Raw genomic sequence first — 71,783 nt, 5'->3', positions numbered from 1 at the left:
TCCAGTGTGCAGTGGGCACACTTTACCTTACAATCTCAATGACACACAAGAAAGCCAGGTTCGATCAAACACATCTGCCACTTACTATCACGCTAACCTATTCCTAATTGAGCTAGAGGTCTTTATTAGGTGTTGCGGGGATTAGGAGATGATTTAAGAAGGAAGGAAATGGATATTCAAAAAGGACAAGTCTGAGATAATAGAGTCTTCATATTATGTAACTAGAGAAAACCTTGTTCTTTACTTTTGCTTCTACACTTTGTTTCCATCCTTAGCCATATTTTTATTTTTCTTTGGCTTCTAACTCCTTTAATTCTATTTTTGGAGTTCTAACTCTTTATTTTCTTTATTTTATTTTATTTTATTTGGATGGAAACTTTCTTTTCTTATCTGAAGCGACTAACAAATTCTTGATTTCAAAGGTCTTTCTCTTTTCTATTCTTCATCTCTATTCTCAGATTTATTCAAAGAATGGGTAGGTTGATTTTTTTATTTTGTTTTGTTTTGTAACAAGGTAAAGGATTTGCGGTTTATGAAAGGATAAAGAAAGGCTCAGAGGGGCAACTAGCGAAAAATAATTCCTAGGTTTGAATTTCTGGCTATATCGATCCAAAGAGGGCCTAAATTCTCGCTTAGGATATGGTATAGTGATCAAGCAAGTGGACGTGTGATTTCTCTTTCCGGATTTTGCTTCTCCCTGTGTCATTTATCAAATGTTTCACTCATATAAGGCTTTAGGCTATATTCTCACAGGATTTGTAGAATAAGTACTCTAGCCTAGATTTCAGAAACTTACTACCAAACAATCATAGATATTCATGTAATATACTTATAGATAGATGCAAAGATTATTACCTACATATTAACCTAAGTTTCTAAAAATTATTCTAATGCAAAAGCTACGTGAAACTTCTAGATTATTCAGAGCATAGAGAAAGAAAACAATACCAATATTCCTAAGTGTATAACATAACTTTTAATTATATTTTTTGAAATTTTTGAATTTTTACTAAAACAACAAGTGCATATTATACATATCTATATCCTAACAAATGCCTTAATTACACGTGTTTCTATGCCCCCCCCCCAAGCAAGAAGCATGCTTTGTCCTCAAAGTATTTAAATAAAATTGGTAGAGAAATACAATGGAAACGCGTGAAATTTTGGAACATCTGTAAAACAAGGTTAAAACATACTAATATAGAAAATAGAAACTGACGCAACTCGATATGAGTTCCACCCATTATGGGGTTAACAAGAATCAAATTGCTTGGGACATAAACAGACACTAACTGAAATAAAAACTAACCTTAACTCCCGTTTAAGCGTCGTCCTCCTCATCCTTCCTCTCCAAAGAGATGAGGTTCCTTCGCATCCTGTCATGCCATGATAACTTGCCAAGCCCGTCTCCGTGTGTCATCAACTTGTGCTAACCTGTCGAGTGTTACTATGTCTGATGGGGTGTAAGGAGCAACCAAATGAGGTTGCACCTGCCATCCCGGCCAAGTCATTACTTGAAATGAGCAAACCACCCAATTGGTAGGTCTCATGACTTCAACCCTTTGCTAATCCGTGAACCGGGTACTGAATTCAGGTAAACAACTGAGCATGATGCGGCAAACCAAAACAGGCATATGAAGATACTTATGCCTCATGCTTTGGGCTCTCTTAAGACTAGCCACTAATACTCGGGGAATGTCATATTGGTGACGTCCCTTAGCTAAAGCAAGGAAAACGTCACCAGCGGTACTATTTGCAGAGGTAAACTGCCAATCCCCTAAAATATTCATCAGGATGAATAACATGGTGGTGCCTACATTGAGGGACAGGCTACCAAGGGCTATGATATAATGCCCTTGGTCCATTATATGAAACACCCCTCCCCCATAATACTCATGGAAATATGTATAGTCATATAGGTATGCATTATCGGTCATATATCCCCACGTGTGAATAGGATCAGGTATTGGTATTCCCAAAACTAACGCTACCAAATACTTACTGAATTCTAGTGGCGTGTCATCAACCATGACGGAGAATTCTTGTTCTCCATCATGGTTACAATAGAAACTAACATTATTGTAAAAATATTCAGTAAGGTTAGGTGAATACAAGTCGTCTTCACTTACCAGTAGATGCCTCCATCCTAACTGCAAGATCCTGTCGTGGAACCAATGTCCATAAGTCTCGCTTCCCAACAAGTGTTCGAAAGACTGCTCCGGTATGACTATAGGTGATGTCATCACAAAACTACTCTTTAGAACAGCTGGAACGATCGTGGAACAACCCACAAAAAATCAGAATTTTTCGTGCCCGCGGGGGTCAGGGCGCGGGGTGCGCTAAACCTATGCTTGGGTAGGGCACAAGATGCGCCTTGGTGAATTTCGAGTTCCAGGCACTTGGGCGCAGGGCGCACTGACTTTTTGTCTGGGATGGGCGTGGGTCACGCTCAGTGAATTTTGAGTTCCAGGCACTTAGGCACAGGGCGCGCTCACTTTTTGCATGGGATGGGCGCGGGTCGCGCTCAGGTAAAAATTTGACTAACATTGCCTAGGGCGTAGGTGGGCTCCATTGGGGTGCAGGTGCGCTCTGAGGTGCTTTGAAATGCGGAAGTGAGAAGGAAAAAGAAGGAAAATGTGGGAGTGAAAGGTGAGAGATGAATGTGAGAGATGTGAGTTTTGTGTGGAGAATGAATAAAGTTTATATAGGTTTGAGTTTCCAAAACAAATCAGGAAGTTTCCAAAAGGTTTTAAGGCAATTGCCGAAAACAAAAATTTCCAAAACCGAAAACGGAAACAACCCATATTCTTGATTATATTACAAACCTAATATCTCTTAGATTGAATCTAGAATAGTAACTTCTAAACTCTTATAGATTTCATCCTACCACCACATCTAATCCTAGGCATGCCAATATTGGCAATATTCTCAACCAGCACTCCAAAACAACTTCTAAAATGGAGGATCATAGAACAAATCATGCTATAGTAAATAATACCATCCTCAAACAATTCGGGAAGGTGGGATTAACAATAAAAACAATGCACAATTTGAAAAGAACCACATTATATTAAAATTGAAATTCGTACAACATTTAACTACCAAATTCAAATTTAACTACGGAATCCAAAAATTAACATCCGAACTAAATAAAAACAAATACAAAACAACATCAACGCATAATATCCCTAAAGAACGCGCTGCTGGTAGTGGATGGCACATGGGAAGGAGATGACTCCTGAGCTCCCGATGGGCCAGAGCCATCCGTCCTTCAGCTACGACGATCGTGCCTCAGACGCCTCCTCAGAAGAAGAACCCCCCATGGGGTGGGTAGTGGCCAAGCATATCTGCTCGGAACTTCCACTGAGCTTCCATTTCGGCCTTCATCTCTTCCCAAAGCTCATCCTCGCGCTGGGCTCAAGTCTCGAAGTTATGATGGATGGTAGCTTGCCGAGTCCAGAGATCTTTGCAAATAGTATTCAGGGAACGCATGCCACGGTGAAGCACTGACATGCGTTCTGCATCCGACCTACACCTCTCCAAGGCATCAGCATCAAAACATGTCGTGTCCTCCTCATCCTCCGAGTCAGTCTCTTCCCCTACCCTGTCTTCAGGTAACCTCCAAACCTTCAACAACACAGTCCGTATATGCTACGACATTCGTATGCATCTTAATCATAGTACGCTCAGTTTTCGGAGTTGCTCTCAAATTCATCATGATCTTTGTTATCAATACGGGGAGAAGTGCAATACTCTTCCCAACTCCCCTAATCATATTAATCAAAAACTCCAGAATACAGAATTTGTACTTCTGCTCCTGGAGTATCCAAAGAACGTGAAGACAATTTAAACTGATGTCACTTATCTTATCTTTTCCCGTGACATTCCTACCAATCCACTGAGCTACAGCCAACTGGTTGGTTCGTAGTGACGACTGGCGAACACAATGAGCTCGCATTGTAGTTCCCTTCCACAACTGTCGCATTCATCAAAGGCTCGATCCCACCAAATTGGGATTCTTGTAATGTGGCGTCGAGATGGCGTCTAGGCGAAATGCCTAAAATCTCAGCCAGCAACCTCCTAGATACTTCTCTCCTCATCCCAGCCACTTTAACAAAAACTCGATTCCCATCCAACTCTCTCTTTTTATAGAACTTAACTGTTCCACCGAATCAGAGTGATAGAAATCCTCTGTCGAGTACCACAACCTACTCCAATCCCTCCTAATCATCTCGTCACCGTAAAACGGCGCGAAGCGGTCGGCCGTAAACGCTTGTTCCGGCAAAATTCTCCGTCTTTGAGCCTTTGGAAGTTTTGGACTGATTTGAGGGTTTGTATAAGGTGTAGGAAACAATGTGAAACAACCTCACTAAAAAAAATGGTGGTGGCGCGGGAGTTTGATTTTTTTTGGATTTTTCGAATGTTTGGGTGGTTCAAATTGATGGAGATGGTGGTGGGAGAGGTTTGGAGAATAATTGGGGTGGGAATGAACTTGGGCGTGGATTAAGTTAGTTTTTTTATTTTATTTTTTATTTTTTTTATTTGGTTAGGGTTTGAAGGTTTGTTAATGGCGGTGGTGAAATGGGAAACGCGAACTGTTGGTTTGAAGATGGAGATGCACGGCACTTGCGCGCGAGATTGGGCCCAATCCCAATTTGATTTTTTGAATTTTTTCGATTTTTCGCGCAACTTCAAACTAAAATTATTGCTTCGTTACCGGTCCGATTTTTGCAAATGAGATATGGAAATTATCATGAGATAATTTCCAATCCAATGATCTATAAAACACTCTATTCCAACCATGGGTGACATATAAGAAAATGGAAAATACCTCAAAGTGCGTGCATGATGTAAGTTTTGCGAACGAATGAAATCTAAATTCATAGATAATGTCAACCCGAATCAGAATACGATTAAATGGCCTAAGCAACACAAATGGAAAGTTAAACAATCCAGGATGGAAAAAATGAACACCCCACCCCAAAACAAATTTTTGACAACAGAGTTTAGAAAATTTATTTTAAAAGTGGGTCTTTTAAAGTCAGATTCCCGAGACTTCCTAGATTACTATATTTATGGATTTGATGTTTTTTACTTTTTATGCATGATGTTTACTATAAGAAAAATGAAAAGCAATAAGGACATAATTCACACCATAGAGGAACATGACTCAAAAATCGAGAAAACATGCAAGAGTGGAAAATGTGAATTATGTTAAACGTGAACTTAGGATCCGGTACTTACAACCACACACTCCATAGGGAGGGCCCGGTTACTAGAATGGTGCACTTACCAATATATGGAATTGTAAGGAAGTACACCAAACAACAAAATGAGCCGTTTATAGTCAGATACTCGAGACTTTAACAAATAACTGTATATATATATAGATATATACCCTGCAGTTTTCCATATATCAGCAGCCTAAAGAGTTGTGGGTTTTTCCATAAATAAATAACATGGAATGCACTCTCAAACAGAATCAACCACCAAGATTTCCTACGACGCAACTTATTGAAATGAAAGCGAAGTCTGATAGATCTAGAACGTACCCGAGCATGCACCTTCTTCTTCATCTTTGAACGAGAGTGTGTCCAAGTGAATGATCGTGAGAAAATGGATGTTTGTGAAAGATATGTTGGATATGGATAATTTTTAGAAGAAAGGAGTGGAAAAAATGAGAATGTGGGTACTGTCTCAATTCTGAAAATGAAGGTGTTAAGTGCCTTTCCCTTGGAAATTATTTCTGTATTAAGAGGATTTAGAAAATCATTAAGTACAGAAGAAACAAGAGGGTCAAGCGCAAACTCTAGGTTCCGTTGAAAAGGTGGAAGGTGGGGAAAATTGGTGATGGAAGATGAATAAGTGTCAGCTAGAGCTCTCAAGTCTAGATCATTAGAAGCCTTGAGATATGCCAGACATTCCTCAATAGGTGGGTCAAAAGAATCACTGGGATAGAGGGTAAAAAATTCATCTTCCGTCATAGCGTCAAGGGATAAATGGGTGTTGGCAGGGTGGGACTCATGAGGTGGCAGGGAAGAGTTGCAAAAGAGTTGAAGGAAATCTTCCTTAATTTTATATACGTCCAAGAAGTCCTTGTCGAAGTTGGAACTTCCAAAGGAAAGGAATTTGAGCATCTGGTCATTCGAAAATATGGTTTTGAAATAATCATGAGCTAAGCTCTCGATCATGCTAACCTCTCCATCGATATTCGTATCAAGAAACTGTTTGGTAGTTTTAAAAACATTAACCTCAACATAAAGATGACAAAGGACAAGGACATTGAACCATCGCAGCAGTTTATAAGCGCGTTGGTAGTTGTCAAGAAAGGGCACCCTAAAATGATCGGAACAGAGTCGTTAGCGACTTCTAATCCACAGGATAGTAGAAATCCTGAACCATAACCAGCACGTTTTCCACTACACCCTTAGGATACTTGATAGACCTATCAGCTAATTGCAAAGTCATTGTTGTAGGTTGCATTTCTTGTAGACCTATTTGTTTATATAAATAATAAGGAAGTAAGTTAACACTCGCCCCCAGGTCTAATAAAGCAGTGGTCATGTGAGTATCCCCTAAAGTGTATTGTACAGTAGAATGACCAGGGTCCTTATACTTAACGATTCCATTGTGTTCCGTTAAAGTTGGAAACTGTTCAGTTAAAAAGGCGTCTTTAGGAATCTTTGTCTTACGCCTAATAGTGCACAACTCTTTGAGAAACTTAGCATGGTGAGGTACCTTTTTAATCGCTTCAAGAAAAGGTAAGTTTATCGTTAGATTTTTAAAAACTTTCCTAATCTCGTCAAAATTTGTATCCTTGTTTAACATAGCTAATCTCTGAGGAAACAGTGGTTTCTCTCTATATTTAGTATATGGATCAACAGGATGTTTAACCTTGCTTTTCTGTTTCTTAGGCTGTGGTTTAACTGGTACTTCTATAGGGGTAGGATCTTTAGTTATCATTTCAGTATCTAGTTCAATATCTGGTGTAGGAACTACTAGTGGGGTAACTATAGGCATAGTTACTTTGTTATCAACCACTCTGCCTGAACGGAGAGTGGTGATGGAATTTAGCTAACCTACGTTTTCATTTTCCATACTAGTATTACCGTTCAACTCAAAGACTGTGTTTGTTATTTTAGGATTAGATATTGCTTGACCCAAAAACACACCTTTGGGTTGTACTTTCTCTTATGCTAACTGTTGTAAGAAAAGTTAGATGACTTGTAAAATCTGTTGTTGGGATTGCATAAAGGCGTCAAAACGATCCGGTTGTGGAGTAGGATTTGTTACAGGTTGTGTGACAGGAACTATGCCACGTTGATTATTAATGGGTGGGTTGTCATAGTTATTATTTACCGGAACGATACCTCTATTTGTATTATAATTATTATTGTTATAATTATTATAATTACCCTGACCTTGTCCTTGACTTTGTCCTTGTCGTGGTGGAGCTTGGTTATAATTGTTTGCTTGCCTAACATTTTAATTATTAAACCTTGGAGGTTGTTGATTATTTCTCTAACCGAAGTTGGGGTTTTGTCGCCAAGCTGTGTTAGGTTCGCTATTAATGGAACAAACATTATCTTGTTGTGATTGTTGTTGTTCATAGGCGAGAGGACAATAGGAGTCGGGATGCTCTGGACTTACACATAAATTACATGGATTGGTGTTGACATTCATGACGGGGATAAGCTTTTGTTGAATAGAAATAGCCTCTACCTTTTTAGTGAGAGATTAGATTAAATTTTTTAGTTCAGGATCGGGTTTCATCTCAAACATACTGGTAGCCTTAACGGTTGAAGAAGAACTAGCGTTGCGGGAGATATCGTCACTACCCCCCCCCCCCCCAGTTATTATTATGCTTTGTCGTGGTGTAACAGTCCCTTGAAAAAGGCACGAACTAACAGTCCCTTACTGAGGAAACTACCCCCATTCATTATGTCAAGCACCTCTTTGTCGTGGTGTAACAGTCCCTTGAAAAAGGCACGAACTAACGTGTCTTTCACAAGGTTATGGTGTGGACACTCTATAAGAAGATCGGTGAAATGATTCCAAGCCTCTAAAAATGATTCATGAGGATTCTGTCGAAAGAAATGAATCTTGAAAAGCATTTCATCGGTCTTTAGTGGTTGGTAAAAATATTCCATAAATAGTTGAACAAGTTTGGCCCACGAGTCCACATAATTAGGCGCTTGGGCAGTTAACCAAAACGCCGCCTTGTCGACTAAAGTGAAGGGAAATACCCTCAGTTTAATTTGTTCAGCACCAACCGTAGGATGGTGGAATGTAGTAAGGACTTGGTAAATCCTACGCATGTGCTGATAAGGCTTTTCATGGTCTAACTCATGAAAAATGGGTAACAAATTAAATATATTTGGGGGGATTCGGAAATCCCCCACTGGGTCTGATAGAACGATGTAAAATTTTGGGCTATCGTTCAAGGCTTTGTAAAAGTCAAAGAGAGGAGACTCTCTTTCTTCAGCCATTATATCAGGTGTGGTGTGTGGTATGTGGTGTGTGGTATGTGGTATGCTAGCTAGAGGTGTAGTGAGTAGTATACTAGAAAGGCGTGTTTGTTGATGTTACCGATTGATTACGTTAGACATTTTTCTTCGGCCTGACCTTAATCTCATGCAAAGGTAAGACCAATCCTAACTAAACACGACAACACTCCAAACAATCCTGATATGTTAGTATGAACCTCTAACAGGAGTTGCGAGGTGTGGAAGAAAGAAGTACCTGATTGCCTCCTTGCTTCGCTTATGAATAGCGTCTTGTATACGCGTGCTTAGTATGTATAACGAGTTAGAAACACTGAATAACTTGAAGTAATGGAAATTTGAACTAACCTGTGGAAATTGGGCATTTCAGAGTAGAGGGCGCAGGTCGCGCTCAGAATCAGCCTAGGTAGGGTGCGGGTAGCGCTCAGGTCCAACTCGAGCTCCAGGCGCGGGGGGCACTCGAACTTTGCCTTGGTAAGGCACGGGTCGCGCTCAGGTAAAAACTCGAGTTTCAGGCACTTCAGCGCGGGGGGCGCTCGAGTTTTGCCTTAGTAGGGCGTGGGTCGCGCTTAGGTAAAACTCAAGTTCCAGGCGCTTAGGCGCGGGTCACGCTCCGTGTATTCCTGCGAGGAAAAATTCAGTTTTGAAACAAACAACCACAGGTAGAATCAAACAAGGGTGGGTGGGTTATGGGACTTTGGAAAACTAACAATACTAAAGAAAACAATACTAACGGGAACTAAGATGGCAGCGGCGCCATTTGATAAAACGTAAAATTGAATAGTTTTACTCACGAATAAGCGATGAAACTAAAATGTAAGTAAAACTAAAACTAAATTCGTGTGTGTTTATCAAAGATTTATTCTACTCTCGAATCTATCGAAATATAGTGGAGTAAAAGATTCGTTCCACTCCTAGTTCGTTAGTATTCAATGCTTTCTACGACTATCAGTCTATCCAAAGTTTAATGAGAGTATGATGGAGGGAATTTATATTACGATGCAAATTATGCTAACAAGATACGAATAACTCAACTACGAAATGCTAAGGTTTGAAACTAGATAAAGAATTAGGGGGGATTGATTCCACCTTAACTCAACTTAATCAACTAATAAAGATTCGTCGTGATCCAAAGTTCCATGCTTTCGCATATCAAAATGGTAATTCTAATCTCTAATTATACATGGTAATCTCTACCAATTAATAACTAGCATGTGAAGCAACCAAACCCATTCTCATGGTGAACTAATTATTTTATAGAATTGAATAGATTATCACGACGATTTCTAAGTTAACAAAGATCAAGCTTCATCAAGGCTTCTTCAACCTCTAATGGAGGTTTAGCCTAGAATCATTATGTTATCATTTCCAATCGAAATTGAACAAGACATAATATAAAGATTCTAACTTTATTAATATAAGGATTCTAATCAATAATTCAAAACTAAACTAATAACTAAGAAATGATTAACAACTAAGATATGAATTTAAATCTAAGTAATTTAATAAATCAAAATCGAAATTATGAAGAACTAACTATTTTTATTAATCTAAATAAGAATTATCAATGATTCAATAACGAATTTAAAAACAATATAATCTAAAACTAATTAATTTAATGTAAAAACTAGATCTATAATTATATCTCTAATGGCTACTTGCTACCTAAACTAATTTATGCTTAAGAGTTAAGTCTTGTATCTTCAAATGGAGGAGACCAGATCCATATTTTCGTGCATGGGCTGAGGAGTCATGTTTCGGGCTGGAAAATCGAGCCCAAAACCCAATTTCTTCAGTCCATAGAGGCATTTTCAGCTGGATTTGGCTTCAATAGGCTTTTCGTCTACTTCTGCTCTTCTGATTGGATCAAGGTTTAGACCATTGGAAATCTTTTTCCGAGCCGGTCGTTTTGACATAAGGTAGGCCCAATTCCGAGGTCTGAGTCCAAAGATACGGTCTTCGGAAATTCTACTGACTTTTGTGTGCTGTTTCTGCCCGCGTTGACTTTGAATTTTCAGTTTTGACCGGGCATTGTAAAGGCTTTTTCTCCATGAATATTGGCCTTTAATTACAGAACTCCTTAGCAATCAACTCTTGCTCCTTTATCTCGCCAAAGTGACCCATTTCTGCACATAATTGACTTCAAAGCCTGAAATACATAAAAATACGTAATCAGTATTAACTCTTATTTATTACTCGCATAATTGGTCTAAAAGTATTATTGTTAAGGGGTTAAAACTACGGTTTTGGGCTCTTATCATTTGACTCATCTATCTGATCCTCAGAGAGTGGGCACAAGTCGCTGACCTCTAAAATGTGCTCAGCTTGGTAAGCAGGTCGGTCAACAACTTCAATGAGTAACTGCCTAGGGGCGCAGTTCGGTGTTTGGGTAGCCAGGTAAGCTAAACTATCCACATGACAATTTTTGTCGCGCAAAAAGTGATGTATGGTGGCTTTCTTGAAAACCAGAAGTAACTGATAAACAACTTGAAGGTACTTGGAAAGGTTACCTTCGTGGGTAGTGTATTCTTTAGCAACCTGGCGAACGACCAGTTGCGAGACACTAAAGACTTAGAGCTCTTGTACACCGAGTTGCAGCGCCATGCGGAGCCCCATGATTAACGCCTCGTACTCTGCTTCATTTTTGGAGGTCGCAAAGTCGATGTAAACTGATTTCTCCATCATTGCTTCATCTGGGGATACGTGGGACGAACTCGATGTACGTGAGGTACGTGGGACGAACTCAATGTGGTGCTCCCTGAGCTCTTCGGCTCATACTGCCATGCGAGTTGTCTTGTTCTCCTTATAAAGGATTTTCTTCAACGGAAGGTCGGTGAGTACTTTGATTAGATGCGCTTGAAAGTAAGGCCTGAACTTTCTTGCAGAATATAACAATGCGAGTACTGCTCTTTCAATGTAAGAGTAATTCTTTTTAGCTGGAGTGAGCGTCTTACTTGTAAAATAGATCGGTTTCTCTAAGTTTTTTTCCTCTTTGAAGAGAATCGAGCTGATGGCAAAATCTGATATTGCTAGATACAACCCCAGTGTTTCGCCATCTGTTGGTTTTGCCAGGACGAGAGGTGTAGTCAGGTACTCTTTGAGGGTGGAGAACTGCTCACCTTTTTTAAAAAGTTGCAAGAACGGTCGGCATTTGTCTGACGCCCTGGATATGAATCAGTTTAGTGCTGCAACCATTCCTGATAGCTTTTGTATTTGCTTATTCATCTGTGGATCGGGCATGTCCAAGAATGCTCTGATTTGGTCTGGGTTAGCTTTGATCCCTCTTTGTGATACTTGGTACCCTAGAAACTTCCCTGAGGACGCTCCAAAAAGGCACTTTTCTGGATTCAGCTTCATTTGAGTCCGGCGTAACCTGGAGAACGCTTTCTCAAGATGAGTGAGGTGGTCACCTGCTTTCTTGCTCTTGATAACCATGTCGTCGATATAGACTTCCATGGTATCCCCTAACATGTCCTGGAACATGTCAGTGACCAGCCGTTGATAAGTCGCTCCAGTGTTCTTGAGGCCAAACGGGAGGACGCGTTAGCAAGAAATTCCTTTGTTCGATGATGAATGATGTTTTCTCTTGGTCTTCTTCGAGCGGGGGATTTGATTGTATCCACTGTATGCATCCATAAATGACAGGAGCTCATGGCCACAGGTCTGGTCCATAAGTCGGTCAATTTTAGGCAAAGGGAAGCTATCTTTAGGTGTTTCTTGGTTAACATTGGTGAAGTCAACGCAGAGACGAACTGTGTCATTCTTTTTTGGAACTGCTACTATATTAGCGATTCAGTCTGGGTAGTCGACCTTTCTGATGAAACCGACTTGCTTGAGTTTGTCAACCTCATCATTGATTGCTTTTTGAAATCTCAGAGATAACCTTCTAGGTCACTGACGAACTGGCCTAGCATTAGGATTTACATTTAGTCTATGACATGCAACATTAGGATCTATACCTGGTTCATCAATATACGACCAAGCGAAAACATCTTTATTCATTGCTAAAAAATTTACAAGCTGAGCCCAATCGGTATTGAAGCTGACTTTGTCCTCTCTAGATCCCACAGAAACTGGGAGTATGATGTCACCGATTGGATCGGCTCTGGAGCTGTTGAACCCGTAGAAAGGAGCGATGGGATCTGTGAAGACCGACTTGGGCAAATTCATCTCTTGAATAGTATGGTAGAACAGAATGTCACATGAACTACCGGGATCTATCAAGATGCGCTTGACTGTCCAGCCGCTAATTTTGACGTGGACTACAAGTGCGTCATTGTGTGGGAGGCAAACCTTGTTGAGGTCGGCCTCCGTAAAAGTGATATCACCTGAACTGTGACTGGAACTGCGTGGGGCAGGTGTGGCCTGGGAAGAAAAATGGTAAACTTCTTGAAGGGCACCTACACGCCGTCTTTTCTCTCTAGACGATGTTACTGAATCGTCTGGAAACGTTATCATGTGAATGGTTCTGTCGTTGTCTCGATCTGACGAATGCTAACGACGTTCATGGTGGGAGCGATCTCTTTGTCGTCCTCTGCTATGGGAGCGAGCTTGGACATTGTGACGATCATGGCGAGGTGGAGATCGACTGCGCACTCTGCGAGCCATGAGCTTATAGCGCAGATCACCATCAACGATGTTGGTGTACTGCTTGATATGTCCTGCTTCGATGAGGTCCTAAAGGTAATGCTTTAGCCCCCAACACGCATCGGTCTCATGACATTTGGCTCGGTGAAAGGCACAATAAAGCATGCCTAATCAATCTTCTGGTTGTCGTACAGTAGGTCGGTAATAGGTAGCTTTCTTAATCTTTTACAGTATGTAACTGGGAGATCGTGTGAGAACAGTGAACTCACGGTTGTTGTTCATTCTGTTTCCCGACTTCCGTTCTTGTTGTCGGGATCGCTTTTTTTAAGTTGGGGGGTCGTCAGATATTGCTGCGACCTCTTCTTCTTCTGGTAGGCCTTAGCGCTTCAGGCCTTCCTGTAGCTTAATGTACTTGTTAACTCGAGCGTATAGCTCAGATAATGTCTCGGGGCGTTCTTTCATCAGTGATCTGGCGAGTGCCGTGTTGCGCACATGGTAGGCTTTGGAGAATGCCAGGGTGGCGAAGGACTCTTTCATACCAGTTTCCATGCATAGTAGTTCGGTTTTGAACCGACCTAGAAATTCATGAATTGTTTCGTTTTTGCCCAGTGAGAGCTGGAACAACGAATCAAGATCAGCTTTTTTACGCCTGTTATGGACGTACTTACTAGAAAACGAATCGGTGAGCTGCTCGAAGGTCTTTATCGAGTCTGGCTCGAGTGAAAAAAACCAATCGAGTGCGCCATCTTTGAGACTGGCGGGAAACAAACGATAGTGAAGGTGATCGAACTCTGGTGCACTATATAGTGCCAAGCTTTGAATATATCGAGCCACGTGTTAACCATCATACATTGGAAAACATGGTTGAATGAAATCTGGAGGAGAAGCTTTGCTAAGTACCTCAACAGCAAACGGAGACGCCCGGTATGTCTTCATCATCTTTTGAACGATCTGGGAAGCGTCTTTCTTGACTGCACTTTGGTCAATTCTTTGTGACAATTCGTTAATATGTTGATTAACCTCGTTGATGTCGTCCTCTGCTAAGATAGCAGGTGGATTTTGCGTGTCTACTTGCGCGCGGAAAGTGACATTCTCCTATCTGAGAAAAGTGATTTGCTCATTCATCGTTCCTAGCTGACCTGCCAAACTCTGGATTTGAGCTTCGAGGCTTGCCATGCTTCGTGGGTTTGAGTGTTTTTTCTTTTTGGTTTAAAGATTTGTTAAGTAGTTTCTCAAGAGATCGAGACCACAGACAGTGCCAATGTAAAGGTACGTTTTAGTTTTCCTTTACATATAAGGGAAGAAGGAGAATGGGATCGGATTTGGGAGAGACCGAGTTTGTTGTTGAGTGAACTGTCTACGTATCTTCTCTTGATTCTGGGGGCAGAGAAGAATCAGGTCTCACGTAGTTCATGTAGGTGGTATTTATAGACATTGGAAGATGTAGATCCACGAGACATGTGCACTGACATGTACATATGTAGGGTGGAGATTGGGAATGAGTGTTAGGTTGGTTTTAGTAGGAATTGTGTGATGATTGGGAGTAAGTGCAGTAGTTCATATATTATGGTGATTGGTAGTACAGGTATGGCCCTGATGATGATTACATCTGGATAAGGGATGGTGTCATCACTCAAAGCGTTCTGCTTGAGGTCGTCTATTCGACTGGAGGTATTCTGGAGCAAGCTGAAGTGTACCACCTGCATGAAGCTAGCTGCTTACGAATCGATCTTGGAGGTCAATGATATGAGTTCGTTACGATCTCTACTTATGCTCAATGCGTGCTTAATATTCCTCAATGAGAATATTACTCCCTTACAGTTGATATGATGATCCTATTGATTTATTGGTTGTACTTTATTTTTTGCTACTTGTTTACTATTGTTCCCAGTAATTCTTGTAATTATTAATGATCAATTACATCAAGTTACTGAAGAAGAAGATGAAGCTGGACAAAAGGACACCCAAAATTAGTGAAGACCATAGGGTTGGGTGGTCCCTCGCCATGTAATGTCAATTCAGTATTGATCGACTTGTTGAGTTTACGCAAGAGGCGCACACCCTCATGAGTATGACATGAGTGTTGACTAATTGTTCACAAGGGCGGACGCTCTCGAATATGTCTGGCGAGAGGGGAGCACGCCCCATGCTCTTGCACAGGTATCGGTTTTTCGCCGGTAAACCGAGATGATTCGGAATTTTATTTTACACCAAAATTTCATAATATTATATATATTAAGTTAGGATTCTTACCCATAACATACAGGAAATAAAACCAATTTTAAGAGCAATCAAAATTGAGATAAAACCCTTACTAAGTGATAAAACTTGTAAAGAGAGATTATAGAAGAGAGATCTAATAAGTGTTGAAGAGACTTGAGAGGAGTGATTGCAATATTTTTTTTCCATACTTATAAAATTATTAGCTCTTGTGGAAGTAGACATCATTGGCGGAACCACAATAAATCATTGTGTTATATTTTTACTTAACATTGTCATTATTTGTTTGTGATAGTTAATTCCATAACTTAGGTTTGAAGTTGTTGGTTGTAATAAAAACTTAGATTTTTCGATTAGAGTTTTAGGGTGTTCATATACAAACCAGAGATTATGGCCCAAAGACAAAGCCCAATAATAATTTCGCAATAAGTCCACATTGATTTTTCATTTCACCATAAGTCCCAAACCGGTAGGGGTGTGCACGGATCGGTTTGGGTTGGTTTTAAAGCTAAACCGACCACCGAACCGACATCTTCGGTTTGCACATATACATAACCGAAACCGAACCGAAGTTAGACAAAAAGTGATCCGAAACCGAACCGAAATATTGGATCGGTTATGTCGGTTTTTCGGTTTGAACAGAAAAGGGAAGAAGATGGAAGCAGATCCAACTACACAAAACAAAGAAAAAAGAAATAATGTTTATATATATGAAATCAAAGAAATCATATATGAGAAATGATGACTGGTGCTGTGGTGATGACTGGAGTAGTGGAGGATTGGTGGTGGTGGTGAAAAATGGAGGACTGGTTATGGGAGGGGGTGGAGTGGCGGCTGCTATTACAAAAAAGTCAAAAAGTGATAAGGATTAGTCATTAGGGTTGCTACACGTGGGGCATGGGGCATTATAGATCTAGAGATCTCGTAGATCTGTTTGAATTTTGAAACGGATCGGATTAGATTACGTGTGTATACAACACATAGCGGGTCGGGTCGGGTATTCTCGGGTTTTATATATTTAAACTGACATCTGAACCGACCTAGTCGGTTTTGCAAGATATCAAACTGATCCAAACCGAACTAAATATATAACCGACCCGTATGACTCAGTTTGGGTCGGGTCGGTCAGTTTTATCGGTTATGTCGGATCTTTGCACACCCCTTCAAACCGGGCTCATGTAATCATTTTTTTAGGGTCTTATTACTGCCGGACTCCAATTTGTATTGGGCGGACTCCCACAAAAAAAACAATTATTACAAATATGCTATTGCTTTCAAAAAATCCAAAAAAAAAACAATTATTACAAATATGCTATTGATTCCCAAAAAATTGAATTCGAAACCCAAACTTAAACGACCCGGCTAGGTCATTTGGACTAAGTCCCAAACGACTTGGCCACACCATTTGGGACTTAGTCCAAACGCGACCCACACCGGGTTAAGAGCTCAAAAAACGAACTTTGAATTTTTTTGAAAGTTCAAATCCTAAAACGACATGGTCACATCGTTTTGAACTAAGTCCAAACGGTGTGACCATATCGCCGAGACTTAGTCCAAACGGTGTGGCCATATCGTTGGGATTTTTCTAAGTCTAAACGGTGTGGCCATTTTTTATAAGTCCAAATCCCAAACGACATACCCACATCGTTTTGGACTCAATCCGCACGATATGGCCATATGGTTTGGGATTTGAACTTTGAAAAAAATTCAATTCAAAGTTTTGGGCTATTATTAACCGGTGTGGCCGGGTTGTTTGAACTAAGTCCCAAACGATTTGGCGACACCGTTTGGGACTTAGTCCAAACGACCTAGCGGGTCGTTTAAGTTTGGGGTTTGGAATTCAATTTTTTGGGAATCAATGGCATACTTGTAATAATTTTTTTTATTTTATTTTTTGAAACCAATGGCACACTTGTAATAATCGTTTTTTTTGAGTCCCCAACACAAATTGGGTCGGCAGTAACAAATACCTTTTTTTATTATAAGTCTTATATAAGTTTAAATTTGCATATGAAAATTTTAATTTACACAGTTTTCTTTTCATATAGTCATATGTAGGTAAATTTAAATTTACATAAGACTTGTGGCAAAATTAAAATTAAAATAGACTTACGACGAAAATATTTAGAAAAATTGGGCTCTCGGCCGAATTACTTGTGCACAAACTATGGATCCATTGATATCGTTTTCCCAACATATAGCAGTATATTTGCTTTGTAAGTTGTCGTTGTAACTAATCCTGGTCATCATTAGTTTGTTCCTCAGACATAGATTAGTATAAATAGAGAACATCAAGTCTGGTAATATAATTTTTCACATTTTGAGGAATCGTCTCTTTCAGAAGTTCTTTAAATCTTTGTGGAACTCGTGCATTTTCATTCTTTTATTGTTTTGTTTTATGAAGTTCTATAGAAATGATTGACACAAATTTCCACAAAGAAATTTATTTTTTAAGACAAACACATACTACGCAGTCTAAATTTCTATAACCGAAAAGTGTTGCATTTCAATTTTCAGGTTACTGAAATATTAAACTGTGGGGAGAGGGCGAGAGACCAGCCGTTTGAAGTCCAGCTGTCCAGGATCGTTGATACTTTTTCTTTTACACACATGGTTGTCTTATACTCTTATTGTTGGAGTTATCCCTCACATGAGGAGAGAAACCGAGCCGACGTAAACGGGCTTAATTCGGCATCGCGACAAGTCGAGGCCACCGCCAGCCTCGAGAGAGCTTCGACTTCCCGTTCGAGTTCCAAGAACATAGAGCTGACCAGCCGGCTTCCAGTCTTCAAACGACTTCGCCAGAGTGGCGATACCCAGCGCTTTCGAGTCTATTTTTCGTGGGCTTTGCTACAAGATTCGCGAATTTGGTTTTGGAGATAAAACCAAAATCAAGGTTTTGGAAAACCTAACCTAACAACCAAACAAGTCGGGGATTGGAATCCGGACTAAAACAAAGAGAGAACCTTTACGAGGATACAACCCCAGTAAAGAGATAAAGAGTGATCTAGTAAAGGTGAGAGACCGTAAGGAGAGATTGTAATCTTCCTTCCCATTTTATTAAGAACCGCTCTTGTGGAAGTAGGCATCATTGGCGAACCACGGTAAAATCTTTGTGTTGTGGTTTGCTTTTACTTGCTTTACATTATTATCCGGTGTTAATAGTTGTTTAGCGAGTTGGGCATGTTAGTATAGGTAGTTGGTGATATTTGAGATTTATCCGAGTCAAGTGTGTTCATACAAGTTATCGTGTAGTGGGGAACCGATTGGTATTGGTGTAATCCCCAAATTAGTGGTATCGAGCCTTGGTTAGAATAGCCTAGGGTGTTATCCGAATCTTGGTCGGGCGTGTTTGACTAAATTCCCGAGAGAAGATTTGAGGTTAAATAACTTGTAGAGATGGACCATTCCGTGAACACTTTCATTATGATGAGTCCGAATAGGAAGAACTACACCATCCGAAAAGCCAAGATGGAAGACTTGCTATCTTTACGCAAGGACTTGGCACTTCCCATTGAGAATGAGGGAGTAAAACCGTAAAAGAATCGAAATTTGAGGCCGAAGTGGAAAAAGCTTGACGTAGCGATTGGATACATTCGACAAATGGATTGACGATTAATGTCTTTCACCATGTGGCCCAAGAGACTACGACCTTGGTCTATGGAAGAAACTTCGAAGACCTTTATGAGAGGAAGTCGGTGGAAACAAAGTGCTAGTCGTTAAGAAGTTTGCGGAACCACGGTACCAAGAAGTTCTTCAATGTCCGAAAGCATCTTAATGAAGTACGAATATCATCAATCGATGCATTTGATGAAGATCAATTTGGGAGACGGTTGAGGCTTTGTTTCTATTAGGCTCTCTACCGAAAGTTGGGAGACATTAGCGGTTTCTCACATGGAGCGCCCAGGATGGAATTGTTACCATGGAGATGGCTACCACGCCTTTGTTGAATGAGGAGACTAGAAGGAGTGCAAGAAGCGGCTCTTCTAACTTCGAGAGGTCCTTTTCACAGAAACGGGGAGAGGTCGGGCGAAAACCATCTCGTTCTAGAGGTGATGATGAAGTAAAAATCTAAGGGTGAAGCTAGAACTCCTAAGGCGTAGGGCATGTTACTATTGTGCCACAAAAAGGCCACTTCGGATATGAGTCGCGAATCGAAGAGGGATGAGAAGAATAACCGTGTACATGAAGACATGGTGCGCAGGAACGGAAACACAGGCGGAGATACTACCGCGACCGGTCGACGACCTGACCCAGGAATTGTGTCGATTGTGGTGTGTCTTTGCCTTAGTACCTCATGTCGATACTGAGTGGGTGATAGATACAGAGCATCCTATCACGTCACACCGCGACAGGGATTCTTCACTACCTACACCGTGGTGAATATGGTGAAGTGAGGATGGGTAAATGGTGGTGTCTCAAGATTATAGGCATTGGAGATGTTCATGTACAAACCAATGTCGGCTACACCTTGACACTCAAGGATGTAAGACATGTCCCTGACATACGGTTAAGCCTAATTTCGGCTGGGAAATTAGATGATGATGGCTTTGTAAACTCGTTTGGTAACGGGGTATGGAAACCGAAAGCGCAGGTTCCATTGTAGCGACCGGAGGAAAGAAAACTTGCTCTCTTTACAAAACACGGGCTAGTTTGTGTAAAGCGTAGCGAATCGCGTAAGAAGAAGCTTCATCCGAACCGTGGCACAAGAGACCGCGGTCACATGGGCATAAAAAGGGATGGAAGTTCTTGCTAAGCAAAAGGCCATGCCGGACATTAAAGGTACACATTTAAGTACATGTACTCATTGTTTGGTAGGAAAGCAACACGGGTGTCTTTCCAAAGATTCCCGCCTCACGAAAGGACAATCGCCCTTGAGCTAGTGCACACGCACTTATGTGGTCCTATGAGTGAAGTCCCACCCGGGGAGCCGTACTTTTGACATTCATTGATGATCGTCCAAGAAAGATATGGGCCTATAGTCCGAAGACCAAGGATGAAGTACTTGGCGTGTTTGAGAAATTCCACAAAGATGGTGGAAAGAGAGACCGGAAGTTGTTGAAGTGTATTCGCCGATAATGGGGCGAAAGTACATTGGGCCATTTGAAGAGTATTGCCGAGTCATGGGATTCGTCCATGAGCGCACCGCTCCCAAGACACCGCAAATGAATGGAATAGCAGAGAAATGAACCGCACCATTGTAGAGAGGATAAGATGCATGCTATCTCACTCTAAGCTACCTAGAAGCTACCGGGGTAGAAGCAATGCGCATGCCGTGCATGTGATCAACCCGTCACCCAAGAAAAGCCTCCGGAATAGTGATTATCCGCAGAGAGTATGGTCAGCAGAGATGTTGATTATGGATACTTGAGGGTATTTGGGTGCGGGGCATTTGTGCATATTCCGGGCGGATGAGAGATCCAAGCTTGATGACAAAGCCAAGCAAAGTGCATTTTTCCGGTTATGGAGATGAAAAGTTTGGTTACAAACTCTATGATCCGATTAACAAGAAGGTAATCCGAAGTCGAGATGTTGTGTTCTTAGAAGACCAAACCATAGCAGACTTTGAGGAGGGTGAGAAGCTACGGCTTTCACCAATGATCTTGTTGATTCGAACCGAAGTTCCTACCGGAACGTCGCGTAAGGCATCGAGAATGCAGAGAACCATGAGTTTGAAGCTCATGATGAGAATCCTATTGCTCATGATGGGATAGAACCTATTGGTATAGAAGATGCGGATGAGATGCATGAACCACCACCGAGCAAGCGAAGTGCATCCTCCCGAGGGGCACCGCCAGATGGGGCAAGGAGGTCCGACAGAGAGAGACTAGCTTCAACCAGTATCCACCACATAAATCACGTGCTACTATCGTATGGTGGAGAACCTATGTACTATCAAGAGGCACTTGAAGGTACGCATAAAGAAAAGTGGTTGAAGGCCATGCATGACGAGATGGATTCTTTGCATAAGAATCACACTTATGAAGTTAGTTGAGAAACCCACAGGGAGAAAAGTTCTCAAGAATAAGTGGATATACAAAGTCAAGCATGAGGAGAACAATCCTCACCCAAGGCACAAAGCTCGCCTTTGTTGTGAAAGGATTCGGTCAAAGGAAAGGAATTGACTTTGATGAGATTTTCTCCCTGTAGTGAAGATGACTTCTATCCCGTGGTATTGGGTATGGCCGCAAGTATGAACCTAGAGGTTGAAAGGCCTAGATGTTAAGACGAGCTTTTCTTCATGGAGACCTTGAAGAAGATGTCTACATGGACCCGACCGAGGGTTTGAGGTCAAAGGCAAGGAGCACCTAGTATGCAAGCCGATAAAGAGCTTGTATGGATTGAAAACAAGCACCGAGACATGGTACATAAAGTTTGATTCCTTTATGGCGAAAGCAAGGATACAAGAAGTCCGCTTCCGATCATTGTGTGTTTGTTCGAGATTTCCGGATGGGGATTTCATAGTGCTATTGCCGTATGTGGATGATATGTTGATAGTTGGCCCAAACATCAACAAGATATCCAAGTCGAAGAAAGACTTGAGTAAGTCCTTTGAGATGAAGGATTTGGGTCAAGCAAAGCGATACTGGGGATCACGGATCACCGTGATGAAAAGAGTGGAAAGTTGTGGCTTTCTCAAGAAAGCTACATTGAGAAGGTGTTGAAGAGATTCAACATGGATCAAAAGCCCCGGTCGGTTAATAAAACGGTGGCGGTTCCGCATGACCAAAGAGATGTGTCCTAAGGGTGAGCATGAGCGAGTCGATGGAAAAGATTCCTTATGCATCCGCGCAGCGGGCGCTTTGATGTATGCCATGGTGTGTACTAGACCGGATATTGCTTTTCGCCGTTGGGGGTGGTAAGCGATTTCATCAAACCGGGTAAAGAACATTGGGAAGGTGTTAAGTGGATATTGAGATATCTCAAAGGCACTTCCAAATCATGTTTGTGCTTTGGTGGAAGTAAGCCCTTACTTGAAGGCTACACGATGCGCATATGGCGGTGATGTTGACTTCGATGAAGTCCACCTCCCGTTATATGGTTACTTTTGCGGGGGAGCAGTTTCTTGGCAATCTAAGTTGCAAAAGTGTGTTGCCTCCCACTACGTAAGCCGAATATATTGCAGCCAATCGAGTGTTGCAAAGAGTTGCTATGGATGAAGAGGTTCTTCATCTAACTAGGGCTAAAGCGTAAAACAGGTTTGTAGTTCTATGTGACGGTCGAGGCGCCATCCACTTGAGCAAGTATCCGAAGTTTTCATTCTAGATCCAAGCACATACACGCGCGTTATCATTGATTAGAGAAGTACTTTCGAAGACAAGCATTTGTGTATCGAGAAGATCCATACCGACAAGAACGGGTCGGATATGATGACCAAAGTCTTACCGAAAGGTAAGTTTGATGTTTGTTGTGCTATTGCCGAATGGCGACACTCCCCCGCTGATTTGGCAATTGCATGGAGGTATCCCCTCACCGCTCGTTGAGGGGGAGATTGTGGAGTTATCCCTCACATGAGGAGAAACCGAGTCGACGAAAACGGCGGATTCGGCATCGCACAAGTCGAAGCCGCCGCTCGATAGAAGCGACTTCGCCTTCGAGTTCCAAGAACATAGAGGCGACCCGCGCTCAAAGTGAAGCCAAGGCCAAATTTCCAGTCTTCAGTAGCGACTTCGCCAGAGTGAAGCGCCAGCCCAGTCTATTTTTCGTGGGCTTTGCTACAAGATTCCCTTAATTTGGTTTTGGAGATAAAACCAAAATCAAGGTTTTGGAAAACCTAACCTAACGAACCAAACAAGTCGGAAGGATTGGAATCCGGACTAAAACAAAGAGAGAACCTTTTCTGAGATACAACCCCGTAAAAGAGATAAGAGTGATCTAGTAAGGTGAGAGAGACCGTAAGGAGAGATTGTAATCTTCCTTCCCATTTTATTAAGAACCGGCTCTTGTGGAAGTAGGCATCATTGGCAACCACGGTAAATCTTTTGTGTTGTGGTTTTGCTTTTACTTTTTTACATTATTATCTGTTGTTAATAGTTGTTTAGCGAGTTGGGCATGTTAGTATAGGTAGTTGGTGATATTTGAGATTTATCTGGAGTTGAAGTGTGTTCATACAAGTTATCTGTGTAGTGGGGGAACCGATTGGTATTGGTGTAATCCCCAACACTTATTACGCTTTTACCTCTTCTTCCGGACAAATAGAGAGAATTATACTTAATCGCTAAAAATAGTCGAGCAGGAGCATAGCTATTTTCTGCACACATGTCCAAGGTGAATTTCACAAGCACGTCAATTACTTTCTTGCACTTGTTAGCAAAATCTTAAGACGATACTGGTTGCTATCAATGTGCCTGTGTATATGGTCATGGACTCGTGGCAACTGGCAAGCTCTCTTATTTGCCAAAGACGAGGTAGTAGTTTTTTCAATTTCTGGGAAAGAGATCCCTTTGATTGCAATATGAATATCTCATCCCCACATACCATTTTTACACAATGTTGGAGCTCTTTTGGTGATATCTTTCCATCTCCGTCCACGTCACAAATGGCGAAAAACCAATTCGAATTCATTATAATTAATGATGGACCATGCATTTTCAGCTATAATACTGTAGGTAAAAATAAGCTAAGTTGCACGTACTAGACAAGAAGATTGTGAAATGCATATATGATGGAAATGAAGTGAACATGATGCAGACTTATATAGTAACACAACCATGAAAGCCATGATATGTTAGGAAAGAACAAAAATAAGCATCAGGTATTCAGGTGTTTTAGTTTGTGTGTACACACCGTGTTGGTTGAAGTTGAAGTTTTGAATGAGTTATTGAGTAGAAGCTGTAGGATTGTTTCGTAATAAAGAAAGGAAAGAGTGATGGAAGTGTTTGATTGCAATATGAATTTTTTTCAATTGTCGCAATGCGAATTTGCATTTCAGTTGCACTGAAAGTGACCAAGTGAGAGAAAAAAAAAGCTCCTTTCAAGTTCAAACAATCTCAATTTGCTGCACAGCAAACTTGTACACAAATCAATTTTTATGTTCTTTTCGCACAGACGCAATACCAAAAAACAGTTCTAACTGAAGGACCACGAGCCAAAAAGAAGGCGTGGTGTAAGAGAAGTAGCGCAGTCAACAAACTTGGCACCAATGTCCAAGGCTTAATAAAACATTAAAACCGTTTGACAAAGTTAAAAAAAGGACAAACTTCCACACTTATAGCGCTAGTTCACAATAAAAACAAGCCAAAACGTATCTAAAACAGACTTTCAGCGGCTTCTATCAAGAACTGCAACAGTACAATTAAAACTGAAGGATCAGAACTAAAATGGAATCTGAAAATGGAGAAAGCTCATTTGTTGATGGAGGTAAAGGGACTTGGAAGCACGCAGCTTTCCATGTTGCTACTACGATAGCTACACCAGCTGCTTATGCCCCTCTGCCTTTCGCTCTGGCTTCGCTTGGTTGGCCCCTTGGTAATTTCCTCACAAAGTTCAACTATACTTATTTTATATTAGTACCTAGCTTTTTGTTTATTGGGCGTATAAAATTTCGTTAAGTTTATGAAATTCTCTTTGTTTAATGGTTAAGTGATTTAAAAGAAACGTAAAGGGTACCATCATGTATGAGTTCTTGTAGGCTATAAGCTTTTCAATACTAAGAGAGCATATAGTATCAACTTCCTATTATAAGTTCACTGCTTCACTAGTTAAATTCTCTTCAGCTGGAAATTTATCTAGATGCCAATAAAAATAATAATAATAATAAATAAATCTGGATCATAATATTCTAGCTCAGTCTAGCTGAGGCCCCGATGGCCTAGTCGTTACTGCTCAATTCTACAGCGTGCAGATAGTCCTTTTCTTGTGGTATTTTTCTATCTTCACCTTGCCCTTTATCGTCTAGTATAATGCCTTCTACTGTATAATCCCTTCATCCCACCCCTGCCTAAATATCCTTCCTGCTAAGTGAAGTATTCCCTCTGCATTAGTCACACTATCAATGCGAATTTAAATTTGAAAGACATATCTAGTAGACTAGCACTATACTTTATGTCCAAGTAACCTAACAAAATTCGGGTCCATTATTTAGTTAAAACTTAAAAGTTTACAGAATGTGAAAATGAAGTAATTCTGTTCTCTGACACTGCCTGTATTCTCTCTCTCTCTCATTGCAACTTTGCATGCTTGAAGTTTTTATGATTTACTAACAGGTGTTAGTAGTTTGGTGGGTGGAACATTAGCTACAGGGTACTCTAGTCTTCTAATTGCATCTCTATGGAGGTGGAACGGGGAAAAACAAACTACATATCGGCAGCTAGGAAAGAGTATCTTTGGTGAGTAGTGCTTCTGTAGTTTTATTATTACTCGTAAGAACGCTATCGTTTTATATAGATCTATACGGTAATATAACTACTCACACATTATACAACAAAGTTATAGTGATTAGAGTTGTACATATGCAATTATGGATGCATTTAAACACATTTTAGTAAGATTTCTCATTAATGTAATTAAGTTGAAAATAATATTCAAATGTTGACATATGGGCTGGCACCATTTCTCATCTCTAGTGGTTTCTTGACATTTTCATCTTTCAATTCTTTGAAGGCTCCTGGGGTTACTGGTCTATTACATTTTTTCAGGAGGTGGCCTCTTTGGGAAACAACATTGCTATCCAAATTGCTGCTGGAAGCAGCCTAAAGGTTAGTTAATTTGGTGATGGCATTTTGTGAGTTTCATAGGACTAACCAAGAACGTAATATACTCCCTGTTTCCTAATTCTGACAGGCAGTTTACAAGTACTATCATAGGGAGAGTACCTTAACGTTACAGGAATTCATCATTTTCTTTGGAGCTTTTGAGTTGCTTCTATCTCAGCTCCCTGATATCCATTCATTGCGGTGGGTAAATGCATTGTGCACACTCGGCACAATTGGTTTTGCCGCTACAACTATTAGTGTTTCTATTTATAATGGTAAGCTTGGTACAATTTGTTTTATCGCCATTTGAGGAGTTGTCCTAGTTGGTCTCTTTTAGGAAAAACCAATGTGCCTCTTGGTTAAACGCTACGAGAGCTTCTACCCACAGCTGTAGTTTCTCTTGCAGGGAAAAAGATTGATAGGAAGTCAATTAGCTATGACTTACAGGGAAGCTCTTCGGCTAAGGCGTTCAAAGCCTTTAATGCCCTAGGAGCAATTGCATTTTCATTTGGAGATGCAATGCTACCAGAAATACAGGTAAAAAGTTCATATCTCATTCAACCGTCTGGGGAAACAAGTAGATACAGCACATTAGTGAATATGTACAGGTTCTGTTAGACCAACAAATTATCTTTTTGTTTAAAAGAGCACCGTGAGGGAACCTGCGAAAAAGAATGTATATAAAGGCGTATCAGCAGCATATGGAATCATTGTTCTGACATACTGGCAGTTAGCTTTCAGTGGTTACTGGGCATTTGGATCAGAAGTCCAGCCATATATCCTAGCTTCTCTCAGAATTCCAGAATGGCCTATTGTTATGGCGAATATATTTGCGGTTATCCAAATAGCAGGATGCTATCAGGTAGTTTAAGCTACTAATTCCTCTGGATTATCAGACTTACTTGCAACTTGAATGTTCTATCTAACTGTTACTTTGGAGTAGATATACTGCAGGCCAACTTATGCTTATTTTGAGGAAAGGATGCTATCTGATAATTATCCCAAGCAATTCCGCCTTCGTAATTATCTGGTGCGCCTGGTTTATACATCAGTCAGTATACATGGTTACCATTACGACTGTTGCTGCAGCGATGCCTTTCTTTGGTGATTTTGTTTCCATATGCGGAGCTATTGGATTTACTCCTCTAGATTTTGTCTTCCCTGCATTAGCATATCTCAAAGCTGGTAGAATGCCAAAGAATACAATGTGGCGGCGATCAGTGAAGGTCCTTAACGTCACCATTGCTACTTGGTTCTCCGTTGTTGCTATACTGGGTTGCATAGGTGCAGTCCGATTCATAATAGTTGATTTGAGGACCTACAAGTTCTACTATGATATGTAATATGCAGGACTCGGATGCAAATTCAGTTGGTAGATGCCTTTATTGGACCGTTGAGACAATCAGACGATGAGGGAAAGGTCTGAAATCTGAATGATGTGCCATCACTATAGATTGAAAGCATTGACATGAATTCCGTTGCACTCTTGCGAGTTGGCGACGTACATCCGTTGATGACTCTCAGGTTGCAAGGGTGACAGACTCACAGTGTAGATTAAGACGATACAGTCCATACCCAAATGGATCATTTTCTACACTATTATTGTAAAATGAGGTTGAATACAATTGACTGATGTGGAATACTCTGTACTGAGTGCAGTCTAATTTCACAAGTATTCTAAAAAATACAAAAACAGCCATTTCCCATATCTTTGAGAATGAGTCGAACCTTTCAGCCTTGCCATTAAAATTGAAAAGGCCCTGACGAGGAAATCTTTCGTTGACCCTAATTTGCAACCTTCTGTTAATGAAATTCCTCACTGAACACCTGTGGACTACAATCCACCGATTCTACTAGAGACAGCAGAAATTATCAATGTGAGTGATAGAGTAAAACAAGATATCAATTTTTCATTGATTTTAAGAAAAATTCTATACACCTTTCAACAATACAACTATTCTAACAGTAATTTACAAAGGACTTTGCTACAACTAAATATAGTTAAACCAGTCACTGTTCTGGATGCATGGGTCTGGACGTCTGGTGCATTATCTATGAGGCTCCACAGATGCATATGAATTAGAAGCGTCAAAATCTGTATCATGCGACTCCTGCTGATCATCATATGGGAAATTTGGCGGAAAATGGGAATTAATGATTGAGTTATCACTATCAGCATCTTCTTCAGTATCACCTTCATTCTCACTGTCAAAGGTCTCAAGGTATGCATCATCGCCTTCATCCTAGTACAGAGAAAAGACAGGCACGAAAAAAGTTAAGAAGCTAAATTTACCATTACAAGTGGAACGCTCAGAGTAAGTCTAAATGTCAACCTCAGTGTCTTCATCTTCAGTAGTGTATGCAGAGTCCAACTTTGCATATAACTCCTCGTCTCCTTGGTCCTTTACAGTTTCCATTTGATCCTTCACATCAGCACCAGGGGAATAAGGATTAGACAGAAACACAGTGATACTAAATAAAATTAGTGTGACATAGATTCTTCTCTGATAATATTAGTAATGAAATTGAAATACAATGGAGAACATACAAGTTCAGATCTTAGCAACTCCACCCTCCTTTGCAAAACCGAGACATGACTAAAAAGTGCCTGCTCATCGAAGAAAAGAGTTCAGACTTGTAATTTTGATATATGAGAAAAAAACTTTGTTAATACGAGAAGACAATGAGAATGTATAATACTCAAAAGATGAAATATCCTCAAATCTGGCAAAGTATAACGCCTACTTAGCCTGCTTGCAATCCAAATCAGCAATCAAATTTCCATGTACTAATATACGAAGTAAAATAAAATAAAACAATATAAGGTTTAAACCCTTGCACCATCCAACTTTGAGCCAACACATCAAAGAGGTGGTCAACTCAATAATGAGCAGGCTACAGCAATAGGGACAAAGGTGGAAAGATCACGAGGCCTAGGGAATGATGCTACTTTTTGTTTATATGAAGTTCAAATATACCTCGCGCCTTTGAAGCTCAATTGAACGAGCTAATGCTTTTCTTTTTGTCAAAAGATTCTTGGGCCTCAACAAGCGAGGTCGTTGGTAATCCCTTCCCCGGTAGACAACTATAGCAAACCCTTTAGAAACTTTGTCCACTGAAACCAATATTCCCCCACTCTCTGCTTCCAGTGCTAATGCAATGTTCCTGACTTGGTCAAAAGTTTTAGCCTTCACCATAACCTTAACCAGCTCCCTGTATTTCCAATGCAAATGCATATTCTCTACTGTACCATCAAATACTCCTCGCCTTCCTGAAAATTTGAATATACATTGCTTATGATTCTTACGCTTTCCAAAAAGAAAAAGTGAAGAGACCAGTCTTCTCGGTGTAAAATTAATAGGTTATTACCGAGCAGTAGGAAGGCTTTCATCCTTAAACCAAGTTTGCGAAACATAAACCTCTCCTCGTCCGTAATGCTCTCTGGATCAGGGGGTCGTTCTACTGGCTTTAAGAACACCTCCACCTTAGCTAAAGCTCCTTCTGCTTTTCTTAATTTACGTTCAGCCTGTGATAAGAGTAAAAATAGTTAATGATCTCATAGTTGTAGGTTACAAACCATATTATGATATGCAAGGAAAGTCAAGATATATTCCAAAATACTACAGAATACTTAGAAGGTATACCAAATAAAAGACATTACCCCTAATAAAGACAGTACCTTAACAAATTAAATGTATAGCATTCATATAACAATGGTTGAAGTCTATGGACAGCTTTCTCACAAGTTTGGTGCACATGCACACCACCAGAAACGAACAGATAAAGGATCTATGTCCTAGGTCCATTAGATTACAGACATCATCTTTTCCAGGTTGGCCAAAAATTTTAATGCGCAATAGTATTTGAGTGGTAAAGATAAGCCATCAAGCATAGATAATTTGGGGTATCAATGCCTGTGAAGCTTCTACACCTTTTACAGTTTCAAATAATTTAGGGTATCCAGTTTACAAAAGAAAAACTTCATTTTGACTTTAAAGACTCTCTGGATACAGGACATCTTGCAGTTTTAATTCACAGGCTTTCTTATACAGTTAGAAGTTACTAGTTAGAGTACATTATCAGGCAGATAAAACTTTAATGTCGCATGATTTTCCAAGTTTAATGGAACTTACATAAGTTAGCTTGTGCTCAAGCTTTCTGACAAGGCTTGCATGCCTTGCTACTTCTGCAGCTCTCAGCAAATTATCCTTATCATCATTGTTTAGCCTCTTTCCCCATCGTGCATCGGCTTCTAGAGTTTCACCAAGTGATCCAGCAATACCAGAATCCTCAGTTTGTTCCACACTTGAAATGAACGAGGATGAGGCTCTCAACCGTGCTTGCTCCTCGTCATCTTGCAGGGTTTTTGCCAACCTTTCCCTTTCCAATAATACCTCTGTTACATCTGGAGACAAGAAATCCTTCCCTCTGTAAAAGACAATGAAGTCTTTGTTTCTAGAAAGAATTTTACCTCCGGTCAGTTTCTGAAACAATCCAAAAGTTCTAATCAATATAAAGTAGAATCTGAAAGCAGCACAAGGTGTGTTTTTTTCCTTTAAAAAGACAATTATACTCATATATGCTGAAAACATACTAAAAAAATATAGATTCGAATCGATATGTGACAAAGAACTTCTACACAGATATCAAAATATTATGCAAAGACAGAAAAGAGAAGAACTAGAGCTTATCTTGTAGTTCAACGACCTCAATCTATATTAGTTAACAAAACTGTCATAGGTGGACAAGGCTAGAACCACCTTTTTTTTATTATCAGTATGCCTAGAATCACCTTATGCACTATAAAACAACAAAGAGAATTTCTTTAAGTTGATAAAAATAGATGTGTCCAACAAAAAGAAAGCTTTTATGATTTCCCCTTAGTCAGTCATGTCAAACTTAAATGGATAGTACTGGGAAGTTGGGCAATTCTTCCTGAAACTTTTGAAGAGCTTTATATACACTGAACTATGTAAAGGATATAGGCATAATCAGAAAGATTTTTTTTTCTAAAGTGGCAACGGGAATGAGAAATGAATTACTTTAATATCTTCAGCCATTCTCTCACTAGCAGTAAGTTGCACACCACGCTTCAAAGCAACCTTTGCGATTGAGCTGCTTTCCCACAGCTTGACCATGGCAATGGCCAACCCCTGATGTTGTCTGCTTCTCCCTGGGGATAGAAAAGGTCCAAAAAATCAATATAAGACAAAAAGACTCTGGTGTCATTAATACATAGAGCATCGACAATGTATACCGAGGGCAAAATGTGGAGGTAGTCCTCGGGAAAGTCTTCGTAGAGCTGTCGTCTCCTTGATCCCTAGAGTAGATCTAACTCCATATGGAAGTATTCTGAAAGGAGGTTTGAAACCTGAAATGATGCCTGGGAGCAGATCAGCATCTACAGGTAATGGATCCCCCCCGGGCCAATCTGTGTACCTTGGACCTAGACCATCCAATAGCTTGTCGATTTCAGTTTCATAATGGACTTCTGGCTCAGATTGTGCTTCATTTGTCTCCTTCACCATGGTTTCCATGCTTCCTTGAGCAACCTGCGGTTCACCATCATTGTTTTGTGTTGTAGGAACCTTACTAATTTTGTCCTTAGGTGTCGTATAAGAGCCACCATTTTTCTCCAGAATGTGTTTCTTCGCTTGTTTCATTGAGGGAAGCTCGTAGCTCACTCCTCTGTAAAGACAAACAGAAGTACCAGACCTCCAGATCACCAATCCACCAGTTCTTCTCTGAACAGCATAGAAGAACAGACATCAAAAACAATATGGGAAACAAAAGCGACTTGTTCAAAAGCAAAAATTATGATAAATTTCTATAAAATAAAAAATCAAACCAGCGCAACAATAATTGACAACTTCTTGATAAAAAATTAACAAACCAGTTCGATATATAGGTTCAAAAAGAAGGCCAGTACCTGGGGGCGAGGATCTAAGATATCAAATGATGAGTGTCGATTATATTGTAAAATAATAGCTAAATGTAAATTGAGTACAGGGAAAGGAATGGGAAAGCACACAACATTACGGTGTTTACCTCGAGACATCGCCATAGTAACTAATCTCACATTTTGCAGTCAGTCAATAATTATAAACTATCGAATAAAACTCCAATCGTTCAAAATGAGTTTTAAGTGCAAAACAAGTAATAGCCTAATAGGCTTTGTAACTGCGTAATAACAAAGGAAAACAAAAGTATGAAACACATGCTATAAAAAAATGGAGAAGTTCATTAACTCATTATATATCAATACATCCTACTTACATACATACATATATACCAATCTCATGTACAAGCTTAATTACTTAGCTTGGAGACGAAGGATATCAGAAAGATACTAACCTCCAATATTTCATGCATCCTTTTCATGTTAAGCGCAGGAGCACCTTCACATTTAAGTCTCACCACCTCTGATGTCTTCCACTTCTCATGAATCACTTCCACAACCGCATTAGTAACACCACCACCTCCAATCTTCGTCCTAGTCTTAGTCCTAATAGCAAATTGCCTCAACCTCCTTAACTCCGACTCCGGAAGTGTCAATTCAGCTAAATTAGTTTTACTTTTCTGCCTAACCGAAAACCTCTCCTCATCTTTCTTCACCAACGGCTTCTCCCAAGGAAAACGAACTTCCCCATCATTCCCAAAACCACTATCATCACCTAAAGGTGAATTTTCCGAATAGCCACCTCGTGAATTCGGTAACATTCCTTCTTCCACATCAAATATATCCTCCACTGATCCTTTCTCGGGCAATCTCGCCTTTTTCTCTCTAACCTCTTCAACATATCCAAATTTCTTTAACTTCTCTACTATCCTATCCATTGTACTACTACTAGTACTTCTACTAGTACCACAAGTTTCATCGTCTTCACTAGATACACCTCCATTTCTATAATCCACTAATGCTTGTGGCCTTTTGGGTAGTTTCGAGTAAGGGGCATTATTCCATTTATCTATCCAACTAGTTTTGGGGACAATATTGGAATTTGGTTGTGGGTATTTATCATCAGGAACATTGTTTGAGCTAAATGAGTTATGTGTTACATAGAAATTGAACTTGTTGGAGTGAGTTGATGAACCATACCTTAAAAGTTGTACACGGGCACCATGGAATTTTGAAAATGAGTCAAAGAAGGCTGTTGGGTATATTTGACATGTGGGAACAAGAGACATTTAGAGTGGTGTTAATGATTGTTGTGTTTAAAAAGTGTTTATGTGAGATATGAGAGTGGCCTATCCATGAGTGAAGAAGAAGAAGAGGTCAGCTGCGTACTCTATGATTGTTATCTTGCGCATGGCTTGAGGACTGGGCCGGGCTTTTCACTAGCCCATGCACACTATTCCAATGAACACAAATGACAAAAACGATTTTAGTTTTGAGATAGTTTTCTAGATACTTCCGTTTGATGAACTCATTTTCAAAAGTCAGACTTGTATGATTTAGCAACCAAACTAGCGAACAAAGGATTGCAGATTCACTAGCTAAGTATGTGTTGGGTCTTGGCGTCTTGGGACTTGGGAGATGTTGGAGATGTTTATACGGGCGTACATGATCATGTAGCTAGTGAAATTTTATTATAATTAATCAAAACGAAAATTAAGAGAGAAAAGATAACGGCTTAGTTAAATTTTAACCTCTTCACATTTTTTTTTTATGTAGAAAAATTCACTGGCTTTGTGTCCCATTTGTCATGGCTTACAAGAACTCTAACACAGCTCAACCAATACAAGTCTTGAAGCCTGGTAAGCATTGGTGTTGGAGTATTCCTAGTGATATCCAAGACTATATGTTTCTCTGTTTACCTACAATCAACTCCTTGGTAAGTTTGAGAAGACTCGATCTCATAGATTATACACGACTCATTAAGCAGGGCCGGCCCTAAGGCTATGTTGTCTAAGCCCCTGCATAGGGCTCCCAAAATAAAGCAAAACAAAAGGCCCCGTTTAGCTAAAAAAAAGCCCAAACAAAAGTCCATTTCTGGATTAAAAAAAAGGAAATAAAAGCCTCATTTTGTAGACCTTGTATTGGGCCCATTGAAACTCAGGCCGGCCCTGCCATTAAGCAAGGCGTCGTAGTCAGCCTCTAACCGGACTACGTTCCTAGAGCAATGCGTAGGAAAGTGGCACAACTGAAAGTCTCTTTTATATACACACGTGTAAAGTCGCTTCATACTCCCCTGCTTCCAGTAACAAGATAAATCGTGTACGTCAAAATTTTCTTTTGCATGTGCCACAGATGACAGACCACAGTACCACCAACTGACCAACTTGCGATCAAAAAAACATTTTAAGCCGACGTGTAATGCAGTCGGACCATTTCTTACATAATCTCAACCATATCCAAAACTCTTCCCGCTATTTTTTTTTTGATAGGCTTTTCGTTTCTTGATTCTTTATTCTGAATCATTTCTCCCACTAAACTTGTGAACCAAGAAAAAAAACATTTCATTCATCAATCATCAATGGCTCCTCGTTCAGGTTCTATCTCTTTTCTCTACTTGTATAATAATAAAACACATTATTGTTTTTTTTGTTACTTTACTTGCCAGACACGCCTTATAAAATTACATTTGTTACACGTATCTCGATGTACATCAACACATTTCACCACATTCTTGATTGACAGGTAAAATATCTAGAGTTCATCCATTATTAGAAGCGGCTGGTGTTGGAAATCTCAAAAGAATCAAGAGTAAGAGCTTTGTTTGTACTCATTACTACTTCTTTAATTTGATTCTAGGTTTTAAATTATCATCTGAATGATCTTTCTTTTTTAAAGGATTAGGTAAAGAACTGGATGATGGTTGGGGTTTAGCAAAGACAATAGCAAGTGTTAAGGATGAAAACGGTAGAGGACTACTTCATTATGCTGCTTCAGAAGGAATGACTCATATTTGCAAGTACTTGCTTGAAAACTTGAATCTCGATGTTGACGAAAAAGATGATGAAGGTATAATAAATTCAATATTAGGCCTTTGCACATGTTTCAGATATTCTTGACTATGTAAATTGGTCAAGTTTTAGTACAAGATTTGCGAACTTAAGACACAAGAAAGTTCAAGTTGCTTGAAAGATTGTGTTTGATCTAAAGCAATGGGGTTTGTGTTAGAACTCAAACGACTGTCACTGTCTATCGAGCGAAAACATGAACATTTACGTATTGACTATTTTTCTTGTATATTCGTGTTGATTAGGTAATTAGTTTATGGGCATATTTTGATTCTATTGCCATTAGAAAAACTGCACTGATTTATGTTGAGTAAGAAGGATTACAGTTTTTGTTTTTATTGTGTTTTTTATCTGTTTAGGTTTTGCATCCAAATTTATAGAAATGTGGGTGATCGGAATTGCGTATTTGTGTTCAAGAAACATGAAGGTCATGATTTACTCTAATGGTTCATATGGATCTTGTTATTGTCATATGAAGGTCATATGATTTCTATTATAACAACATACTCCCCCCCCTCCTCCTCTTTTTTATTGGAATGCATATCAAGAAACTAGTCCAAATTGTTCCTGGCCAGGATTTTCGGTTATACTTGAAAATCAGATATTCATCTTTTTTCCTCCCAAAACAGTTTACCAATTTAGCAGAGTTGACACAACATCTGAACTGATTGGAAAAATCAGAATAGATTAGTGATCCAAATTGGTCAGGTCAAATTGATCAGTTAGTAGAGCGTTTTTGAAAAAAGTGAAGGAGTAAAATAGATGACTGTTGGTCTTGCACTCTCACCTTTACACATTTTCCTGAAAAATGGTATTGAAATGAATATTCTGATTCAGTTCTCTCTGCTTTGGCGTTTTAAAAGTTACCGGTTCCAACTGAGTTTATTCAATACTTATGCGGGCAATTAGCTATTGTTCTTTCTGTTAACCTTACATAGAATTATGCTGTTGATACTACTCAAGAACGATTGACATTGTTATTGCATTTTTCTCAGACTTTACTCCTCTGTTGATGACAATTCTGAGAAGCCACTTGAAAACTGCAGTTTGTCTTCTTGAGAATGGTGCTAATCCTTCTGGGAAAAATAGACATAACACTACGCCTTTGTTTCTTGCTTCTGCGTCAGGTTGGTCTCTTCCTTTAGATTTTATCCATATAAAAAGAAGTGGATATGTTAGTTTTCCTCGTACTCTCACATTTTCCAAATTCTGAGTTCAATTTTATTAGTTCTACTATACTAATTGCTATGCATTAAGGAGATTATATTTGTTTTTATATGTACTCATAACCATGCCATCTTTCAGAGTGCTCACTATATACCAAATTGTCACATACAATAAGTTTCATATGGAGGTTTTTTCTTTCTCTTAGGCCTCTATTTATGTAGAGACTGGAGTTTTATCCATTCTTATGCTTTGGTTCTCATGAGTTTGCCTGCTTTTCCACAAACATCTAAGCTTACGTGTCAAAGCTTATATTTAGGTTTTCATTTAGTTAGGTTAAGTAAGTGTCAAAGCTACGTTCCATCTCTTTCTGTGAACTGTAAACATCTAAGCTCTCAAAATACTTTGAAATGGTATTGTTGTTAGTCTGACACTTACTGCTATTTTCGGTGTTGGGGTTTTTTCTTTCTCTATGCTTTGGTTCTCATTAGTTTGCTTTCCTGCAGGGGGCATTGAATTTGTACACTTGTTACTTTCCAAAGGTGTTGATGTGAATGCTCAAACTGAATATGGAGCACCACTACAAGTGGCTGCAACTCTTCATAAGGAAGATGTCGTTAAGATTTTACTGGATCACGGTGCAGATGTAAGCTGATTTCTGTTATAGTTGGTTAAATGTTGTACCCTTGGACTAAACCACACAATCTTTTAGTTTTCTAATATATATGAGTGCAGGGTTTATTTGTTTGTATGTTTGTATGTTTGTATGTTTGTACGTTTTTCTTTTTCTTCTTCTTCTTCTTCTTAAGCATCTATGCATGCAGTTTAGCTATGTATGTGCTTTTCAAGAAATATGCTTGTTTCTTTAAACTGTTAACTAATGTATAATTTTGGGAGTGCGAGTAATTCTAGTCATAAACAAACACAGCAAACTTAGACACGAAACATGAAATGTCAGGTTGACCCAAACATTCCTAGTAATAGAGGATAAGATGGCCATTTACATGAGTACACACAGCCTTTATTTGCTAAAGAATTAATGATTAATGACAGAAAGGAAAAAAAACCTAAATCATAGACCATTCAACTTGTTGACAACTAGAAATCCAGTCTGACGTAACTTTTTCTTTTATTTACGACGAGTTTATTATGATAGTTGTGCTTATATAGGAAGCTAATTTGGTAATAGCATCTAAATGTCAAGATTATTGGTTTATTACTCTATTCATTGAATTTTCAGAAGTTTCTCCTAGTTTTTCGTGATTTAAGAAAACCCTTGTAAAATCATGGTGATTTTCGATCTTTATTTGCTTCTGCTTTGTCAGTCCACTGTACTCACGTCAGTTATTCAAATTCAAATAGATATCTTGTGTAACTTTACTTTTGACTTTTTGAGTTATTTGTTTTCCAGTAAAACGATGTCCCGTCTGCTATATAAGATGGGGGAGTCAAGTATGGTTACACCACCCCCCCCCCCCGTTGCCACTTTAAAATGACTGCAGGATATGAATATTATAGTCTTTAAATATGGTTAACCAGAATTGGTGTTGTTCTTATTGCTTTGCAGCCCAACCGTTTTAGCAGTCACCTTGCTAGCCCATTGGCTTCTTCTGTTGGTACGATGTCCCTGCAATGCACAAAGATCTTGCTTCAGGTACGAAAAGGTCCTCTGCTGAATTATATACTAACTTATAGCTGTGTTGTCTAATATGCCATGTTCATTGTGAAGTAATCTGACAATTGAGGCATATTGTCGTACTTTGCTGGTCTTGTTTACAAGGAAGTTCTCTTGAATTCTCTATCTGTTATAATTAATATTTTCTTCGGCATGACACCTTGTATAGGGTGGTGCAAATCCAAATGAAATTTCATGTGGAACAACGCCTTTAACAGCTGCAGCAAAAATAGGAGAAATTAAAATGATTGAATGCTTGTTGGAAGCTGGAGCTGATCCAGATATCACCGATAATGTGAGACCACCCACCTCTCTCTCTCTCTCTCTCTCTCTCTCTCTCTCTCTCTCTCTCTCTTCTGTAATCTAGGTCTAGAAAGTTGTCGTAATCACTTCCCTGCATTGATCTCACTCATTGATCTTGTTGAACATTATTCTTTACATCAGTGGCTAAGGATATTTTGCTACTTGGAATGTTGGAAGTTCTTGCCAGTTTTAAATACAATGTTAAGTTTTCTGGTCTGACTGCTAGAGATGTACTTTTTGTATTCACAGATTGGTGAGAAGGCAATAGAAGTTGCTGCATCAAACCCAAATGGCAATTGTCAAGCTGTTAGCACTCTTTTTCCGTGACCTCTCCTATTCCAGGATATCCAGACTGGAGCATCGCTGGAATAATGACGCATGTGCGATCTGAAGAATTTCAAGAACAGGTACTATTACAAATCCTTATAATTGAGGTTATGAGAAGTGTCAAGTGGTACCCCTTTCTAAACTTGCGTTATATATGGCCATGTGAACTTCTCTAAGTAGGATCTGATACCTACCTAATTATTCAAGCTACCATATTCTGTTAATATACCTCATATGTCATATGTGCTGATTGGCATCTCTGAATCTTACTAAGCGTTTTTATGTTTCCTCATCTTACCTTCACGATATTAAGCTAATTGGCATGGCTAAAAGATACGTGCATCAACTACCAAAAATTCCTACCAAATAAGTTCTTGCTTGTTATAAGCTTTGATGTCCATGTATCTTTGGTATAAAATGTCATGCATTACCGAGCTTAAAAAGCCCTTGAATCATTGTTTACGTATCTAATTTTTTATGTTTATCTATAATTGAAAACCTTCTATGATTCTATCTGTGTACGTCAGTTGAAGCTTAGATTGAAGGAGAAATATACGAATGAGATATCCAAAGCAGAAGACGCATACAGGAGAAAGGAGTATACCAGGGCTGTTTTACACTATAGTGTGGTGAGTCTCTTCAGCATTTAGTAAATTGTTGAACACAAAAGGATGCAAATAGCTTAAAGCATTGCTATGACCTAGTTGCAACTATCATTGGTCTTCTAGCCGATCTAGGCTTACAATCTTGACTATCTTTTGTAAGGTGTTCATACCTAAGTTTAACATAACTGTTATTGTGAAGTTCTCTGTTTTTTTAAGTTTATTTTTCATCATTCCGCAAATGAAAATGAAGATGAAAATAAAAATATGACTTGCTGTATTCAGATTCTATAGTTCAATTGACCGTCTAATGTATGAATAGTGAAATACATTTAAGATCTGCCTAACTATGTTCTTTTTTTCTTCATCTCTTCTAATGTTTGTATCGTTTTATGCCAGATGCTATCTCAATCCACCCTTGAAAATCCATTGTCACTTATCTAGATGGTTGGGCACGTTAGTCATTTAAACCTGTTAGATTTCGTTTATGTGAACAGTTGTGCATATAAGCATATTGGTTAAGAACTGATAAGTCTTTGTTTCCTATGAAGAAACTAAACATGCACTATTAGGATGATACCAAAGTACACAAGAAGTACTTGGTAAGTTGTCATATCATCAGTTCATCTCATCAAATCCCAGGCCTTGCATAGTTGCATTAATGTCATTAAGTTTGTTTGGGACCTGGCGGGGTGATTGAAACCCCCCAACTTATTGTATATGAAGGTTCAACAACAGCCTTCAACTTCAGTGAAACAGCACTGGACTAAACACTCAATATGGAATTGCAGGCCTCCAGTGTGGACAGGTTTGATGCTATTGTATTATCTAAGAGGAGCCTCTGTTGGGCATCTTTAAAAGAGGGTGAGTTTGCTTTGGCTGATGCCAACAGTTGCATAAAGCTAAGACCTGACTGGCCAGAGGCACACTATAGGAAAGGAGTTGCATTGACCGTACTAAAAGTGAGTGAACTTTTTTTAGAAGTTTTCATTATCTTTGAAAAACGTCATGCTCATTTCTGAAATCTGGATTTGCTACCATATATTGCGGAATTGCGGAATTGCAGAAATACAACTTGGCAGCAAATGCATTCTTGGAGGGTTTGCAGCGGGATCCTGAAGACGAAGAGCTGAAAACGGCTTTCAGGTTTAAGCCGTATCTGATAGTCTCATCCTAAATACAGTAGGCAGTTTAATCAACATGATTGGAATAAGTTAGTATCCATGGTTTAAAATTAGTTGAAGTCGGATTTGATAGCCCAAATAACATGGCATCATACTTCATTCCCTTATTTTTTTCATTGAACTTTTGTCACTTATTTGATTTTCAGAAAAACAAGTGATTGTGTTAATAAGAAATAGCTATGCTATAATTCTGTCTTTTATTTTATTTTTTTTAATTAGCAATAATTTTCTTCATATGAATTGGATAAGTTAAAGGTTTGCTCCCACTTACCTGACAGTTGTTGGGCAGTTCCAGTGCAGGTTTTTGGTTAAATAAATTTCCTTGTTCCCATTGATATCCTCCTTATGGTTTACTTCTTTGGTGACAACTTATTCATTTATTTTTTTTTAATTCCATTTCTTTGATCCTCATCTTGACAGGGAAGCTATTGAAGCCAGATTGAACTCCATCCAATTGTAAAAGAAATGAGGATGCTAATCTGCATTTGATTTGAAAGGATCTTGTTGTCAGATATTGCATTTTTGGTTGGTATCTACTGTTTAGGCGGATCAATTAGATACTTCACGGCCTTTTGCTTGTAACGTTGTACATCGCATGCCCTCTGTTGAAGTTTTTGTCACCTTTAAGATTTGGAATTCTATCAGACTGTTATTGCTTATTCAGATCAATGTAATGACATCAGTCTGACAACCTATTGCTAATAGTAGGGCGTAGAAATTGCTGTCTCACGTCAGTTCAAGGATAAGCCTGATTAATCTGGAGGCTGAGGGCATACTCACCAATTGTTTATGATTGATTTGTACGTTAAGATTGTTAATCACATTCTAGTAATAGTCTTGCATAGAACGATTGCTGAAAGCCATGAAGATATATGTTAAGGCCTAACTTGGCTATATACTAGATCGATGCATTGAGTACGTTGTGCATGGCGGCACTTATGGCTTAGTTGTTGCTAGATGAGCCGCAAGTTTAGGAAACAAGTCAAGCCTGAAGTCCTGGAAATACTAGAGTTCAACTCCTTCTCGTCGTGATATACTTCGATGTACTATGGCACAAGCATAAGCATTCAACATCCTGTCCTATTTCCAGATTGACCAATGTTATTAAAACTATTAAGTAAATGAGTAATGAACCCTCCAGTCCCTCCTGCCCTATCACTAACAAAGCTGTGTGTATCAGTGAATTTTGTAACTTTTGATTTTAATTTCAAATCTTATTCACAAAAGTATTCGTTTTGGGTATGGAATGGCCTTGATTAGCTCCTTGGTTAAAATTCTTTAAAAGTTGGGATTAGTCCCAAACCCCTTGTAACATTTGTGCAGAAAAGCTTTTGCTGATTCCTGGTTTTTGATCTGCATTTGTACCAAAAATTAGAATAACAATAAAGAGAAGTTGTTTTTTATCTGCAAAGCGTCAAAGCCTACAGGTATCCAAGTCACTCCTGCGCTGCTTCTAGTAACAAGATAATATTGGCGTTCCATTGGTTGGTGATAGATGGTAAACGTAATCTAAGAATTTGCACCCGAGAGCACTTAGTAACGGCTTCCACGTTCGAACATATCTTCATCGTACCCTTTTCCTGACAAGAGAATCATTTCTCACAAAAACAAACAAACGACTCTAAAACAACGTGTCACAATCAGAGAATTCAAGCCGGACCATTTCTTAAACAAACTCAACCATAGCAAAACTAGAACACACTCAAGTATTCATTATTTCTCTCTCACTGAACTCAACAATGGCTTCACTCTCTTCTCTCATGAAGAGAACTCTTCCTTCAGGTTCTCTTTTTTTTTTTTTTTTAATGCAAAATAACATGACTTGCCTAACAAGCTTTTATACATTGACTAGTTAAAAAACTATTCTGAGCCGTTAGTTGAACGAGTAATGAATAATACTACAGGTAGTAAGTCTAAAGTTCATCCACATCCATTAATAGAAGCTGCTCGTGTTGGAAATCTCAAAAGAATCAAGAGTAAGCTTGCTCATTAATTACTATGTTTGAAGTAGAGCATTTGATTGTTTTAATGTTTTTGTTATGTTTGAAGAACTAGGTAAGGAACTTGATGATGGGTGGGGGTTATCGAAAACTATTGGGAGTATAAAAGATGACTATGGTGGAGGACTACTACATCATGCAGCTGCACATGGAATGACACACATTTGCAAGTACTTGGTTGAAAACTTGAAACTTGATGTTGACGAAAAAGATGAAGATGGTAAATTTTATTACTGTTCTTTCTATTTGCCTTATATAGAAAAAAAAAACATGATTATTGAATTTGTAACAGACTGTACTCCTTTCCTGATGGCAATTGGGGAAAGTCACTTGAATACTGCAGCTTTTCTCCTTGAGAATGGTGCTGATCCTGCTACGATAGCTAGACATGGCACTACTGCTTTGTTTGTTGCTTCTGCATCAGGTTTCTCGTTACTTCCTTTGCATTGTAGTTGATTAATAATCAAAGTGGAATTTTTAGAATTTTGAAATAAAAAACATATTGGGCTTTCATATACTGTTTTAATATATACTTGTTGCCATGGCGTCTTTCAAAGTGAGAGAATCAACAACAATTCAAACTTAATTAGCAAGGTCCCAATACATACTAGTAAACCTAGGGAATGAGCATGGTGAAGCTGCTCTGTAGTTGTATACAGGCTGGCATATTGTTAGGTTGCCCTTTTTTTTTAAGTCTACTGAGGTGTTAAAGCTACATTCGATCTCCTTCCATAAACATTTAAGCACTCAAAAGAATTTAAAAAGGTCTTGTTGTTAGTCTGATCCTGTTGCTATTTTTCCTTTCTGGAGATATGTTTGTCTGTATGCTTTGGTTCTCATTACTTTGCCTGCCTGCAGGGTGTACTGAAATTGTACACTTGTTACTTTCAAAAGCTGTTGATGTCAATGTTCAAAGTGATTTTGGAACACCACTACAAGCGGCTGCAATGTTTCAAAGTGAAGAAGTCATTAAGATTTTATTGGATCATGGTGCAGATGTAAGATGATTTTTATCGTAGTTGGTTAAATGTTGTATCCTTGGTCTGAACCACAAGATCTTATATCCGTTTAATATTTATTTTTTAAAGTTTGGTGTTTAACTTAAATGCTAGAATAATACGTCCAATTGTTTTTTGTTTTGTTTTGTTTTTGTGTTTTTTGTTTTTTTTTGTTGTGAAATTCTACATTGGATTATTAATGCAGTTTTCAAGAAATCCGCTTGTCTTTTGAAAAGCTGATTGATGTATTATTATTTAGCGAGTGTAAGTTACTCCGGCCGTAAACAAGCATGACAAACTTAGACGCAAAGTTGCTAATATGCTTGGGGAGAGGTGAAAAATGTCAGTCAGGTCGACTTGATCTTTCTTGGTAATAGAGGATAAGGTGCCCATTTACATAGCAGACTGTAATTTTTATGAATCCATGATTAATCACCAAAATGAAGAACATACCAAGTCATATTTTCTGATGCCTGAACCTGATCAGATTCTTGTTTTGACACGACCTAAACCATAGATCATTCAAATTGTCAGGAACTAGAAACTCAGTCTGTGTTTATTGAATTTGTTTTATTTATTATGAATCTATTATGATAGATTGATAGTTCTGCTTATATAGGAAGCTAGTTAAGCAATATCATATATATATATATATATATATATATATATATATATATATATATATATATATATATATATATATATATATATTTTTTTTTCAATTGATTAAAATTCCAAATGGCGTTGATGCAAATTTAGTAATAACACTTACAAGCCAAGATTGTATTTATGGTTATTGTTCTTTGTATTCCTTTTCCATTTCCATTTCCATTTCCGTTTTGTTTTATTGTAATTATAGGATATCTCATCCTTTGTGATTTCATTGATTTATAGTAATATATGATACTTTACTGATCCCTAAAAAAAGTCAGAGATTTCTCATAGTCTTTGTGGATTCAAGAAAACCCTTTTAAATTCATGGTGATTTATAAACTTTATTTTCTTCTGCTTCGTCACTCCATCCTGTTAGTTAGTGCTATTCAAATTGATTTATAGTATACATTTTCAGTTATCTGTTTTTGAGTCAAACCTCTATAAGATAAGGAGTAAAGTGTGTTTTTCTTTTACTTGTCTTTGCTTTGTAGGAAGTCTTCCTTGCACTCTATACCCTTTGTTTTCTCCCCCATACCTTCCTGATTTGAGTAGTTCTTCTCCACTTAACAACGAGTGTTTATTTCCTCGGAAAAATAATAATAATGTTGGTTTATTTTCACCTTTTCCTTTTTTAATCCAAGTATGGTTAATTAGAATTGGTTTCTTTCTTATCTATTGGCAGCCCAACTATTATGTTACTCTCCTTCCTAGTCCATTGTCTTCTTCTGTTGCAAAGATGTCCCTCCAATGCACAAAGCTCTTGCTTCAGGTATGATAAGATCCTCCGCTTATTTATACCCTTACTTACAATTGTGTTGTCTAAAATGCATCTTCGATGTAAAGTATTGTGAGAATGCAGGCACACGATCATACTGTGGCAGACTTGTCTGCTTTCAATTCATTTTTTAGGTCAAGTGTACTTTATAAACCCTTTTTTTCGTCCTTTAAACATAATGTGCATGAGAGGCTGAGAGAGGAGAAATGCCATTGAGATCGGTTACTTTTCATACTAACTTTTGGGTGTAATCAATTAATTTTTCTAACCATATTGAGTTGCTCAATAAATATAATACAAATATGATGAAATGCCATAACTGACGGAGCATGAAAAATAGTTGCCTTGGACTAAATAGAAAACTATCAAGTCAATTACTTTTAACGGGAATAGAGTAAAGGTTTGATAAGATAAGGTTTTGTTCTACTGTCTTGAGGAACTTAATTGGCTTTGGATATAAGGAGCATTAGAGTTTCGTATATGCAAATAGAGAATCATTTTAAAAGGAATGGAAGACACCCACATCCTTTAGAGTTGCTTTCTTCACATGGATGACCTGCTTAAACATATCCAAACCATCGAAAAACCTAATGCTACAGGTATGGACATTGCCATTGACTGCTCATTTTGTAATGGCAAAGGAGAGGATGTGGTCCACATTCTGACTCTATGCACGTTGGCTATTAGAGTGTGGGTTGGTTTTCTCTTCTTCAACAAACCTTGGGCTCAATGGATAACATTTCACTGAGGGCTAAATGGATTGCAGATCATCTTCCAAAAGCAATAGTATTATGGGTATTAATTGCACGCGATTGGAAATTTGAGCAAAGGACCTAATTGATAGACATTATCTGTGGAAGTCAAGGAAACCCTGTATGATTGGTCACGGGGTGCCATCTCACATGAGGAGCTGAACATAAGGAAATTGAGGTGCAATTTGGACTACCTTGTGGGATGATAGACTATCGTAATTTTGGGATTTGCGGAAGGCCGAGTAGCTCCTTGCTACTTGGACCCTAAAGCATGGTAATCTCCCTAATCAATTAATCACTATTTTATTACTAATACAAAGTGAATTTTACCAATTAAATTTGTTTGGTTGTAATTGGGATACTATTGTTGTTTAAAGGATGTTTTGTTATCGTCGAATTCCGTATGAGTGGTAAAGTTGACTTGGCTCCTTGCTAAGGTGGATCTGTTCAAGTTGGGTCGTAACTATTATTTGGAAATTGATGTATCATTTACGGGAAATAATGAAGCAAATCATTGGGTGACCTTCGTTTACAGTATTTCTTTCTGATGTTACAAAAATCACATGAATTTAAAGCTCCATGAAATACATTGGGTGGTGTTTTTTTTCCTATTAGAATAGTTGTGTTAACAACACTGACATGTGCACATCCATCTTTTTTATATTTTCCGTGAACTCTTTATGTCTGCTATAATGTATTACTTCTTTTTGGCGTTACATCCTTTATATATAGGCTGGTGCAAATCCGAATGAAATTTCATGTGGAACAACTCCTCTAATAATTGCTGCAAATAAAGGGGAAACTGAAAGGGTCGAATGCTTATTGGGAGCTGGGGCTGATCCAAACGTCACCAATACTGTGAGACTGTCCACATTTTTCTTTTCTTGCCCTTCTATCTTGATTTGTAAATGTGCGTATTAAATATTGTGGCATCCAACTCAAAACCAACTGGTGATGAGTGCATATGCCCATGAAATTATATACAGTACTGCAAGGCTTAAGCATCCCATGTGGGAGTAAACATCTCAACACGCCCACTCACGTGGAGTAAACCGGCCCTTTGGGCCAAAAATAGTAGCCTGCTCTGATACCAACTCAAAACCAATTGGTGATGAGTGGAGAGGCCAATGAACGTGTATAAACATCCCATGTGGGGCACACATCTCAACAACACTCCTGTTTAATGTAAGGATAGAATGCTGCTCTAACTACTTCTCTGCATTGATGTATCTAAGGAGTAAGGATATGCTCTAAAATATGATTCATTGATGCTGATGAACATCATTTATATACATGTAATTAGTTTGCTACTTGGAAGTATTTCTTTTCAGTCGTATTATTTTTGTACAATGACAAGTGTTATTGCCCGAGTACTAGTGACTTATGTTTCTATATTGACAGATGGGAGACAAGGCAATTGAAATTGCTGCATCAAACCCCGATGGAAATTGTGAAGCTGTTACAATTCTTTTCAAGGTTACCTCTCCTATTCCAGCATATCCGAACTGGAGCATCTCTGGTATAATGACGCACTTGCAATCTGAAGAGTTTCGACAACAGGTACTGATATCACAATTCACAAATCCTTATTTAGGAGGTTACAAAAAGTGTCAGCTGATATCCTTTCTCAAACCTTGTTCCTTTTATCCTATTGGCCATGTGAAGTTCTTGAAGACTGGAGAAATATGAAGTAGATTCTTCTGACCTCTTGAAAATTTTCCAGTACGAAGTGAGACTTACCCATTAATGTTTACCATGCGATACACACCCTTCAATTTTCTATTTTTTAAGTGATAAACAGCAAAGACGCTTGCATTAAGTTTGAAAACATGCGGTGTTAAACTGTCAACTATTAACAGAGCATTGTGTAGCTCATTGTTAACACATTCTGGAACAGATTCACTGAAGGTGTAGATTTCATAATTTTTAACTATTGTGCCGATATGATAACCTGATAAGTACAACCATTTCTGTGATGTGTTGGTCATTTAAACGAGCAATAAAACTTGCTTTTGCTTATCTTGACCTTTTCAATAATTATTAAGCTAACTGGCATGGGTAAAGCTATGTGCATGAACGACCGTCTACCAAAAATACCTATTGATATGATCCTTGTTATAAGCTCTCATTTCCATGTATGTTTGGTTTAAGATCCCACGCATATCATGCTAAAAAAATCCCTTGCACCCATTGTTTTAGTATTGTTTGTTTTTTTTTGTCCCTTTTGTTTCTCTATGGTGAAAACTGAAAACCTTTAATCTGCGCACAGGGGAAGCTTAAACTGAAGGAGAAATTCTTGAATGCGATATCCAAAGCAGAAGATGCATTTACAAGAAAGGATTATCTGACAGCCAATTTTTATTATGCTGAGGTGATTCTCTTTGGAATTCACTAAACCGTTGAGCATTAAAGAATTCAAATTGCTTAATATTTTACTGTACCTGGACGAATATTACAATAGTATATAATTGAAATTTGCAAGTATGATTAGTCTTGTAGTATTGCAGTTTTAACTTCTTTGTCAAAGGTATTCATGCTTGTATTCTATATTGCTGTGACTGTCAACTTCTCTGTTTTCTGGATTTTATTTTTTTAGTTTTGATTTCTATGTACCACAAAATGAAAATGAAAATAAAAATTAGATTTACAGTATTCACAGTATTCAGAGTCTATATTTCAACTTGCCGTCTGACAGGTGAAGACCAGTTGACAACACACCCATTCCAATTAGCTGTCTAGTTTTAGTTACCTCATATTACTTCTCGTCCCCGTGTCGTAAGAACTGTTAATGCTTATCCTTCGTCAGTGCTTGTTGTGAAAAGAAGATTTCAATAGTCAAGGGCTTTTTTCGAGCCAAAAATCTTATTTGTATCCTGCCGAAGTAGATAAAAAAATAATTTGGTAATTGCAAGAGTTGGTATTTAAAAAATCAGTAGCTTTCAATGGATTGGCAACAACTAAAGTTACAACTGTAACAACAAATTTAACTACTAATGTAACATAAATATAATTCCAAATGTTGCTATTCCCTCGGTTGTGTCCAGAATAATAGCCAAACTGAATATTGACTTCTGGAAAAAGAGTGCGAGTATGCCATTATGTAGTTTTCTGTTATGGTACTATGATGTAAACCCTATTAATTTTCTATATGAAGATAGTGTGAGAGAAGGGAGAAACCAAATAAGGCTGTGTAGTCATTTCTCTCTCTTTCTCCAGACCTTTTCTTCTTCTCATATTTAATAGCCTAAATATAGTTTTACTTTCTCCATGTTGGATTAGTTCCTTCTAGATAATAGATGATCTAAGGGCCATGAATTAGACTACTAAATTGTAATGTAAGAAATCCTCAACTCTTTCTTTGAGATGATGGGAAGATATGACAGTGTTACTCTAGTTTTCCTTTTCTTTTTTCGTGCACACAAGTAAGGATTATATTATAATAGAAAGACTCGAAAAATTAGAGAGACATTACAAGAAATGTCTATCTATTCCTAAGGATTAGTTTCTCCTATAGTAAGTCTTGAAATGTCTGTCTATTCTCTGGAAAAAAATTAGGTTTACACCATCCTCAGTATAACAGCTAGGGGTAATCCAGAGGGGATCCTTTCTGTGCAGCTGAATCAGCATCAAGATCCCCCCTGTCCATATATGTCGTGTGTCAGCTTACATTCAATAACTTTTCTGGTTGCATTTCTCCATCTGGCCTTCAGCTTCCAAGGAATAGAGCCACCATTACTCGCTAGCACTGCAGCATAGGAGTCTGCCTCCAATCAAATCCTAATCCAATTGCATTCCACAGCTTTCTCAACAGCATAAAAAGGGGCCATGCATCTGTTGTTTATACTTTTATGCACTAGCCGATCATCTGCTGTTTATACTTTTATGCCATTTAATTTGTCGTCACCTTCTGTCTTGTTCAATACTGCTGTTATTACTATATGTTTATTCTTCTTTGGGGGGAAGGGGGGATATTTGTTGACATGGGTCATTGATGGAAATGCAGGCCTCCTGTCTGGATCGCTCTGATGCTACTGTATTATCCAAGAAGAGCCTTTGTTGGGCATCTCTAAATGAGGGTGAGTTTGCTTTGGAGGAGGCCAACGCATGTATAAGGCTAAGGCCTGACTGGCCAGAGGCGTACTATAGGAAAGGAGTTGCATGGGCCACACTAAAAGTGAGTGAATTTTCTTAATCTTTCCATCATCCTTGAAAAATATGTGCTCATATCTCAACTGGGAATTTGCTAATCTATACTGCGGAAGTGCAGAAATTCAACTTGGCAGCAAATGCATTCTCTGAGGGTTTGAGGCGGGATCCTGAAGACAAAGAACTCCAAATTGCTTTGAGGTTTAAGTTATATCTGTACTAACACCCTCATTCTTGATATTGCTAGCAGGGATTTGACCTAGGAGTGCCCTGTATGATCACAAGATTGGAAGTCCTTAGTAGCCATGTCTTGATTTGATAGCTCAAAGCCTCAAACTACACGGCTTTGTTCTTCATTCCAAAATTTTCTCTTCCAGCTTGGTTACTTAACTGGACCTTTAGAAAAACGTGAGATGTGGCCATTTGTGTTAAAAAAAATAATCTATGCAATATTTATATTTATTAAATTAATAATAATATCCTTCAAATTTATTGATTAAGCTGAAGGACTTAAGCAACTAAGCAGCTATGCTATTAGTTGTTGGACAGTTCCATTGCAGGTTTCCTGGTTAAATAAACTCTCATGTTATAATTTCCTTGAGAAATATTTTGTTTGTTAATATGTTATTTTGACAGGGAAGCTGTTGAAGCCAGAATGAACTCCATCCAGTTTCAAGAGGAATGAGGACGCTACTCTGCATTTGATTGTAGTGGATCTTGTATTGCAAGTTTGTTTTTAAAAGGCGGACCAAGTAGCTTGTTCAGGTTTTTGTCACCTCTGAGATTTGGAAATTATCCTGTGTAATAAATTCCACATCCACATTCAAGTGTTCAACTATGTAGGAGGTAGCTTTGTTTGAGAAATTTCAGTGCCGGAGTTTGTATGAAATCTGTGGAATATAGATTTTCTGATTGTACAAACTTTAATTAATCTTTTCCAAAAACAAGAAGAGAATAATAGCCAAGAAATCCTGCCTATTGCGCTCAATCAAGGCATGAAAGTAAAAATAACCAAGTGGAACAAGTGCAACTTTCTTCAAAATAGTGGGGTTCTATCATCTGTTGGAGGTACCAACGAACACACAAGTTGTGTTAGACAATCTCAACCACTCTAGCTAGTAGCCTGGATGGCATCACGGCTTCAGTGTTCATGAGTCATGACTTCAGCGTCAGGTTATCTCTCTCTATATATGTTACATGTTTATGTTGTTACCTTCAAACCTTAGCGAGAAATAATAGTGTCATCAACTAAAAACACGTGTTATTACTTATTAGTGAAGACATTTTATCGAAAAAAAAACCTTATTAGTGAAGACATAACTCAGTTGTTGACTCACTTTGACAATGTACCTGTTATTAACGAGTCAGCTCATCTACTTGAGTCAGAACGCTTTTGTTTAGTTCTGACTCAATCTCTGTTCTCACTGAGTCATTCTTGGTGAAAATTTGAAGTCATGCATGAAAATAACAAAACACTATCAATATTGTTGTTACTTCTTCTATAGTTCTATGATTTATATTATACTAGTCTGGCTTATTCTATAAAATAATCTACAAAAGTTGAATTACTTATTTAATCTTTTTGTATGTGATATTTTTTTTTTTATTTATTTTGCTTTGGGTGTAGGAATAAATTTGTAGTTATCACATAATTATCAGGGCAAAACAGTTACAAAAATAGTGACCAAGAGTCACATATTTTTTAATATTAAATTACTATTGCAGCACTGTAGGTGGCGTCATGATTTTTAAAATAGTAAAAGATGTTTTTTGTTTTACAGATAAGAAATCTTTAACTAATAGTGTCATCAATTAAAAACATGTGTTCTAATAATAACGGTGTTATTACTTATTAGTGAAGACATTTTATCGAAAAAAAAACAACTTATTAGTGAAGACATAACTCAGTTGTTGACTCACTTTGACCATGTACCTGTTCTTAACGAGTCAGAATGCTTTTGTTTAGTTCTGACTCGGTCTCTGTTCTCACTGAGTCATTCTTGGTGAAAATTTGAAGCCATGCATAAAAATAACAAAACACTATCAACATTGTTGTTACTTCTTCTATAGTTCTATGGGTTATATTATACCAGTCTTGCTCATTCTATAAAATAATCTACAAAAATTGAATTACTTATTTAATCTTTTTTAATCTTTTTGTTCGTAGTATTTTTTTTTTTTTTTTCTATTTTACTTTGGGTGTATGGGTAAATTTGTAGTTATCACATAATTATAAGGGCAAAACAGTCACAAAAATAGTGACCAAGAATCACATATTTTTTTAATATTAAATCACTATTGTAACACTTTAGGTGGGGTAAAGATTTTTAAAATAGTAAAAGATGTTTTTTGTTTTACAGATAAAAAATCTTTAACTAAGCAGTTAATAGAAGCTGCTTCCAAAGGGGATCTCAAGAAACTCAAGAGTAAGTTTTGTATTGTTTTTGTTTTTTTTTTTTTTTTTTTTTTGTTCTAGGATTTGTAACTAGTAGTATTGATATTTTGTTTTGTTTTGGGATATAAGAGCTGGGTAAGAAATTGGATGATGGATACCAACCTCGAGAGTCCCCTATTGTTTTTTTTATTAGCATCGTTCCTTGTATTGTGTTTTTCACATGATGACTAACATGAACAAACAAATATTGAGTAAATACTTACCAAAATGAAAATCTTCATTACTCCTATAGCATTTGCATAGTCACTACTCCCTCTGAGAATGGACAATAAAGAATAAGTTTAAAAAGTGTGAGCCACATGAGTATAACTTACAATAACTTACATAAGAAAACTACTTTATAGCTTACATAAGCCACATGAGTATGAAGATGAAGTGCAAGCTTTGGAAAAAGAATTTAAAGTGCAGCCTTGGCTTCCTCCTTTGAATACTCAGTGTCACTCTTATGGGGAATTGGACTAAACGGAGGCTTACATACCTTTTTAGAATACCCAAATACTGGAATCTCTTCATTTTTGTGCGTGCGAGTATTCCTCATAGCATTTAACAACTCATGAAGGGAAGAAGTATCGAGAGTCTTATTCAAAATTCTTCTTGAAAAAGCTATTACATCTTTGAAGTGTTTATAGCTTTCCATAAGAGCCACCCAATTGTGAAATTTAGATCCTTGGTTTTGCACAACTAAAGATAAAATTCTTCTATCTTCACGAGCCGCCTTATAAACCCAGACAATAAACTTAAACCTAGCTCCATCCTTGAGAAGTGCAGGGTGTTGCGACAACTTTTTGATATCACCTAATTAAAATGATGGTTTAATTTGCTAAAAAAATTCAAAACTTCTTCCGACAAATCACTCTCAGACACCTCAAACTTCAAACGGATTCTTGACACAATATCTCCTACATCCTTCAACATTGATTGTAGATTTTGGCGGTCATCATCTCCTAACAATAGCGTCAGTTTCGGAATTTCACCCTCCATATATATCATTTATTCAAAAATCTTAACAAAAACTCCCACAACAACTAGATGAAAACATCCATTCAAAATGTACCATAATTTCACTTTCAAATTTTATGAAAATCAAAATTTTGTAACTCCGACACCAGGTACTTGACACCAAAAGTTTTCGACTTTCATTTTCTCAAAATGTTGATTCAAAGACAAACCCAATCTAGCCACAAGAACAATACGAGCTTTGATATCAACATGTAGGAGTTTCACAATGTTATTATGCGAATATGCGAGGGATAGATTACGAATCATTTTTTTGTAGGGTAGCTGGTTCATTAATTAGAAATCCCGTCACCGGCTTATAGTTGTTTGGACCACCAAAATAAATGAAACATTCGTCATTGGTAAGAGAATAGGGTAAAGCAGTTGTGTGAACATGGACGAGCTAGGGGGTGCGAAATTATATGCTCACAACTCCCCTCCCACCCTAAAAAAAAAGGTCGATCTAAACAATAAAGATCGATCAACAAAATTGTTAACTTCTTATAATGCTATAAGTATATAACCCTACTATTATGTGGAGAAAACTATAAAATATTAACATTGAAAGTAAAAAAGTTGTTTTTTTTAAGTTAAAATTTTATTGATAGTGATAACGAGTTTTACAAATAATTAGGACAAGCGTGCAACAAGCTGCGCCGCAAATCTTTTATGAATTTGTTTTTTGTTTTTTTGGTTGAGCTCTGATGTGAGTTCAATAATTGAGAGTGAAAGAAAGGAATGAGAGCTTACGTATTTGTTATGGGTGATTAGAATTATACAAATTGATCGGTTGAGTTTTGGGTCTTTGGCTATAATTTTGTAAGGACAAAAAGAGAAATAAAAAAAAGTTGGTTTATTATAATATTTTTATTAGTTTTTTTTTATTACTATTTGTTTTTTTTCTATACTGAAATATTTTTTATTAGTATTTTTTTTTTACTATATATATATATATATATATATATATATATATATATATATATATATATATATATATATATATATATATAATCTTACTATAGTTGTGTTGAAAATTTTGGGGTGTGGTAGTAGAAGTTTGCAAAAAAAAATTGGAGATGCGAGTCATTATAGTTTTTGAAGATTTTTCGAAGTAATTAGTTGTGTGGTAGTGGAGCTTTTCTAATATCGGGAGTGTTTTTTTCTGAGCTTGAAAGAAACAATTGTTCATATTATCTCTCATTGTTTATATAATGTTACATGTTTTGACCTTATTATTATATGTCGTTAGAGAGAAATAATAGTGTCATCAACTAAAAACAAATGTGTTATTACTTATTAGAAGTATATACGTCAGCTGTTGACTCACTTTGACCCTGTCCATGTTCTTAACGAGTTAGATGGGTTTTGTTCAGTTCTGACTCACTCATATGTAGGAGGTAGCTTTGCTTGAGAAATTTCAATGCCGGAATTTGTATGAAATCTGTTGAATGTAGATTTTCTGATTGTAGTGTTCTATGGAGAAAATCGTCCTTACAAACTTTAATTAATTAATCTTTTCCAAAAAAATAAGAAGAGAAATAGAGAATAATAGCCGAGAAATCCCGCTCAATGAAAGTTAGAAAAATAACCAATTTACCAACCGTATCTTTCCGTACGGCTTTTTTAAAATTTTCGTACAAAAGGCGGGTGGACGGTTATGTATGTACAACGTGACCATACCCGAAACAACACTTTTGGCGTGATCTCTCTTTTTTCTCTAAGACGTCTATAGGATACTTGCAATCGGAACATGCAAAAGATTTTATACTTGCTATATATTCCGATGAAGGGACTGGGACACCATATGTAGCTGGTGGAGTATAGTGCTACTCTCCAGTATCATCTCATGATCCCTTTGTACTATGATGGTGGTATTTGTCCTGTATTTAAAACGAGTAGACTGGATGCATGCAGCACATTATAGACATTTTCCAGGTTTCAAATACCTAACATAATCATGTAAGAGACATCTTATTTGATACAGTTTGGGTACAAAAATGAGGCTCCCGTCAATTTTTTCACTGATCGGAATGAGGGAAGAACGACACTTCGACACTCTGCGGATGTCTTGATCTATAGTTGGTATGAGGAGAAACATGTATGTTTTAATGTAACTAGAGCATCTCCATTGGTATGTAGGGCTTGAAAATGAAGGTGGGAAGAACAGCTAATAGAGCTGTGGCATGAAGATTGAGAAACATGAGGAAACTTATAGGGGTAATTAGCATTGTTTTTTATTTTTGTTTTTTTTGGATGCTTTCGGTTTCTTTGGCACAAACAATCCGTTGAGCCACTTAAGATTGCAGAAAATCCCTTCAGCCCGAGGTAATTGTGACTCGTCTCGGTTTCGCTGGTGAATTGGGAAATTGCAATTAAGTGGATAGTCACAAGGTCCAAATCCGGGCCTCACACTAGTTGGAATGAAGACTTGGAGATCAAGAAACAAGGTAGCCCTAATTAAACGAAAAGCATAAGGCACTACTATATCCAGAGAGAGAGAGAGAAAAATGGGTTCAATAGTAGAGGCGACAAAGCGAGAGTTGGATAACGTAGGGGCGGAAGAGGAGGCAACAAAGAGGAGAAAGATTACGACAGCAGCACTGAAGAAAAAAATTACAGAAGAGAGAAATTGATCTATGTATGTGGTCAAAAACCTTGTGAAGATATGTGACCTGGTTGGCTCGTCATCGATCCACACAGTTTTGATGGTTACCATCTGAATCCGCTCTATGGTGTAGGTGATGATCCTCTACTTTCATCATATCCGCCCCATTTAGCCAAAATCGATCATTTCGCTAATACTGTCTGGGATCAAAGATATATTTCATTGGTGGTTCATATTTGCCTGGCGAGGAGGTTTTATATGGTTACAACACAGACTCCAGTCGTCGGGTTTTTGCTCATGATACAAGTACTAGAAGTTGGGATGATGAGCTGGCACCCATGCAAGTAACCAGAACATACTGCTATCGCTGTCAGAAATAAGATTTATGTGTTTGGAGGAGCTCAACCCGACAAACTCCTTTTGCAACCTGGCCTTGCTTACTGGGGTGAGTGCTACGACATTGCAACAAATATATGGGTTTATCTTACCCCTCCTACACGAGAGCTTGGTATAACATCATATGCCCTGGTCAAAAATAGCAGTCAGATCCTTTTTTACTTACCTCATCCTGAAGTCATCACTATCTACGATCTTGACCATAATCTCTGGCTCTCTGATCCCGGTCATCCTGCGCCTTACATGTTCCCTTGGTGGAGTGATAGAGTTGTGGTGCTGGCTGATTCTTTTTTGATTTGGAGTTATGCTGGGACAATATATGCGTACGATCTCCATAAGAAACAACTGCTTCCCCCTTTTGAGGAGTTGGGCGCACCAGATCTTAAGACTATTCCAGAACGATATCCTGAATGCCATGGTTCCCCGAAACATACGCTTCTGGAAATGGGGTATTGGCTCTTGTTTGGTTAACTATGTTTCACGCCAATGTCCTTCAGTGCTCCACATTTAGGGTTGAAGTACGGGGAGAAGATGAAGAAAGCGGAGATGCTCCTCCTCTGCGTTTGTCCCCCTAGCTTCTTCAAAATTTTACACTCCCTATTGTTATGTCGAAGATGTTGTGACAAGCGTGAGTAGAATTTGAATGACTTATTGTTTGTATGTGATTCTTTTCAATTTGCATGCCTTTACTTTTCCAATTCATGTTTGTTCTATTATATGTCTGACAACTTGTTTATCCAGTGTGTGCTAGATTGCATTATGCCATTTTAGTTTGTTTGCATACTACAACCGTCCCAAGTATTTGTATTTCGGTTTTTAGACTCCTCAGTTCCTTCCTAAGCCTTGATCTTCAGTTGGTTTGCAATGCAAGATATTATCTTAAATGTAGATGTTCTCATAAAAAGAAAGTTGTTTGTGTGTGTCAGATTGGGAGCTTGTTTCTTATACTCAGCCGTTGTCCCCTCCCCTCTTTTTTTTTTTGGAAAATTTGGTGTTATTTTCTTATTCAGTCAGTAATGTTTTGCATTTGTGTGATTTCATAGAGGGGGATCATGTAGCTCTTGATTATTCGAGGGAGCATATTTCCCTGGTTTATTCCTTTCACTATTATGTTCAGTATTTAGCATTTTAGCTTGAGAGGAAGAAAAAATAGTTGAGACCACTCTCGTTGGAGAGTACTATTTTTTCAAGAAGGGGATCCTTTGCTTGAAATTGTGGTGGGAGGGACTAGGCAAGTGGCTGTGGAGATTTGTGGAAGACAGCCAGGGATAGCCTTTGGAGAAAGGCGACCGTGTCTAGGTTTGGAGAGTCATTTATGGTGTTTAAGTACTTGACTGACCCTGTAATAAGTCCTTGTAGTTGTGAGGTTTGGAAAGGCATTTTAAGAGTTTGGGGAGAGCTTCGTAAGAAAATTAGATTTGTCTTAAGGAAGGGAGAGTGTTTCAGGTTTTGGGAGGATGTTTGGTGGATCAACGATAGGCCTTTATTTTGTACTTACCCTAGATTATTTGCCTTACCTGTTTTGAAAAATCATCCAATTCGCTCTTTTATGAGGATTAATGACTGTAATGTAACTTGGAACATAGGAATAGATAGAGCTCTCTCCGATAGGGATATCATGAGCGTAGTAGCTCGTAATTGGTTCTTATGGTTGTGGGGGATTGGAGAGTCATTTTGAAGAGTTTGGGGAGAATTTCATAAGAAAATTAGATTTGTCCTACGGAATGGTGAGAGTTTCAGGTATTGGGAAGATGTTTGGATCAACGGTAGGCCTTTGTTTTCGATTTCCCCTTGATTATTTGCCTTGTCTGGTTTGAGAAATCAGCCAGTTTACTCTTTCATGAGGGTTGACAACAGTTATATATCTTGCCATCTTTGAACATGGGTATAGATACAACTTTCTCCAATAGAGATATAGTGAGTGTATTAGCTCTTAGCAGATCCTTATGGTTGTGGGAGAGGCATATAAAGATTTGGGGAGAGTTTTATTAGAAAATTAGATTTGTCTTAGGGAATGAGAGAATTTCTGGTTTTGGGAGGATGTTTGGATCAACAATTGGCATTTCTTTCGGATTTTGTTCTATATTATTTGCCTTTTATGTTTTGGAAAATGAGCCAGTTCACTCTTTCATGAGGGTTGATAACAGGAACATGGGTATAGATACAACTCTCTCCGATAGGTATATCTTTAGTGTAGTTGCTCATGTTGGATTCCATCCCCTCTGTGAGAATGGGCAAAGATAAGTGTCCTTGATAAGGGAAGGCTTTTTATTATGTGCAATATTTAGCTTGAGAGGAACAAAAGACATTTGAGGTCGGATTTCTCTCGTTGGAGAGCATAATTTTATCAAGCCGGGGATTCTTCACTTGAACTTTGTGTGTGGGTGGGTGTGTGGGTGAGAGAGTTGACAGATATTTTACTTAATGCATTTTGTGCTTAGATGGGAGGCAATAATGGGTTGGTGAACCTGTTCACTTGCAGGTTATTTATTTATTATGATCTTGCTTTTGTTGTATCTTTTCTCTTTGATTTGCTATAATGTTTACAAACACGTTGAGGGACACTAAAATCAAAATGTATTTGAACAACACAACTGCATTCTCATGTTGCATTGGAATTATAATGGTTATGTTTAAAAAGTATTTGATAATCCTTTTTTGTTTGATTGTGATTCAGGTCTGATGATTGTCATTCATTTTAGACAACCTTGAAAGACACTAAAAGGTAATTGGTAAAGATGGAAATTGTGGTTTGTTTCTGTAGTGTTCATATTGTTGTCATTCTGTGGGAAGTAATGACTAATTTGAATGTTTCGGTAATGTTGTAATTTCTGTTTTTGATTGTTTTTCTTTCTTTTTGTTTGAGTGTAAGGAGTTGCATGGGCCATACTAAAAGTGAGTGAATTTTCTTAATCTTTCCATCATCCTTGAAAAATATGTGCTCATATCTCAACTGGGGATTTGCTAATCTATACTGCGGAAGTGCAGAAATTCAACTTGGCAGCAAATGCATTCTCTGAGGGTTTGAGGCGGGATCCTGAAGACAAAGAACTCCAAATTGCTTTGAGGTTTAAGTTATTTCTGTACTAGCACCCTCATTCTTGATATTGCTAGCAGGGATTTGACCTAGGAGTGCCCTGTACGATCACAAGATTGGAAGTCCTTAGTAGCCATGTCTTGATTTGATAGCTCAAAGCCTCAAACTACACGGCTTTGTTCTTCATTCCAAAATTTGGTTACTTCACTGGACCTTTAGAAAAACGTGAGATGTGGCCATTTGTGTTTAAAAAAAAATCTATGCAATACTTATATTTATTAAATTAATAATAATATCCGTCAAATTTATTGATTAAGCTAAAGGACTTAAGCAATAAGCAGCTATGCTAGTAGTTGTTGGACAGTTCCACTGCAGGTGTCCTGGTTAAATAAACTCTCATGTTATAATTTCCTTGAGAAATATTTTGTTTGTTAATATGTTATTTTGACAGGGAAGCTGTTGAAGCCAGAATGAACTCCATCCAGTTGCAAGAGGAATGAGGACGCTACTCTGCATTTGATTGTAGTGGATCTTATATTGCAAGTTTGTTTTTAAAAGGCGGACCAAGTAGCTTGTTCAGGTTTTTGTCACCTCTGAGATTTGGAAATTATCCTGTGTAATAAATTCCACATCCACGTTCAAGTGTTCAACTCATATGTAGGAGGTAGCTTTGTTTGAGAAATTTCAGTTCCGGAGTTTGTATGAAATCTGTGGAATATAGATTTTCTGATTGTACAAACTTTAATTAATATTTTCCAAAAACAATAAGAGAATAAAAGCCAAGAAATCCTGCCTATTGCGCTCAATCAAGGCATGAGAGTAAAAATAACCAAGTGGAACAAATGCAAACTTTATGTTGTTACCTTCAAACCTTAGCTAGAAATAATAGTGTCATCAACTAAAAACATGTGTTCTAATAATAACGGTGTTATTACTTATTAGTGAAGACATTTTATCGAAAAAAATAAAACTTATTAGTGAAGATATAACTCAATTGTTAACTCACTTTGACCATGTACCTGTTCCTAAGGAGTCAGCTCATCTACTTGAGTCAGAACGCTTTTGTTGTTCTGACACAGTCTCTGGTCTCTTAGTCATTTTTGGTGAAAATTTGAAGCCATGCATAAAAATAACAAAACACTATCAACATTGTTGTTACTTCTTCTATATTCTATAGTTCTATTATTTGTATTATACTAGTCTTGCTCATTCTATAAAATAAAATAATCTACAAAACTGAATTACTTATTTAATTTTTTTGTATGTAGTATTTTTTTATTATTATTTTGCTTTGGGTGTAGAGGTAAATTCGTAGTTATCACATAATTATAAGGGCAAAACAGTCACAAAAATAGTGACTAAGAATCACATATTTTTTAATATTAAATCACTATTGCAGCACTGTAGGTGAGGGTCAGAATTTCTGAAAATAGTAAAAGATGTTTTTTGTTTTACAGATAATTTTTTTTAACTAAGCAGTTAATAGAAGCTGCTTCCAAAGGGGATCTCAAGAAACTTAAGAGTAAGTTTTTTTTTTTTTTTGTAACTAGTAGTATTGATATTTTGTTTTGTTTGAGGATATAAGAGCTGGGTAAGAAACTAGATGATGGATACCAACTTCAAGAGTTCCCTATTGTTTTTTTTATTAGCATCGTTCCCTTGTATTGTGTCTTTCACGTGATGACTAACATGAATAAACAAATATTGAGTTTTTTCACGTGATGACTAACATGAATAAACAAATATTGAATTTTTTCACGTGATGACTAACATGAACAAACAAATATTGAGTAAATACTTACCAAAATAAAAATCTTCATTGCTCCTACGGCATCTGCATAGTCACTACTCCATGTGAGAATGGACAATAAGGAATGAGTTAAAAAAGTGCGAGCCACATGAGTATAACTTACAATAACTTACATAAGAAAACTATTTTATAGCTTATATAAGCCACATGAGTATGAAAATGAAGTACAAGCTTTGGAAAAAGAATTTCAAGTGCAGCGTCATTTATGTGCGTGTGCGAGTATTCCTCATAACATTTAACAAATCATGAAGGGAAGAAGTATCAGGAGTCTTATTTAAAATTCTTCTTGAAAAAGCTATTACATCTATGAAGTGTTTATAGTTTTCCATAAGAGCCACCCAATTGTGAAATTTAGATCTTTGGCACAACTAAAGATAAATTTCTTCTGTCTTCACAAGCCGCCTTATAAACCCGGATAATAAACTTGAACCTAGCTCCATCCTTGAGAAGTGCAGGGTGTTGCGACAACTTTTTGATATCACCTAAACGACGGATTAATTTGCTAAGAAAATCCGAAACGTCTTCTGACAAATCACTCTTAGACACCTCAAACTTCAAATGGATTCTCGACACAATATCTCCTACATCCTTCAACATTGATTGTAGATTTTGGCAGTCATCATCTCCTACCAATAGCATCAGTTTTGGAATTTCACCCTCCATATATATCATTTCTTCAAAAATCTTAACAAAAACTCCCACAACAGCTGGATAAAAACATCCATTCAAAATGTACTACAATTTCACTTTCAAATTTTTTGAAAATTGAAATTTTGTAACTCCGGCACCAGGAGCTTGACACCAAAAGTTTTCGACTTCCATTTTCTCAAAATGTTGATTCAAAGACAAACCCAATCTAGCCACAAGAACAATACAATCTTTGATATCAACATGTAGGAGTTTCACAATGTTATTATGCGAATATGCGAGGGATAGATTACGAATCATTTTTTTGTATGATAGCTGGTTCATTAATTAAAAATCCCGTCACCGGTTTATAGTTGTTTGGATCACCAAGTTGTTTAGACCACTAAAATAAATGAAACATTCGTCATTTGTAAGAGAATAAGGTAAAACAGTTGTGTGAACATGGACGAAGCTAGGGACGTAGCCAGGGAGTGCGAGATTATATGCTCACAACTCCCCTCCCACCCTAAAAAAAAGGTTGATCTAAACAATAAAGATCAACAAAATTGTTAATTTCTTATAATGCTATAAGTATATAACCCTATTATTATGTAGAGAAAACTATAAAATATTAATATTGAAAGTAAAAAAGTTATTTTTTTAAGTTAAAATTTTATTGATAGTGATAACGAGTTTTACAAATAATTAGGACAAGCGTGCAACAAGCTGCGCCGCAAGTCCTTTATGAATTTGTTTTTTGTTTTTTGTTTTTTTTTGTTGAGGTCTGACGTCTGTTCAAGAATTGAGAGTGAAAGAAAGGAAGTGATTAGAATTATACAAATTGATCGGTTGGACTTTGGGTCTTTGGCTATAATTTTATAAGGGCAAAAAGAGAAATAAAAAAAAGTTGGCTTATTATAATGTTTTTACTAGTTTTTTTTTGTTTTTTTTATTACTATTTTTTTCTCTATACTGGAATATTTTTTATTAGTATTTTTTTTTATACTATATATATATTATAATCTTACTATGAAAATTTTAGGGGTGCAGTAGTGGAAGTTTGCAAAAAAAAAATTGGAGGTGCGAGTCTTATAGTTTGAAGATTTTTCGAAGTGATTAGTTATGTAGGAATGGAGCTTTTCTAATCTCGGTGGTGTTTTTTTTATGAATTTGAAAGAAACAATTGTTCATATTATCTCTCTCTGTCTATATAATGTTACATATTTTGAGCTTATTATTATAAGTCGAGAAATAGTAGTGTCATCAACTAAAAAAAATGTGTTATTATTTATTATCCGAAAAGCTAAGGTGTGCAGGGCTGTCCACCACACATTTTAAAATTTTTGAATGGGTGTTTAAGTTTTGAGGAAAAGGAACAGTGAACAACAACTAAGGGTAACAACGTCAATGCGACAAGTGAGGGTAAAAACGTAAATGCTCCTTCTTCTCTAAACAAAAAAGAGTTGTGCTTTAATGGCAGAAACCAAAAAGTCGGAAAAGAGACAAAAAAGAGTTGTGCTTGAATCGTTTGAGGTCGGATCATACCTCATTTCAATAAACTGAATTCACTTATAAAAAAAAACAAAAATAGTATGATATATGAGGTCAGATGATATATCTAATTGATATCTAATGGCAAGTAGACTACAATGTCATTTGTTGTTGGATACTTAATTATATGCTATATCTAGTAGTTTAATAGTAGTATGCTACATATAGTAATTTAATCGTAGTATGTTATATCTAGTAGTTTAATAGTGTTATGCTACATTTAGTAATTTAATATGAGTATGCTACATGTAGTAGTTTAATAGTGTTATGCTACATTTAGTAATTTAATATGAGTATGCTACATGTAGTAGTTTAATAGGAGTATGCTACAAGCAAAATGAATAGTTAAGGGTAAGAAAGTAACAACACATCTTCTCTCCCTCTAACATTTAGAATGGCGCGAACTAAACTTTTCCCTCTCACTGAAATCCGTTCAACTTGAGAACTCTTGCCTCCATTTCTCGTAGTGTACTTTGATCTTCAACAATTATAAGTATGAGGTTAGTTGATTTCTTTTTTAGCTCCTTCTCTTTTCCATGTCTAGGTAAAATTTCACAATTGAATGGTGTATGATTTAATGTCAAATAAAGTTGACATTAAATCAAATGAAGTTGACATTGAAATTTTCCAAAGTGGTATATGGTTTGAGCACCATAGTTATTTGGTTTTGACCATTATACTGTTCAAGCATTTATGTGTTTTTTTTTACTATTACCACTGTGATTACTTCGTAGAGTAAGAAAATGAGTGAATATGCGCTAAAAGTGCACTTGTTTCATGTAGCAATCCGATGATGAATCACTTCTCTGATGACAAAGAAGATTGGCTTCGAAATTCATGTTTTGATAGTTTTACGTATGAGGATAGTGATTTTGTGGATGTCACATCTATGGGGGAGGGTGAAAATATTGAAATTCATGAGAACAATGATAGAGACAGTGATGGGTGTGAGGCTAGTAGAGTTTTTGAAGCAGACAAAGCAACATTCTATTCTATGCAGTTCAAGAAGACTGAGGAGGCTTTCGTAATTTACAATCAATATGCAAAGTTAGTCGGTTTTAGTGTTCATAAAGATACTTATAGAATGCGTACAGATGGTATTCGTGTTAAGCGGAGATTTCTATGCTCAGCTGCTGGTGAACGAAATGTAAACAGGGTGACACCCAAAAAACGCGACATCGAATCCAGAGAGTCGAAGGCCATCAGTAGGTTTAAATGAAAAGCCCGCTTTGAAGTTGGTTATGATTTTGAATCAAATTTGTGGGCTGTGAAGGATTTTATTGGGGAACACACACATCCACTTGTACCAGATCCGAGCTCGATGTTCTTAAGATCACATAGAAATGTAAGTGAAGAAGATTTGAAATTTGCTACGAGCCTAGTTGATGTTGGTATTCGTAAATGCAAGGTGATGGATGTTTTTGTACATAGGGCTGGAGGTTTCTCAAGTGTTGGTTTTTTGAAGAAAAACTTGTATAATCATATGGGGATTGATAAGAGAAATCGATGTATTGATGGTGACGCCAACACACTGCTTGCTTTCATGGATAACAAGGTGAAGGGAGATCCCTTATTTCATTACAATTATAACTTAAATGAGGGTGGGCAGCTGGTTAGACTATTTTGGGCAGATTCCACCTCACGTGCAGACTACAGTTACTTTGGAGATGTATTGTTGTGTTTGCTGGAGTGAACAACCATCAACAAACAGTAGTATTTCGTTTTGCATTGTTGACGGGTGAGTGTGTGGAGTCTTACGAGTGGGTATTGAAATCTTTAGTTGACGCGATATATGGCAAACACTCTAAGTCAGTGATCACTGATGGTAACCCGGCGATGCGCGAGGCTGTGAGATCTACTCTCCCAAATTTGAAACATCGCTTGTGCTGTTGGCACATTATGAAAAATTGCCTAAAAAATATCCACATTCTTGGATTTTCAAAAGATTTTTGCTCTATTATGTTTATGAAGTGCTCATCCAATGAGTTCGAAGAAAGGTGGGAAACACTCGTGAAGAAATTCCAAGTCAGTAATAACAAATGGGTGAACATGATATACAAGAAAAAAGAGATGTGGGCAGAATCATATCTCCATGGTGAGTTCTTTGCCGGTTGCAGAAGCACCCAACGTTGTGAGAGTATAAACTCCGTAATCCGGCTTCATGTGAAAGTTGGAATGCAGTTGTTTGAGCTGTTTGGAAAAATGGAAGTGGTAGTTACAAATATCCGGCACCGAGAGCACGAGGAATAGGTGATGACGAATGTAACCAAACCAGTCCTTCATACCCACTTGAACGATTATGCAAATCAGGCTGGATCTATATATACGCGAGCTGCTTTTGATTGTTTTAAGAAGCAATTAAAGGACGAAGTGATGTACATTGCAGACGATAAAAAAGATGTGGATGACAATATTCGTGTGTACACCATGAGTCGCCATTTGAATAGGCAAAAAAGGTCGACTGTGAGATACAATGTTGTATTGCAGGATGCTAGCTGTTCATGTGGGCTATTTGAGTCGTCTGGATTTCCATGTAGACATATCATTTCAGTTTACAAACATGAGGACGTTGGTGTGATACCTCAGGGTTGCTTTTTAAGGAGATGGACACGGGATGCTAAATCGGTTGTTCGATTAGGAAAACCCAACTTTTCTGACCGAGCGGCCTCTGTTATACGTTTCAGTGATCTTACAACCAAATGTAGGCATATATGTTCGTGGGCCTCCCAAACAGCGGAAAGCACTGAAGCTTTCAAAGTTTTTTTAGCTTCTTTTTCTACAAAGAACCGAACTCCATCTGCTTCTGAAGGCAGTCGACATGCTCCTTTTGAGATGCCTAACAGTCCAACGGAAAATCCAATAACCGATGAGACTTCACCAACTTATGAAGGCAGCCCACGTGTTCCGTTTGAGATGCCTTTTACTCCGCCTAAACCCACACATCGGAAATCGGTTAATGATCCCCCACATGTAAAATCCAAATGTCGACCGCAAAATCCTAGCAGACTTCAAGGTCACAATGAGACCAATAAGAATAAGTGTGGCCATTGTGGTGTGACAGGTCACACAAAACCCACATGCCCACTCTTGCATCCGAAGGACGGAGGTAAGTTTTATTTACCTTTGCGATTTTTTCTTTGGTATGGTCCCAACTTTGTAATGTCTATATTTCCAATTGTATCTTTTGATTAGTTGTTGATTCTACTTTATTTTGACAACATTTTTGTTGTGTTTCACTATTTGACAGGTCCAAGTATTAACCGCAACTATGTTGAACGCACTGCTCGAGTTGCCGACCTACGTGAGGAAGATGACGAGTTGAACAGAGATACAGGGTGTAAGTTGAAAGTTTGATGTTATAAAATTAATTTCCGTATAGACCTGTGGATAACAGTTGGCATTGATAAGAGTTTCCGTTTATCTTTTACCTACATCAAAATATATTGCTACAAGGTGTGGGAAGTCATAATTACATGCATGCATGTATATCTCACTTTTAGTTTTAGAAATTTCCTTTTGGAGCACATGACATTTTATTTCTTTGGGTTATAAGTAAGTAAATGTTGTTTGTTTCTTGGCCTTAGTGAGATTTGATAAAGGAACACCAAGATCTCGAAGGTATAAGTGTAGCAACTGCCAATCTATAGAGCACACAAAGCCTAGGTGTCCACATCCGCATAAACACAATGGTCAACAAGGTATGACACCTGTTTTGGTTTCACACTTGTTAAACTTAGATGGGGATGACGTTATAGTGTAAACTTAGATTGTATGGTTCGCGCAACTCTTTTATTTTGATTTTCTGTTGAACTTACATGAAAAAGTGGTGGTGATGTTCTTAATGGTGAAGCTATTGGTCATGTTCCAGGTTATGATATTGGGTACAATACTCCAAAAAAATTCAATGTTGAGAATTTTTGTAGTGAGGATGGGCGGGTGTTTTTCCGCATGACAGATATTTGATGTAAGGGAAAGAGATGTGCAATTGAACAATGTAGAGTAATTTTGTTGTTAGAAGCAGTTGTTCCTTAGCTTCTCAGAAGATTTAGCGATTGTTGTAATAGTTAGAGCAATTATTACAACGGTATTTATTTTGGCTTCAGGAATCGGATAAATATTGTGATTTTGCACGCAGTTCATGAAGAAGTTCACTGATGTTGGAACTTGTCAGTCCAAGAGTCTTTTGAAATGATAAAATGTCTTCATATCACACTTTATGTGGTATAATTTGGAATATGATACTCTATATGACATATTTCAGTGTTAACTATTATGAAAGCGGTTCTCAGTATGATACTTTATGTGGCATATCTCAGTGTGTTAAAGTTGAGTTTGGGCCTAAAGCCCATAATTCAAATGTCAAACCCCATTTAGCCTTGTTCTTTTCTCTTTCTTTCTTCTCTATCAACAGTAAAAATAGCAAACTCCAAACTTCCGACAACAGTTAAATGGTATAACCAAACTCCAAACTTCAAACAACCTAAAAATACAGAGCTTGCAAATCACTACAGAAAATGAAAAAGAAAACGACTAACAGTAAAAAACCATCAAGGACGAAAGCAACACCTATAAAAGCAGTTGATACATCAAAGAAGAGAAAAAACGCGGAAAATGTGCATTTAGAGTCAATGGGGAGGGGGAGCAAAAAACGATGCCCGGGAGAGAAGGTCAAAGACAATTTTTAAGTTTGTTGTTAATTTATGGATTTTTAAGCATAAGCATTTGAGTTTTTTGAGGTTGGATTATTTAGAGGAATGTAATGCTATTAAATGATTGAATTTGAATAAATTCTATTATATTACTTATTTCCATGCATAATCTACAGGAAATACAGTTAGCAGCTAAGAAGAGGGAAGGGAAGGAAGTGGTAGTTCAGAGAGTGGATGAAGATAACAAGAACAAGAAGGAAGAGAAGGTAGTGGATGAAGATAATAAAGAAATGAAATCTTATCCTTTTCGCTCAAGCTTGTTACCAATTTTTTATCTTGCCAATAAACTCCGTGAGTCAAAAAAGTTGGTGTTGATTTTAATGATCTAATGGGTAGAACACCATTTGGTCACATTTTTAGAGTGTTCTTTGATGATTTGTTGGACAAACAAATGTTGGTAAAAAAAACAAGCATCATAATGGATATTATTAAAACTTACGATGAAAGGGAAGAAGCATTCAAGTTAGGAGAGGTGTTTGTCAAATTAACAGCTGAAGATGTTTCTAGAGTGTTTGGTATGCCAATTGAATGGGAGTCATGTGACTACAAATGTAGATTCGGACGAGTTGAGTAAAACGGGGTTTGTGACTCATCACTTTAGCAGAGAAAAGAACTTGTCCGAGGAATTGATTGTAAATGCTATTTATAAAGTCGTGAATTCATGGAATGGTAAGCAGGATGAAGATGACTTCATCAAACTTATTTCATTATACATTATCACCACTCTTCTCTTTCCAACACTATCAAGAGCACAGTGGTGGTTTTTGGAAGTACTTGGAGAGTGTAAAAAAAAAATGAATGAAGTATCCTGGCCAAAAGTGATACATCAAAACCTTATGCGCCGAATGAAGATGTACTACCATGAGCCTACAAAAGTAAAATCTTACGCAGTTCTTCTTTTGGTAACTTACAATCTAAATTCACTCTAGTTTAGCCTTGTTTTTTTGTCATTTTATTATTAATTTCATTTTTTACATGTTTACTAATTTTTTTTTGTGGCTCTTGATATTAGTACTGGTTGTGCAATCACGTCAATTTGGTTGATGCAATGCCAAATAGAGGTGCTGATTATGTACCTTCATTCGCAAGATGGGATATTGTAACACTCAGCAAAATGCTTCGTACCCAGGCCTTGTCAAATTTGACCGTGGACAAGGTGAGCGAATGTATTAGAATTTGAAGTCATTTTCCTTGCCCATATCAGTCTTCTTTGAAATTTCGATGTCGTCAGAATTTCATTCCAATTATGGAAGTAGTTTTCACTATCCGGAACTCTGTTGCAATGTCAAGTTCATTTCATATTGATTTGATTTTTTATCACTTGTGAAGTTCAGCTTCTTTCCCATGTCAAATGAACTTGACACTGATCATGACACATGTCAAATGCATTCGACAGTAGTTTTTTCCAATGTAATTTTTGCCCAGACAAATCCCCTATTTTCAATGTCAAATGAACACTTTACATTGCATTCTTATTGTGTGAAGTTATTATCGGTGTTTTCAGGTGACCGCCGAAATCAAATTTAAGGAAGTGGAGCTTGTTACGTTGACAAGTGATCCGATTCCAACAGAAGAGGACTTAAGGGGAAGATGTATTAAGTTGGAAGAAGAAAATCAAAGCCTACGGGCAGAGAATGAAGCCTTGAAGGCCAAATTAAAAGAAAGAGAAGAGGATGCTAAGGAGAAGTCCAAGAAGGAGTCTGGGGTTGAGGCTGAAAAGGAGATGTCACCTTTTAGAGATAATGATATCCAAGCATTGCCATTGACACCGTCTATTCCAGTGGATGTGATGCTAACAAATGAAGCCAACAAAGAGGAGCTACAACCGGAGTTGCGATCAATGGTTGTAAATCAAAAGAAAAAGACGAGAACGCCTACACAAAAAGTGAAGAAGAAGAATGAGAGAGAGGGAAAACAGAAACTGAATACGGTAATATGTGTTGACGACTGTCCGCCTATAACAAATCTTGGTGAAAAGCTACTTTCAATAGAATCTTCAACAGCGTTTCAATGTCTTAATTCTCGAAAGCAGCTAGTGGTTGGGAGGTTTTTCAAGTCTGCACATGTCAAGTATGTAAAATCTAAGTCTATCTGAAAACCTTTTATGATGCCTACTTTCATTCATTTGATAAAGAATCGTAGTTTTATGTATTTGCAATGACAATTGAATAGGCCATCACCGAGATGTATATGTTATTGTATTAACTGGTGTAATGTGTTGTATGTGTTTCATTGCAGCACCGTTGCTTGGGATAGAGACACAATTCAAATTACACGGTAAAACAGTTGGAAGAATTGATGCTTGACAGATTTGTTAATGGCGAATTAAGCCAAACACACATTTTGTTCTCAACTTCTCATATATCATTGATGAAAATTGACTTACTTCTGGGATGCACTATGCAGGTATTAAATTGGTATCCTCGAGAGATAGAGAAGAAAATTTATCCTGGTCGTAAGCCTCAGAACAGACCACTTAGCCATTACTTTGACACTATGACTTGCGCATGTTCGAAACCTAGCTAGGGTTATATAATACACAGTGTTGCATACTATTGGTATTGGTATATTCATTACATATTCTTAGCGGTATTCTTATGATGTATTCTTATTAGGTTATTATTAATATTTTTTGACAGATTGCTGTGATTTGGGCAAAACACCTTGAGAAGGTTTTTTTGATTGATCCACTACATCAACTTCACGAAAATGTTAAGAATCTATTCTTTCCTCTGAATAGTGGAAAAATAGTCAAAGAAAATGGGGGATACCATTGGACGCTCCTACATTATAATATGATGGATAACGTATGGACACACTTTGATTCAATGAACACAAGATATCCCCTCACATCCGTTCCCTACAGGAATGCCACGAAAGTAGTGAGTTACTAAACTTGAGTTTGTGTACTTGCATGTGAAACTGTTTTGTTGTCGATCTTAAGTTGTAGGTTTTGTTAGAGTATTTGTGACTGATGATATTTGTCATATCTTCTATCAAATTGAAATGGCAACACAGATGGAACGTGTCTATACAATTTTAAATGAACACATTGTGTAAAAGAAGAGCAAGAAACCCCTTTTAAAGGCTACGTTGTTGGAAATTGGAAAGTGCCCTCAACAACGACCAGATTCGTAAGTAATTCTAGCCTAGTTCTTTTGTGATAAAGTTTGTGGAACACTGGAAATGTGACGTGAGATTTTAATACTTCTTTTGTTTGAGCTTTAGGGTGGACTGCGGACTATTTGTGTGCAAATTCATGGAGTGAAAGGCACGTTCCATTGATCACTTCCCAAAATTACACCAAAACTCGATGACTGATTTTAGGGTGGAGTTAGTGTACAAATTACTAACCGATGAACCATATTGTTGGAAAGCATAATAGAAGCAACACCCCCGAAAAGCAAACGAATGTTGATGAGATTAACTGGGGGCTTACAACTGAGGATGCATTGGATTTGACTGTGGATGCTATGGATTTGATAGTGGATGCTATGGATTTGACTGTGATGACGTTGGAATGAAGTATCCGGATTTCGTTAGCACTTAGGGCTCGAGTTGGTCTTGTTTTAGTTATGTTAGCTAAGTATTGTAGTTGTATTTGCATGAGCTACTTGTTTGAAGAATGGACTAATTGTATTAGCTTATGAACTCTTTTATGAAATAAAAAACTGGGCTTATTTCCTTTTCCTTTTTAAATGGTGTCTGTTATGTTAAACTGACTTCATTTTAGTTTTGGAATGAAGATATGATGGTTGAAAGCAGTTCAGACAATATCACCTTTTATGTGCTTTACTTTTTAATATGACACTTTATGTGACATACTTAAATGTGTTTACTACTATGAAATCAGTTCTGAATATAACACTAATTGTGATATAATTTTGAATATGATACTCTACGTGACATATTCAGGCATGTTCAGTACTATGAAATCAGTTTTTAATATCATACTTATTGTGATATAATTTTGGGTTAGTTAGACTTACCCCCCCATTACTAGTTGCAATTAGTGTTACCCCAATTGCAAGATCCAACGGTTCTGAGA

At 37.7% G+C, this 71,783-nt stretch overlaps 3 protein-coding genes, 1 long non-coding RNA gene and 2 pseudogenes across 7 annotated transcripts; 5 read left to right on the top strand and 1 right to left on the bottom strand.

Moving 5' to 3' along the window:
* Positions 1 to 24,425: 24,425 nt before the first annotated feature.
* Positions 24,426 to 27,711, top strand: LOC147518577 (GABA transporter 1-like; annotated as a pseudogene). The gene is made up of 7 exons (XR_015211835.1): positions 24,426 to 24,779; positions 25,517 to 25,639; positions 25,914 to 26,008; positions 26,094 to 26,280; positions 26,412 to 26,542; positions 26,652 to 26,867; positions 26,949 to 27,711. The product of XR_015211835.1 is annotated as a GABA transporter 1-like (transcript).
* A 184-nt stretch (positions 27,712 to 27,895) lies between these two features.
* Positions 27,896 to 33,315, bottom strand: LOC147518576 (CRM-domain containing factor CFM3A, chloroplastic/mitochondrial-like). Its single transcript, XM_086590391.1, has 9 exons — positions 32,360 to 33,315; positions 31,263 to 31,749; positions 31,048 to 31,178; positions 30,139 to 30,489; positions 29,375 to 29,531; positions 28,984 to 29,276; positions 28,554 to 28,613; positions 28,339 to 28,428; positions 27,896 to 28,248 (listed from the first exon to the last, which is right to left on the bottom strand). Exons 1-9 carry the CDS (start codon positions 33,191 to 33,193, stop codon positions 28,054 to 28,056), a joined length of 2,598 nt encoding a protein of 865 aa, XP_086446517.1. The 5' UTR covers positions 33,194 to 33,315; the 3' UTR covers positions 27,896 to 28,053.
* A 942-nt stretch (positions 33,316 to 34,257) lies between these two features.
* On the top strand, positions 34,258 to 41,588 carry LOC147518575 (uncharacterized; annotated as a pseudogene). Its single transcript, XR_015213117.1, has 12 exons — positions 34,258 to 34,498; positions 34,647 to 34,712; positions 34,800 to 34,970; positions 35,965 to 36,096; positions 36,640 to 36,779; positions 37,701 to 37,787; positions 37,978 to 38,103; positions 38,361 to 38,518; positions 38,966 to 39,067; positions 39,832 to 40,002; positions 40,107 to 40,186; positions 40,645 to 41,588. The product of XR_015213117.1 is annotated as an uncharacterized LOC147518575 (transcript).
* Positions 41,589 to 41,853: 265 nt separating this feature from the next.
* On the top strand, positions 41,854 to 50,453 carry LOC147518574 (uncharacterized). The gene is made up of 12 exons (XM_086590390.1): positions 41,854 to 42,006; positions 42,129 to 42,200; positions 42,274 to 42,444; positions 42,517 to 42,648; positions 43,083 to 43,222; positions 44,559 to 44,645; positions 46,136 to 46,261; positions 46,805 to 46,963; positions 47,673 to 47,774; positions 49,407 to 49,577; positions 49,671 to 49,750; positions 50,186 to 50,453. Exons 1-12 carry the CDS (start codon positions 41,964 to 41,966, stop codon positions 50,232 to 50,234), a joined length of 1,332 nt encoding a protein of 443 aa, XP_086446516.1. The 5' UTR covers positions 41,854 to 41,963; the 3' UTR covers positions 50,235 to 50,453.
* A 5,330-nt stretch (positions 50,454 to 55,783) lies between these two features.
* Positions 55,784 to 59,844, top strand: LOC147518573 (uncharacterized). 2 transcript variants are annotated; one of them, XR_015211833.1, is made up of 5 exons: positions 55,784 to 56,629; positions 58,679 to 58,726; positions 58,874 to 58,896; positions 58,990 to 59,069; positions 59,490 to 59,844. It is a non-coding gene; the product is annotated as an uncharacterized LOC147518573 (long non-coding RNA). The 2 variants fall into 2 exon arrangements; XR_015211834.1 differs by lacking the exon at positions 55,784 to 56,629 and adding an exon at positions 58,182 to 58,483.
* Positions 59,845 to 63,819: 3,975 nt separating this feature from the next.
* LOC147518572 (protein FAR1-RELATED SEQUENCE 5-like) lies at positions 63,820 to 64,719 on the top strand. The gene is made up of 2 exons (XM_086593957.1): positions 63,820 to 64,182; positions 64,300 to 64,719. The coding sequence occupies exons 1-2, from the start codon at positions 63,820 to 63,822 to the stop codon at positions 64,717 to 64,719; spliced, it is 783 nt and encodes a 260-aa protein (XP_086450083.1).
* The last annotated feature ends 7,064 nt before the right edge of the window (positions 64,720 to 71,783 follow it).

Source organism: Coptis chinensis, chromosome 2 (genome assembly GCF_015680905.1).
Source record: "Coptis chinensis isolate HL-2020 chromosome 2, ASM1568090v1, whole genome shotgun sequence".
Taxonomy (NCBI): Eukaryota; Viridiplantae; Streptophyta; class Magnoliopsida; order Ranunculales; family Ranunculaceae; genus Coptis; species Coptis chinensis.
The sequence above is the reverse complement of the archived record's forward strand: the minus strand, read 5'-3'. Positions and strand labels throughout refer to the sequence as shown.

Coding starts and splice junctions, on each gene's coding strand:
- LOC147518574 (XM_086590390.1), top strand. CDS start 41,964: ATGGCTTCACTCTCTTCTCTCATGAAGAGAACTCTTCCTTCAG. Junction 44,646..46,135: donor GCACAAAGCTCTTGCTTCAG/GTATGATAAGAT, acceptor CTTTATATATAG/GCTGGTGCAAATCCGAATGA. Junction 46,964..47,672: donor CTGAAGAGTTTCGACAACAG/GTACTGATATCA, acceptor ATCTGCGCACAG/GGGAAGCTTAAACTGAAGGA.
- LOC147518576 (XM_086590391.1), bottom strand. CDS start 33,193: ATGTCTCTTGTTCCCACATGTCAAATATACCCAACAGCCTTCTTTGAC. Junction 28,429..28,553: donor AGTTGCTAAGATCTGAACTT/GTATGTTCTCCA, acceptor GCTGATGTGAAG/GATCAAATGGAAACTGTAAA. Junction 28,249..28,338: donor CTGAAGATGAAGACACTGAG/GTTGACATTTAG, acceptor TCTCTGTACTAG/GATGAAGGCGATGATGCATA.
- LOC147518572 (XM_086593957.1), top strand. CDS start 63,820: ATGAATCACTTCTCTGATGACAAAGAAGATTGGCTTCGAAATTCATGT. Junction 64,183..64,299: donor GTGAACGAAATGTAAACAGG/GTGACACCCAAA, acceptor TGGGCTGTGAAG/GATTTTATTGGGGAACACAC.